The sequence below is a fragment of the Emys orbicularis genome, chromosome 3 (assembly GCF_028017835.1).
Source record: "Emys orbicularis isolate rEmyOrb1 chromosome 3, rEmyOrb1.hap1, whole genome shotgun sequence".
Classification (NCBI taxonomy): domain Eukaryota; kingdom Metazoa; phylum Chordata; order Testudines; family Emydidae; genus Emys; species Emys orbicularis.
Genome location: NC_088685.1, coordinates 190,483,369 through 190,547,988, shown reverse-complemented (window position 1 = coordinate 190,547,988; position 64,620 = coordinate 190,483,369). Strand labels below are relative to the sequence as shown.

Sequence of the window (64,620 nt, the reverse complement as noted above, 5' to 3'; positions counted from 1 at the left end):
TTATGTGAAAGGTTTGGCCTTCATTTCAAGAGGTTTCCAGCGCATCATCAAGGATCTACAACCTATCCTGAAGGATGATCCCTCACTCTCACAGATCTTGGGAGACAGGCCAGTCCTCACTTACAGACAGCCCCCCAACCTGAAGCAAATACTCACTAGCAACCACACACCACACAACAAAAACACTAACCCAGGAGCCTATCCTTGTAACAAAGCCCATTGCCAACTCTGTCCACATATCTATTCAGGGGACACCATCATAGGACCTAATCACATCAGCCACACTATCAGAGGCTCGTTCACCTGCGTATCTACCAATGTGATATGCCATCATGTGCCAGCAATGCTCCTCTGCCATGTACATTGGCTAAACCGGACAGTCTCTACGCAAAAGAATAAATGGACACAAATCAGACGTCAAGAATTATAACATGGAAAAACCAGTCAGAGAACACTTCAACTTCCCTGGTCACTTGATTACAGACCTCAAAGTCACAATAATCCAACAAAAAAACTTCAAAAACAGACTCCAATGAGAAACTGCAGAATTGGAATTAATTTGCAAACTGGACACCATTAAATTAGACTTGAATAAAGACTGGGAGTGGATGGGTCATTACACGAAGTAAAACCTATTTCCCCATGCTAATTTTTCACCCCTGCTGTTACTCAAACCTTCTTATCAACTGTTGGAAATGGGCCATCCTGATTATCACTACAAAAGTTTTTTTTCTCCTGCTGATAATAGCCCACCTTACCTGATTATTCTCGTTATAGTTAGTATGGCAACACCCATTTTTTCATGTCCTCTGTGTGTATATATAGCTTCCTACTGTATTTTCCACTGCATGCATCTGATGAAGTGGGTTTTAGCCCACGAAAGCTTATGCTCAAATAAATTTGTTAGTTTTGTGAAAAGAACGAGGAGTACTTGTGGCACCTTAGAGACTAAGTGATTGGGCAACAAAATGGCAAATTAAATTTAATGTGAATAAATGTAAAGTAGTGCACATTGGGAAAAATAACCCCAACTATACATACAATATGATGGGGGCTAATTTAGCCACAACTAATCAGGAAAAAGATCTTGGAGTCATCATGGATAGTTCTCTGAAGACGTCCACGCAGTGTGCAGCGGCAGTCAAAAAAGCAAACAGGATGTTAGGAACCATTAAAAAGGGGATGGAGAATATCTTATTGCTTTTATATAAATTCATGATACGCCCACATCTTGAATACTGCATACAGATGTGGTCTCCTCATCTCAAAAAAGTTATACTGGCATTAGAAAAGGTTCAGAGAAGGGCAGCTAAAATGATTAGGGGTTTGGAACAGGTCCTATATGAGGAGAGATTAAAGAGGATAGGACTTTTCAGCTTGGAAAAGAGGATACATGATAGAGGTAGTGCTTGTCCCATTTGTTTTTTTTAATGCTTGTAATTTAACTCTGTCGTTGCATGTTTCTCTTTTTAAGATTTCACTCAGTTCCTTCCAAATTTCAACACCATCAGCAATAAAACGAACAAAATGCAGGGAAATAGCCAAGGCTACAGAAATAGGCTTCAGGGTACACAGCATGTGTTCAACATTTCTCTTAAGCCCAATGTTGAGAACTTTGGCTGTGACAGTGCCATATATTTTTTCACAATTTTGTTCACAAACTGTCATCAGATTAGGCCAGTTCTCGATATAGTGCTCATAACAGTCCACTACTGAGTTCCAACGCATGTCTTCTGGGAGAGTTAGCTTGGTTCCTCCCACTTTTTTCAGAGCAGCTGCTGCAAAGTGGTTGTTATGGAAGTATTTTGCAATTTCTGGAACACTGAAGTCTTTGGCTAGAAGGTGCATCAAATGAGCACTGCAACCGTATGTTATTAGCTTGGGACTCTCTTCTAAATAATTTCTTCTCATCTTGGATACATTTGCAGCATTGTCTGTGACCAAGCTGCGTACTAGACATTTGAATTTTTTCTTCAGTTTTCACAGTTTGTTATAGATTTTACTGCTACTTCTTGTAAGTATTCTGCTGTGTGTGCATTTCCTGATGTATCCATTGTTTCTGTAAGGAAGACATTCCCTTCTGTTGTCATATAAGCACATATAACAGGATCACTGTGGACGGACATTGCTCCACCCATTAAAACTCAGGTTAACAATTTTATCCTCTAGATTTTTTGCACACTGCTCAATTTCTCTTTCATACACTTTATCCAGCAATTTGCCTGAGACATCTGCTCTGTTAGGTGGACTGTATCCTGGTTTTAATGACTGAACCATGTTAATGAAGTGTGGGTTCTCAATCATATGGCAAGGAGAGTTTGTTGCATAAACAAACCAGGCAATTTTTTCATCAATTACCTCTTTTTGTAATCTGCTGGTTCTTATCACAAACTTATCTATGGTTGTTTCTGGATGATGTTTTTCTTTTTTCTTTTTGCTACAGGTGATGTACTGTGGCTATGTGACATACGTGATGTGACTGAAACACTATTATTGGCAGATAACTCTGAAACTATAGAAAATGATGGTGATCTTGAAGGTGGGTAGTCTTCAGAATCATGTATGTTGAGGATGGATTCTCCTAAACAAAATAAGTCAATGCAGTTATTTAATTATTACCACCATACTGCTAATTTAGTATTACTCATTGCATTCACTGACAGTATACTTTAAAGGTGAAATTGTAAAAGGATGATCTGCCTATTTCAGCTATTTATTTTTTATCACAACTGCATCTAAAATGATAGTTACTCTCTGGTACTAACAACTATATTTTTTGCTCAAACCTGAGAATTCAAGAATAGTCCAGAAGGAAGACAGGCAGTCCTTAAGAACTAAGTATGAAATAAAAAAGTTTACCAACCTGAAGATCCTGCATGTTCAGACATGTTCCTTTCATCATCTTCAATGCAGCTTCCTCCTGAGAAGGAACACTTCTCATGATGTTGTTTCATTCAGACACCCAGGGCTTGCATTTCTTTGTTGCACTGTTTGCATTTTGCACGCATGCCTGTCTTACCCACAGGTAGAGGAACTTCATTAAAATATTCCCAAACTGGGTCTCTTTTACGGCCTACTGCCATTATAGGTTTTCCCTTCTAGTGAGAGAATGGTATGGTAGATCTCAAATCAATGAAGGCTACACTCAGACCTCAAGACTTCTGGAATATGCTGCTCAAACAGTTTCACTTTTGTTTCTACTGCATGTTCCTCCCTTCTCATATTTATCCCCAGACTTCTTCTCCTTGTCCAGATCTATTCCGCTCCCACCAATCTTCTATTCCTTGAACTTTTTGAAACTTTGCACTTTTAGAGAGAGATAAGGGATTGACTCTGTGTACACAAATTTGCACAGGGACAATAGGGTTGAGGTCTGTTATTTCTCACCTCTATATGTTAATTTAAAAACATTTTGCTGTTAACAAGCATGTTATCTCTGGAGACACAAATCCAGTTTGAGAACTGCAAAACTAAGCATCTCTGATGATATCATCTAGACTGATCACTGAGTCCCAGTGGGTAGATAGAAAGATTAACCTAAATAAGCTATACAGAAGCCCCTGGAACTCCATAAGATTGGGTCCCTAATCCATGAATGATTGGAACTCATTTACAAAATTTTCTTAAACATTACTGAATATATTGTCTCATACTATAGAATTAGAATTTATAATCCCTATTCCATGATGAGATATTTTTGAGCTATAATGTATCTTTAGATAGGTTTTTTCCTCAAAAAGCATTTTATCAAAGAAATCCAATTGAAATAAAAAAAATCTGATTTTTCATCCACCCTGTTAATACGTGAGAGACCCAAACATCTAAGTCTGTATGCTGCACTGCCTACCGCTTTATCTACGTGCATGGAAAAAGGAAAAATAACTTTCCCTTTTCTGTATAGAAGGCTAGATAAAATGTTTCAATGAGGTAATATTGTAAAAGTAGAGTTGCAGTATTGGTAACTACGTAGGGGGGTAAATCAATTCTGAACTCTATATGGGAGGCTTCTCATTTCAGAGGAGACTAAAAATTTAGTTTTGTTCTCTAGAAATGGCAGTTTCCTCTGAATCACACTTACTCAATTAACATGTAAAATCCACTTGGGGTCCTTGCAACTGGCTTATCACCACCAGCAAGAGTCTGCAAGCTGAACTCTCCTCTGTCACAACATGTAACCTCATTCATTGTCTACCATGGGGACAGAATTTAGCTCTGAAATGCAAAGCTGAATCCATCTTAAACGTTGACACTTACACACATCTGCCCTCCCCCTGCCATCCTGCAAGGATAGTAGTGATGGTAATGTGCACAATTAGGGCAAACCCAAACTTATGTAAAGTAGCATTAACACAAATGAAAGTCAACACTGCAGAGCTCTACCCATCCCAGTTGTACAGCACAATGTGCACCTCAGTTTTGCATGGTGTGAACTGAACCTAATCAGGACAAGTAACTCATTCTTAAAGCTGCAGCTCATAACTACAAAGAAGAAAGATATACTTTACATGGAAGATGGGTTGTTTTAAAAGTTCTTTACTGATCCTTTTACACAATGAATAGGGCTTCTCTTCCCTGTATCCAGCAGACAGCATGAGCTAGAAGCTGAAGCTTCAGTTAAATTGAAGGTAATACGCTTATTACTAAAGGGGAAGGGAACACATGGTGGCAATTATCATGCAGTTACACCTAATGCAGTACAACTTGATTCCAAATAACTTTTTTGTAGAAAACCACTAGATCATATCTCCTTAAGCTTATCCCCTCCCTGACAAAAAAGCAAGCCTCAGATGGTACCATCCTTAACTTCCACTTTTAACTATTAGTTCCTTTTTTAATCTTATCCTCAACTCCCTTAGTGGCCCTCCTTCCCCATGTGTGACTATCTCACAGGGGCCTGGGAGGCCATTCAGGGCTTCCTCATTGTTGCTAGCAAAAGAGGAATTCTGGCAATCAAGCCTTTTCCATTAAATAAGTACAATCCCTGCTGAGTATTTTGTAGAAACACTCCCCTTTATATCACTTGTACAGTGCTAGGACTGAACTAAATATTCAATTCAAAAGGACATCGAACTCTAAAATGGCCTTAAAGGGAGGTTTTGGAATAAAGCTGTTATGATCAATAGTAATTCTATGTAGTCTCACACAGTTTATTTTTAGAAGTAACCATTCCTCTGCAACACTGAGAACTGCAGTGAGTTATATTGACTTCATTAAGTTGAGAAGCAGCAGAAAGTAATCATTAAAATAGGATGTTAATTTATAGATGGCCTATGAAAAGCTGAAGTCATTTTACACTCACACAAGGTAACATCCCAGAAATAGGGCCCCAGTAAGAAGGCAACTTAAATTCAGTTATAGTACTTTCCTTTTTAAACACTATACAAATTAATCCTGTTCCCCAAACTTAGTTCCAGCAAAGTAGGTAGTATCCCCATTTTAGAGGTGGGAAATAGAAGGGGCAGTTCAGGGGATGCCCAAGATGACAGCCTCAATACAGCTGAGATTAAAACTGAGTTCCTGGCTCTTCTCTCTAATCCTTACACCTATTTTACCCCTCCTCCACCTCACCAGAGTCAGACCTCCTGGACTACGACCAGAGAGACTGGGTGGAACCCCTGATGCTCGCTCAGCACATGGGGCTCTCCACCCTTCATGGAGGTGAGGGCAGCCCCGACTGTCCCACCTGTACACCGTGAGCCGGCTGAACGATTTGCAGCCGGTTCGCTTCCGGACTGCGCCAAGGAAACACCTGTACATGCTCATGCTTCACATCCTCCATTTCCTCATCCGTGTCTCCCACCCCGATACGAGTATTGCTCAGGAATGCAAGAGTGAAATCAGGAAGGCCAAATCCCACTTGGAATTGCAGCTAGCAAGGGGTGTTAAGAGTAACAAGAAGGGTTTCTTCAGGTATGTTGGCAACAAAAAGAAGGTTAAGGAAAATGTGGGCCCCTTACTGAATGAGGGAGGCAACCTAGTGGGAGAAGATGTGGAAAAAGCTAATGTACGCAATGGTTTTTTCACTCTGTTCTCATGAACAAGGTCAGCTCCCAGACTACTGCACTGGGCAGCACAGTATGGGGAAGAGGTGACCAGCCCTCTGTTGAGAAAGAAGTGGTTAAGGACTATTTAGAAAAGCTGCACAAGCACAAGTCCATGGAGCCGGATGCGCTGCATCCAAGGGTGCTAAAGGAGTTGAGGGAGGTGATTGCAGAGCCATTATCTTTGAAAACTCATGGTGATTGGAGGAGGTCCCGGATGACTGGAAAAAGGCTAATGTCGTGCCCATCTTTAAAAAAGGGAAGGAGGATCTGGGGAACTACAGGCCAGTCAGCCTCACCTCAGTCCCTGGTCTGGGGGCCAGTTTTGTTCAATATCTTCATTAATGATCTGGAGGATGGCGTGGATTGCACCCTCAGCAAGTTTGCAGAGGACACTGAACTGGGAGGAGTGGGAGATACACTGGAGGGTAGGGATAGGATGCAGAGGGACCTAGACAAATTAGAGGATTGGGCCAAAAGAAATCTGATGAGGCTCAACAAGGATAAGTGCAGAGTCCTGCACTTAGAATGGAATACTCCCATGCACTGCTACAGACTAGGGACTGAGTGGCTAGGCAGCAGTTCTGCAGAAAAGGACCTAGGGGTTGCAGTGGATGAGAAGCTGGATATGAGTCAACAGTGTGCCCTTGTTGCCAAGAAGGCTAAAGGCATTTTGGGCTGTATAAGTAGAAGCATTGCCAACAAATCAAGAGACGTAATCATTCCCCTCTATTCAGCATTGGTGAGGCCTCATCTGGAGTACTGTGTCCAGTTTTGGGCCCCACACTACGAGGAGGATGTGGAAAAATTGGAAAGAGTCCAGCGGAGGGCAACAAAAATGATTAGGGGGCTGGAGCACATGACTTATGAGGAGAGGCTGAGGGAACTGGGATTATTTAGTCTGCAGAAGAGAAGAATGAGGGGGATTTGATAGCTGCTTTCAATTACCTGAAAGGGGGTTCCAAAGAGGATGGATCTAGACTGTTCTCAGTGGTACCAGATGACAGAACAAGGAGTAATGGTCTCAAGCTGCAGTGGGGGAAGTTTAGGTTGGATATTAGGAAAAACTTTTTCACTAGGAGGGTGGTGAAGCACTGGAATGGGTTTCCTAGGCAGGTGGTGGAATCTCCTTCCTTAGGTTTTTAAAGCCAGGTTTGACAAAGCCTTGGCTGAGATGATTTAGTTGGGGATTTGCCCATGACCTCCTGAGGTCTCTTCCAACCCTGATATTCTAGGATTTTATCATCTATTGCCACCTGTTGAAGGTGAGTAACCCCGGTGGGCCAGCCTATATTCCACGCTAGTCCCAAGGCCCGCCGGGGATATTAGTTGGGGGCTTGTCCACAGAGCCATGAGTATGGGCATGAACTTGGTGCAGTTCATCATCTCTGATGCCTGCCCCTTTTGCGGCGTGAGAGAGCCCCTGGCGCATGTATACCTTGAGTGCACCAGGTTGCAGCCCGTGTTCCCACTCCTCCTGAACATCCTTTTACGTTTTTGGCTGCACTTTTCCCCTCACCTTTTCCTACACTCACACCCTATCCATGACCCCACAAAGTCGTGCGACGTCCTCGTCAACCTCTTCCTGGTGAGGGCCAAAGTGGCCATCTACAATACCAGGGAGAGGATGTTGGCTGAGGGGGTTCTTTGCGACTGTGGGGCCTGTTACCAGTCCTCCCTCCGTTCACAGTTCCTTCGGGTTCCCTTTGTTTGACCCTTTGACCTTCACACCTGTCCGTTTTGGTTGTCCCCCGTAATTATTTGAGTTCCTGGACGTTGTGGATCCTCCCCTAAGGCTGGGGGAGAGTCCTTTAGTAAGGGGCAGGCTTGCACCCACTTCCCCAGAACCCAATAGGACCTCAGTACACTGATTTGAGGGAATATATCTGCTGAAATAGTGCTCCTGAAGAAGGAGACATGAGGTAGGTCACCAGAAGGAAAATAAATGTACAGCACTGCAAAATCTGAGGGTTTTTTTTATTAACACAGATACATTTACTTGTCTTCTGGTTTGTTGAAGCAGTATGTCAGGCAGCACTTGCCACAGTAATGTCTGTCAAAGTGACTGGCCATAAAAACTCCAGCCCCACATTCCTCAGAGGGGCACTCTCGGCGCAGGCGACTGATTTTACCATTCTCATCCACCTGTAAAAGGAAAGGCTCCATAAGTAAAGTTATATCTTTTTAGAGACACCTTGCCTCAAAGTGCCACTAATTCCTCAATGGGAAACGACAGAAGAATGGCTTATCAATTAGAAAGATCACAACTCAATCTCTTGTAGACACATGATTTACCATTCTAGGCATCAGTTTTCACCAGTGCAACCAACTTCCAGGTGAGGCTGCCATAAGTTTACAAACTCAAACTTTTCTGACCAAAATTAGAAGCATTTGATTACACTGGCCACTTTCTCTTCATATTTACAAAATTTATGTTTGTGAATATGAACAGGTTCATAAAGCAGCCCCAAAAAAGCTTTGAAGAAGTTTATTGCTTTTACAAGTTCTGTGCCTTCTCCAGTTACTCACCTATGCAGATGTAAAGAAAGTCACCTGGAAACTACAGCTTACGGATTCAGTAAACAAACATCAAGGGATGTACTAAATACCTATATGCTTATTACTGGTGATGCTACAGCTCAAACTCCCCCTTCTATCAAGGAGTCAAATTTACTCAATTATTTTAGTTACTCTTACCTTGTAATATTTAAGGACAGCAAGCTTAACCTTCTTTCTCTTATGCTTGTTCTTCTTGGGGGTAGTGTAAGACTTCTTCTTTCTCTTCTTAGCACCACCACGAAGTCTCAGCACAAGGTGAAGAGTCGATTCCTGTTAGTAAAACAAAGATAATACAGTAGAATGAGACAACTTGGTTCCAAAACATGCAGGCTAGTAAATAGTAGCAGTCTTCAAGCAGAGTTTTTTTTTTTTTTTTTTTTTAAACACTACACATACAGTGATCTGTATCACCAGCACATCTCAAGTCCAACCACCAAGTACTAGTGCTTAGTATAGAGAAATTCTGAGCAGTGTCAAGTGAGCAATGACTTTGCAATTGAACAAGCTGTAGAAGTCCTCTTGCGCATGCTCTCATAAGAGACTAGATGATTGCAGTGTTTTGTTTCACTTGTTCAGTGATTTAATTCCCAAAAAAACCAACTGTCAATACACTCAGCTGGAAATGCTGTCCTAGATCTAGTTAGAATATGCCCATACTTCTGTTTAGATCAAGTTACTAAGCTTAACTAATGTGTTCCAGCCCCTCTGGGACAGTACTATGCTCATCATTGCACTGGTAAGCTTCCCCTTCCTATAGCAGGAGAGCTGGCTCATGCCATGGTTCTTCACCACATCATTGCAGTCTAGCATGCTCTAAGGAGATAGATGTGATGTTGCACTCCATATGCTTTATGTAAAGGGTCTCTTGCAAGGTATAATTACAAAGCTTATAATCTACTGATGTGTTCATCCTATTTGTATGTATGTATCATTCTTGTATCTAAAACTAGAAATATGAAGTTAACTCTGAGGTCCTATGGTAATTATGCAAAGTGTGGGCCATTAATAGTGGTTTAGAATCTTGATGGCTCCCATTGACCAGGACAATTGGTTGTAAATGGCTGTTTACTTGTAAGCCTTCCTGAGAGTCAGGCCGGAAAGAATGGAGGCTTGGGGTCTCACAGGAAATGTGACCATGTCACCTGGTACTGGAATCCATCTTAAACCTGGTGCTTTTCCATTTAGGAGGGTGTGACGTTGTGCAGTCTATATGGTTTTATAAAAACACGATAATAAGTGAATATAAGGTAACTGGGATAGTTTTATAAAGCTTTGATTATAAGTGGATATAATGCAACTGGGATATGCTTTGTGCAAAAGGTCTCTTGTAAGGTATCATTACAAAGTTCATAATCTACTGAGTGTGATCATCCTATTTGTAGAAATGTACCACTCTAGTATCTAAAACTAGAAATATAAAACATAACTCTGAGGGCCTATTGTAATTATGTAAAGTGTGGGCCATTAATGATGGTTTGGAATCTTGATGACTCCCATTAACAAGGACCATTGTCTGCAGATGGCTGTGTTTACCTGTTAGTCTTCCTGTATGTGTGTGTGCTGGCAAGTGGGCAATGAAGTCTTGCAGTGACATGCGATCATGTCACCTGAACTGGAATCCATCTTTAACCTGGTGCTTTTCCAGTAGGGGGGTGGAAACCCTGAGGGACAAAGGGTTTGCCTTATGCAAAAGATATATAAAGGGGTGGAAGAGAACAAAGGGGAGAGGAGCCATCATGAAGAATCCCCTAGCTATCACCTGAGCTGCAACAAGAGCTGTACCAGGGGAAAGAATTGTGCCCAGGCCTGGAAGGTGTCCAGTCTGAGGGTGAGATTATCTGTATTCAGTTTGATTAGACATAGATTTGCACATTTTATTTTATTTTGCTTGGTGACTTACTTTGTTCTGTCTGTTACTACTTGGAACCACTTAAATCCTATTTTCTGTTTTTAATAAAATCACTTTTTTCCTTATTAATTAACTCAGAGTATGTATTAATACCTGGGGGAGCAAACAACTGTGCATATCTCTCTATCAGTGTTATAGAGGGCGAACAATTTATGAGTTTGCCCTGCATAAGCTTTATACAGGGTAAAACGGATTTATTTGGGTTTAGACCCCATTGGGAGTTGGGCATCTGAGTGCTAAAGACAAGCACACTTCTGTGAGCTGTGAGCTGTTTTCAGGTAAACTTGCAGCTTTGGGACAAGTGATTCAGATCCTGGGTCTGTGTTGGAGCAGACGGAGTGTCTGGCTCAGCAAGACAGGGTGCTGGAGTCCTGAGCTGGCAGGGAAAACAGGAGCAGAGGTAGTCTTTGCACATCAGGTGGCAGCTCCCAAGGGGGTTTCTGTGATCCATCCCGTCACAGAGGGGTGGGGACCCAGAGAGACTAAAGATTCCCACCTTGGGCCAAAGCCATAAAAGGGGGTGGAACAGAACAAAGGGGGCTGCAGTCATGAGAAATCCCCTAGTTACCACCTGAGCTGGAAATAACAAGAACTGTACCTGGAGAAAGGATCGGACTCAGGCTAAGAAGGAGTCTAGTCTGTGAAAAAAAGCTTATTGGAACATCTGAGGGTGAGATTTACCTGTATTCACTTTCTTAATGTATTAGGCTTAGACATGTGTGTTTTGTTTTATTTTACTTTACTTGGTAACTTACTTTGTTCTGTCTATTATTACATGAAACCACTTAAATCCTACTTTTTATACTTAATGAAATCACTTTTGTTTATTAGTAAACCCAGAGTAAGTGATTAATACCTGGGGGAAGCAAACAGCTGTACATATCTTTCTATCAGTGTTATAGAGGGCGGACAATTAATGAGTTTACCCTATATAAGCTTTATACAGAGTAAAACGGATTTGGGAGCTAGGTGTCTGGAGACAGGAATACCTGCTGAGTGGTTTTCAGTGAAAGTCTGCAGCTTTGGGGGTGTTCTTCAGATCTGGGTCTGTGTTACAGCAGACTACCATTGTCTGGCTCAAGGCAGGGTTCTGGAGTGCCAGGCCAACAGGGAAAACGGGCTCAGAGGTAGTTTCAGCACATCAGGTGACAGTCCCAAGGGGGTCTCTGTGACCAAACCTGTCACAATAGGGTTGCACACACTTGGGAGCTTCTGCAATTCTGCATTATACTTAGGGCCCTACCAAATTCATGGCCGTGAAAAATGTGTCATGGAACAAGAAATCTGGTCTTTTGTGCCCTTTTACACCCATACTATACCGATTTCATGGGGGAAACCAGCATTTCTCAAACTGAGGGTCCTGACCCAAAAGGGAGGAGGAAAAGCACAAGGTTATATGGTGGGGTGGGGTGGGGAGGAGGAGATGTTTCACGACACTGACTCCCTCACTTCTGCGCTGCCTTCAGAGCTGGGCGTCTGGGAAGTGTTGGCTGGGCACCCAGTTTTGAAGGCAGCAAGGACGAAGTACTACTAAACCATGTCACACACCCCCCCCCCCCCGCAGTAGGGCAGAAGTAATACTATACCATGCCACCCTTACTTCTGCACTGCTGCCTTCAGAGCTGGGCAGCCGGAGAGTGGCGGAGGCTGACTGAGGGCCCAGCTCTGCAGGTAGCAGTTCTGACTTCAGAGCTCGGCTCCTGGCCAGGAGCTGCCGCTCTCCAGCTGCTCAGCTCTAGCAGCACAGAAGTACGGGGTGGCAGTACAGCAACCACCCCCTCCCCTATATAGCCTTGTGATTCCCCCACCCCCACAACTCCTTTTTGGGTCAGGACCCCTACAATTACAACACCGTGAAATTTCAGATTCAAATGGCTGAAATCATGAAATTTACGATTTAAAAAATTCTGACTGTGAAATTGACCAAAATGGACCATGAATTTGGTAGGGCTCTAATTATATCATATCCCATCTCTGGAAGATACACACCTTTTGAATATTGTAGTCAGACAGCGTGCGTCCATCTTCCAACTGCTTGCCAGCAAAAATAAGTCGTTGTTGATCAGGAGGAATTCCTAATGGGAAGTGAATCAAGATTAAATAGAAAAATCTACTCAAATTTCCTATAAGAGTAGAGTCAAAAGGAATGCTGACTACAGAAATAAAATTTACAAAACATAGATGGCAGGATATGAAGATACACTTACAAAACTTTTCTGTAAGTGACATTTAATTTTGATACTAGTGACCATAGAAAATACTATCAGATTTCTAGGGAATGATATTTGAGGTAAGCTGCTCTTTATCTAAAGGAGAATGATCAGAGTAGGGAACACAGGAGTCCAAAAAGCACTGAACTCACCTTCCTTATCCTGGATCTTGGCCTTCACATTTTCTATAGTATCAGAAGGCTCAACCTATTATTAAAAAAGTGGAAAACCAGTTAAGACTCTGAAGTAGAATTATATCCGCTATATACATCTATGAAATTTTGTCAGTGAAAGATACAGGCCAGATTTTCTAAGAGGCATCAAGCCAATATTATTTATCTGCAGTGACACTCATTTGCACACAATGATGTACAAAAACGGAAGCCATGCTTTCAAATTGTGGACCCAAATTTTAAGTCTTTCAAAGCAACAGATAAAAATAGCTTATTTAGCTGAAACATAAGAAACCTAATTTGTATATTCTATTTCAACTGACAGTAAAAGTTTTCTACATGCATTTATCAACCCCGTTTACAAGACTCTTAAGGACAAAATTATACTTTCAAGATCCCTCATGAGTCTGAAATTCTCCTTCCTACATTCATGAAACCACCTGGAGGAGAGTTCTGCATGTTGGGGAAGAAGATTACAATGATTCCTTACAAGTTTGTAAATTAATGGGGCTTTATTATATTCTCAGTGCATTTAGTTTATACATTTGACAGCACTGTGCCTAATCAATGTCTCCTATTTGTGTAGGTCTTTCAGACAGCAACAGGAGGGAAGCATTTGGCAGAACATGAAAGTGGGATTATAGAACCACAAAAACAGGTAATCAAGGGCAGGTTTAGTATTTTAAACAGTGAACTCATTTTTATGCATTGGCTGGATCTTGAATGTTTCAATTTCAACCATAACCTTTAGACACCGCCTAGAGAGGAGGCGGATTAAAACGCCCCCTCCCCCCGGGAGATATTTAGGGTGTTCCTGGTGGGCTTTCCCGTTCTGTGCCTCCTTGGGCAGCCTGCTCCGAACTGTCCCAAAAAGAGGCCGCTCATACGAAGTTTCAAAAAAACAAAGCCACCCTTGCCCGAGGGCTGAGCCGAGCACTGGCTGGCAGAGGCGAGAGGGGCCCGGGCCGCGCGTGGGAGCGTTCCGTGGGGAACTGCAGCCGTAAGCAGGGGCCCTTCGCGTCTCCAGAAGAGCTCGGCCCCTTGCCCCCCACCCAGCGTCCGCATCCCCTACGGACAGACACGGGCCGTGTGCGCCTAGGGGGCCACCATTCCCACCCAGGGCGCCTACAGATGGGGGAGGTCGCATGTTCCCTCCGACCCCCGCACAGGACACCTATACATGTGGGGGAAGGGTGCATATGCCCCCGCCCCACGCACAGGGGGCCTGCTACTAGGGGAGGGTGCACCCCCACTCACGGCCGGGCGGCCCCTGGCGCACTCACCTCGAGGGTGATGGTTTTCCCGGTCAGGGTCTTCACGAAGATCTGCATGGCGCGGCTGGCACCTGCGGGAAAAGAGAGCGCGGTCAGATGAGCACGCGGTGAGGGGAGCAGAGGGGGGTGGGGGAGAAGCGAACACTCACCACCAACCTGCTCGCGGAATGGCGGATGCCGGAAAGAGAGCCCAGCTCGGTCCGCACGGGGTTTCCAGCCTAGGGAAAGGAGGGGCCTCCAGGCCGGCGCGCCACTGCGTGCGTGACTACAACTCCCAGCATGCACCGCCGGTACAAGGCACACCAGGGCTTCCTGGGGATTGTGGTTTCCATGTTGGCATGAAGGGGGACGTCTGACAGGGCTGATGGGAGTTGTAGTCGGAAGTTGGGCGCGCAAGAGGGGAAGAAACTACATTTTCCAAAATGCCCCTGACTGAACTCCTCCCTCCCTCCGCTCCTATAGAGCGTAGTTACCAGCAACGGCCGCTGCGGCCGACCGGGATGTGAATCGGCTGAAGTACCGCCGCGGCCTGAGTGGGGTCCGCGAGCTTAGTCTGCAGTTCCGTGGTGCGCTCCGCGGTAGCGAACAGCCGGAGAGCGGACTGGCCGGGGAACTCGCCGGGTTCGCGGGTGCCGCGCTGCGGCCAGGGCCCGGCGCTGCGATTCGGGTTCGGCTCTGTGCTGTGATCCAAAACCCCGGCGCGGGCCCGACTCCTCCCCAGTGCCCCCAGCGTTGTTTGCGGGCTCCCCCTTGGTTTCTACGGCGGCGGGCCCGTGCGGGGAAGCCCTTAGCCGCGCCCCGCTGAGCTCAGCTCCTGGGCTGGCGCTGGGGATAAGGCAGAAAGGAGCAGCGAGGTCGGGTTGTGGGGTGATGCGGGAACTGTCTGTCCCAGCAGAACAGAAGGGGTTGCTACGCTCGGGCAAACCTGGGGCACTCAACGGGGGTAGCAGGAAAACATGGCTGGCCTAGGGCACATTCAGTTCGGCTAATGCCGGACTTCTGGGAAACGCCATAGAGGCATTCAGAAATAAATGCAGGGATTGGACTGGTTGACCTAGGAGCTTTAGGGCTTGTCTACACTACCCGCTGGATCGTCGGGCAGCGGGGGTCGATTTATCACGTCTAGTCTAGACGCAATAAATCGACTGCCAAGCACTCTCCTGTCAACTCCGGTACTCCACCAGGGCGAGAGGCGCAGGCAGAGTCAACGGGAGAGCATCAGCCATCGACTTACCGCAGTGAAGTAGATCTAAGTACATCGACTTCAGCTACCTTATTCACATAGCTGAAACTGTGTAACTTACCGTAGATTGATTCCCCCCAGTGTAGACCAGGCCGCAGACTACTTGGATAATGTGTTCTTTTACTCATTGCTTCACTTGATTTGTTTGTTTGGTCAAGTAAAGTTAATGTATAAATTCAGAAGAGGCTTACTTTCTCCAGTGCCCTCTTTCCTCCCACCACTCCACATGTAGACCTCAACCATGCAGACTACTCTAGTTGGACAGACACATGTTGTCAGAAGCCACTGGGGCTCCACGGGTGTGGAGAGCCACCAGTGTGGAGCAACTTGCAGACTCTGGGTCTTTTGTAGCAAAATAGAGATGACTTCCACAACTGCCCTCTGATTAGTATCACCCCTGAGTGCCAGATGCAGTGAAAAATGGCTAGATTTGGAAGTGATGGTAGGGAAATGGTACAAAGTACATAGGAAAGAAACCTAGAACAGATGTTCACGAGATGTAATAGTTTATGTGGAAATAGTAAGAAAATCTTGTCTTTTTTAATAATGAAATATTTGATGGTAAGCATTAATAAAGAGCCAGAATAGATGAAGAATGGCACCACTTGACACATGAATATGAGTTGGTGTCGCATTTATACTACATTATTTTAACAGTCTTATCTTTTTGTTTAGGTTTTGACTGAAGCATTTACTTCTGTTGAAGAAAAGAGGGAATTGGGCTTAAATTTTCTATAAGAAATGAAAGTGTTGCTTTTCAACCATGTACACCCATAATATTGGAGTGAGCAGACATTCAGTTCTCCCTCCCATTGTTCCTGACTGTGATAAGAAATTTTTAGACAGTATACAAGGATACATCATTACAGAAATTGAAAAAGTGGGTTGTACAGAACAAGGACCAGCTGAGGAGTATTACATTATATACAGTAATGTTTTTGACAAGGTAACAAAGCACCATAGGAAAATATTTTCTTTGTAAACAAGCAGTGGAAAGGGCTGTCAATCTTAGATGCACTGACAAACAGAAAGTGTTGTGTCATTTTTTTTAAATGAGACTTTAGATCAGGGGTCGGCAACCTTTCAGAAGTGGTGTGCCAAGTCTTCATTTATTCACTCTAATTTAAGGTTTCGCATGCCAGTAATGCATTTTAACATTTTTAGAAGGTCTCTTTCTATAAGTCTATAATATATAACTAAACTATTGTTGTATGTAAAGTAAATAAGGTTTTTAAAATGTTTAAGAAGCTTCATTTAAAATTAAATTAAAATGCAGAGCTCCCCCTCGGACTGGTGGCTGGGACCCGGGCAGTGTGAGTGCTACTGAAAATCAGCTCACGTGCCGCCTTTGGCATGCGTGCCATAGGTTGCCTACCCCTGCTTTAGATCAAAAACCTCAAAGGTATTTGGCCTCGTCAATTAAATCAATGGAAGTTAGGATTCTAAATACCTTTGAGAAGCTGGGTCTTAGTGCACACAAGAGTTTGGCTTGACAGCCCTGAAGACTGAATACCTGTTTTCATCCCCAAGACAGGTACAGCACTGGAAGCAGCAGTTTAAGCTTCCTCACCAATGTACTTCATCTCTGACCTGGAAATAGCGGGTTTAGGGGTGAAAGGGTATGCCTATGGAGACAGTGCTACAAGGCCAGATTCTCCCCCATATTAGGGCAGTTTTGTGCTGCTCTGGTATTTCAGAGCTGCACTAAAACCAGCATAGACTGCAATTGTGCATGGATTACATTGTATGATCTTGCTACGCTATAGAGCCTTTATAGTGGCTTCTATACCACATCCTTCCTTGCCGTTGGCCCAAGGGGTATCACTGAGGGAAGAGGATGGGAGCAGGGTGGATAAAAATCAATGATTTAAAAAAAAAAATCAAAAACTATTTAAAGGGCCAATGAAAACAAAAATTGTAAGTTGCAAACAAATTTCTTTGCCTACATTACAAACAAATTACTGAAAGAACTGTTAAAATAGTGAATATTTAAAAAATCACTTAGTGGCATTTTTACTGTTTTTTTGCATCTCATTTTGAACAATGAAAATCATTTTCACTTTTGTTTATAGTCAGTTTTTCTTTCAGATTTTTGGAGTTGCAACATTTGGATTTAAAAAACTTCAAATGAATGTTTGGGAGAGAGCTCCACTACATCTACGTATATATTAATATGTCTTGTAAATCTAAATTAAATTCTCTATACAGTGGAGTAACAATCTTATACACAGTAAATTCATCACTAACAAAGTTTCTATTTATATAATGAAAATGCTCAAAAATCGCTTTTTTTGCTCTTTGTACTTTCAGATGGGATAAAGTAGTTGTTGGAACTTGTTCATTACCTCCTTTGTAGCTAAAAGCCTATATTGTGAAAGCGCAACACTGATGAATGTGTCTGTTTGCCAGAGCTGTGGGTGCAGCTGAACTGGCCGCACAGGGTATGTGGATGACCGCAGAGGCTTTCACTGTGTTCTGTGAATTTTCCTGTAAGAAAGACTATGCAGCTGTTTGCAAGCACAATGTAACTGGACCAGGTTTTCCAATTTCAGCATCATCCCTCGGTTCATTTTTTCACTGTGAATAGAAAATATACAATGAAATCAGGGTGGATTTGATTTAAATCAAATTGATTTAAAAAATCCAATTTAAATAAAAACTATCTGATTTTTTTATTTAAAAAAAAAATCATTGACATTTATGCACCCTGCTTTTTGACAATTCATAAAACTTGTCTTATGTCATTCCAAATTGAATCAATTATCATCCAATCACACTTCTAGAGACCTATACAATGAATTTACTAGTTTGAAAAATGTCAGTTAGTTATATAGACTGAAGATTTAAAAAAAAAAAAAATCTACAGCAAGTCCCCAAATACCAGGGTGAATAAAAACCAATGATTTTTAAATTTTTTTTTTTAAAAATGGGCATTTTTTTATTTAAATAGTTTTCTTTTCCTCAAAAAGCTTCTGTATAGATTATTTAGGTTAATCTTTCTATCTACCCATTTGTGCTTTGCTTTTTTCAGCTGCCAAGAGAGATGTAATGTACAGGAATCAAAACTGGGACTTCTTCATAGCTACTTTTTACATGCATGTAAAATCAGTTTTGCATCCTTTGCATGCATGAGTAAGGGCTGCAGGATCAGCCCCCCAAATTGTGAGTTTGATCTAATGCTTTATGCTATTTAAAAAAACATTGGCCTGGCCTGGTCCCTTCCTCCTTAGCCTTTCCAGAGCCGTAAGTGCTCTGAAGGCATCAGGCTTAGTACCTATTGGAGAAAGTGTCTCATGTTGCTGAAAAGTGGTTCTTCTAGCTGCATAAAGAATGTCCTGAAAACTATCCCTTAACTTTAATAATATCAGAGATTATTTAAACTGAAAGAAGTATGGAGTTCATTTGTCACCATTTATAGTTTGTGCACTTTCATCAGCTTGGGCGATGAAAACAGGCTGTCAGTTTTATGTTCTGCTTCTCATGCATTAGCACAGTGCTGCTGTTTGAAGTGTATACAGACACTCCCCGGGTTACGCAAACTCAATTTACGCAAATCCATAAGCTTTTTTTTTTTTGGCGTAATTGTTGGGTATACGTTCCCAACTTATGCAAAATTGGACTTACACAAGGCATTCCGGAACGGAACGCTTGCATAAGTCGGGGAGCATCTATATTGTGTCCAATTGTTTCTATTTACTCTGACTGTTGTGCTGTTTGGAGGTTTGCAGGGAGTCTGGAGGGGTGTTCCATTAACCACATCAATATATCGCATTTCAAATGGCAAAACATGTCTTCACAGATAATAGAGCATGTTACTGTGTACAAGAACATTCTGACTTCAGTCAAACAGGAGTATGATGCATTTATTGAAGCAATAAAAAAGGGCCAAAGGAATGCATTTTATCTTCATGGAAAATTGAAAGTTCTGGCATCTGAGCCTACAACTCTAATATATTATAGAAAAAGAACAATCCAACTTGAAGACAAGTAAGGCCACTTCTAATATATTGTGTAAAGCAACATGTGTGATACTAACTCTGATGTGTAAATCATTTTAAATGTAGCTAGTTTATCACAGTTGTGATTTTTAAAAACTAGTTTTATTATTTTATTATCCATTAGGTGGAAGTCCCAATTTAGATTTTTGTATTTCCAGGCCTGATTCTGCAATTCTTCTGCAGTTAAAACTCCCACTGAAGTCAATGGAGATTTGGCCTGCATAAGTACTGCAGAATCAGGCACTTGAGTTAAACATATGCTGTTTCGCCACTTGTAAAATAAAGACAGCATAACTTCAAAGTGAAAGTTCATTGTCAAAATGTATTGTATTAGGATACTTTGTTTAATTTGAGAAGTATAAAACAGAGGAAGAATTACTCACTTTCCCTCAGTCTACTATGTGGCTTTCTTTACTGTCCTATACTTTACTGGTGTCATGTAGTTGCATGTATGTGATAAGATTATCAGAAGGTGCATGCCTCTACCCCAGGGGTTCTCAGGACAAATTTTTTGGTGGTGTTAGAGTACGGCCACCAACTCTTGCTAGCGGCCGCTCTCACACTTTTCCCTAAAATACTTAATTAGCTTTAGGAAAAACAAATAAATATGCAGATAGATATGTCCAAAACATTATTTATTTATTGCTAGCTAGAAATCACTTTTCACAACAGACTATTAACAAAAAAGCCAGTATCACTTTTTCACAGCAGACTTATTCGGCCCTGCCAAGCCTGGGGACAAATTAAGCCCTGAATGGGGGGCTGGGAGAGGCAGCGAGGGGCTGGAGCCTGGGGTCTACCGCCTCATAGTCAGAGCCCAGGGCTGGAGCCCAAAGTCCCTCTGCCAGAACCTGCTGCCCTGCCACCCCAGGGCTGAAGCCCAAAGACTGAGCCCCACTGCCCCCAGAAGTTGGGGAATTCACTGGCTGCCTGATCCTCCAGCGTTGTGCCCCAGGTGTTTCCAGGGGGGGCAGAGCCCAATCCCTGCTGGCAGCCCCAGCAATCAACACCAAGGTGGGGCATCCAGGAGCAACAGGGAAGGGGAGAGGCTGCTATTTTGCCACTCACCCCCACCATCACAGCCCAGGAGGGTGTAGCCACAAGAAAAGCCCCTGGTGGCCACATTTGAGAAATGCTGCCTAGCCACAAACAGAATCAAATAGAATTAATATGGCATGTTAGGGAACACAAATAACTGAGAATGACAGAATAGTATTGTGACAAGCTTAGTATAGCACGCCCTGATGATCTAGGATTCTAAAATGTAGAAAAGAAAATGGAGACTTCTTTTCTTTGTTGCAGGATAAAAGTTATCGAGAGAAATTCTGCTCGAATTCAAAATCTGATATTGAAAATAAGAAATATTAAGAAAGTGCCCTCTACAGAAGCTTTGACTCCAAGAAAAAAGATAAACCCTGCTAAGCCTATACCAGGTAAAGACCAATATTTTGTTAGGTAATCTGGTTTCTCTTCAAATCGTATAAATCTTTCTTTTGGATTAAAGCTTTGCCCTTAACTAAAGAGAAGCCACATACACAGAGGGCTGCAATGACCCTGTAAGGCACTAGCCCATGTTTGGGTGGTATGGAGCCTTGCTGACCCAGTGGAAGCTCTGGAAGGATGCATGCTTCAGGGAGGCATAATGCCTTCCAGAGCTCTTTGGTAGTCATGGGGAGCATGCTGACTGTTACAGAACTTGTGCCTCCTTGATTCTGGAGCCCATTTGTGCAACCTGGGGCATCCCTGACGTCTGATCTAACTTGTCACTGCTGCAATAGACCCTATTGGCAATTGCAGGAGTGCAGAATCACTAGAGCACAGGAAAACCTCAAAACCACTCCTTCCCCCGCTTCTATTCCTGTGTCTGTCCCAAGCCTACATTAGGATGTTCATTGTGGCAGGGCCTTCTGCAAGGGGTTGCAGAGCCAACTCGGGCTGCTGCACAGACCCTCTTGCACTGGGGGGGTTTCTTAGGATGGGGAGCTTACATCTGTTCTGTGTCCCATTTGGAGTCAGTGCGGCCAGGCCAGCATGAAGGGGTTGTAGAGCAGAGATGAATTCTCCCACTGAGCACAAGGGTTGATTGTGACCAACTCGTGTGTGGCAGTGCCAGGGGAGAAGGCTCCTCCCATCTTTCTCTCACATTGCTTAGAAGATGGTCACAATCTGGCCAGTAATGTTTGGTCAATACTTAACAAATGGAATCTAAATAGCTAGGTGTACATGTATAGTACATAACAAAGGCATTTGTACATTTGTTTCTAAGTCCTCACTGCTGGAACATTACACCAAAAACTAACAGATTCAATTACAGCTCTGGAATATTATTGAACTCTAAACTTTTATCACCTTCTATACATTTCCCCCCCCACTTATTAATAGAGATGGGCTCTAAAGTAAAGGGAAACTTGGATTATGTCTGAGCTGCAAAGTTCAGATCTTGTCTTTAAGACTGTCATCTTCCTTTTATTCAGTGTTGATTTTCAGACTAGAGAACCCTAGCAAATTACATGTCTCACAGTTTCTGTATACACCTTGTGGGTTTATCACAATTAAGAGCTCATTAAAGACATTTCCTTCTTCAACAGGTCTGACTGTAAAAGAATCTCTCAGCTTAGATGCTCTTTCTAGACACCTTGCTCAGCTAGAAGGGAGAGTGCAGGAACTGAAAGCAGACACGATATCAAAATACATTCCTCTGGAGAACAAGGCTGGCCTAGAGCAGGAACTCAAGCACTCATTGGAACTACGAGATAAGGCAGAGGCAGTGAATGAGAAACTGAGACTTAGGTACAAGTGTTCATCCTACAGCATATCTTGTTTTTATGTTGGGGATATTCTCTACAGTGTTCTGTCACATAGATTTAGCTTTGGTACGTTATTAATTGTTATAGAGGTATTAACAATATCAGTATTAATTGTGCTCAGTACTTTGCAAAATTCATGGGAAGACATTCCTTGCCCCTAAGAGCTTATAGTCAACAGACAAAGAATGCAGTGTAGTAATGTAGGGTCAGGTCCTGGCCCCCTGCTCTGTTCATTGCTCCAGCAGCACAAAGGAGATAAAGAGCTGCCTCAAGTGGGCAGCCAGGGATTTCCCTGATGTATGGGGAATACTTGGATGGCAGGTGACAGGTGATGAAGATCCTCTGCTGGCAAAGTGGCACTGAGGGGACCGCTCTAACTGGTATAAACTAGAGTAGTCCTTAGACTGCTTTAAATTACACTAGGGGCAGTTTTGTCCCGCACTCCCCCCATCACTTCCTAGATTGTGGGAGATGAAAGATGTCTTCAATAAATTGAGTGCAGCTTGCTGGGATCTGAACATCTGGCTCATAGTATGATGGTGATTTGAAGATGCATTCAATACAAATCAGTATAAGGCTTTTAATGACATAAATATGGCAGCCTTCCTGTGTTTGGTGGATTAATGATGCTTGGAAGAAGTGCATTTTGAAACCCTTTGAAAGGAGACAGTACCTTTTACATTAGGACAGACAAGGACTCCCATGTGTAATGGGCAGCAAAGAGGAAAGCACAAAGATGAAAGTAGGAGAAAGATACAAGGGAAGCAGTTGGGTGGAAGGGAGGGAGGGAGGGATTAGAATGAGAAGAGATGTGGGCAGAGGTCGAGCTTTATAGAACCTTGAAGTTAAGCGTTAGCTTGAACTTGATCCTTCATAGGGAACTTTGTAGGGAACTACTGAGGAGTTACACTGATCCTAACGAAATGTTCGATTCCCTCTTTGACTGTTTATAGTTATAATAGAATTACATTGGTTGCAAATGCTGTGTCTGCCTGGGCAAAATCTGACAAGAGCACCTCCTTGCAAGAACTACTCTCTCAAGTCATGGAAAAGAAGGAAGTTGTAAAAGGTAAAACCAATACAAATAGAAGGACAATATTATGAAGCATGGAAAATATGGGACCAGATTCTCAGCTGATGTAAATTAGTCTATTTCCATTGATATCAATGGGGCCATGCAATCTTATACTAGCTGAGAATCTGGCCTATGAATTTGTATTTTTCTTTTTTAAATGTGTACTGAGATTTTCAAAGGGGCATGAAAGAATTAAGTGTCCAAATCCCATTTAGAGTCAGTGGAAGTTGGGGCCCCTAATTCCTTTAGGTCCCTTTGAAAGTCCTATCCCTAATGATCTTGGGTCATCCATTTCCCCCATGCAGGGTGATGCATGTGTCCAGCATTTAGGAAAATAAGATTTTTTCCCAGAAATCTGATAAAGGTATAGAAAAATATTCACCAGAGTTATACAGGGATGACTTTGGTCTATGATGTTTTACTACAGTTAAGATGAAGGTGAGGTGTCCAGAGGTGGTTTGTACAATCTCCACCTCTCATGTGCTATCCAAATCCCTCACCCTTTTTTCCAGAGTCACAGAGGTCTCCTGCTGCTAGTACTTCAAATCATCCAGGTTATTTAGGCAAGTGAAGTAGAGATGGCGAAGGATCTTTAAAATGTTTTCCAGCCGATTGCCTTAGGCCTTCTGACATGTTCAACCTTTCTATGAGCATTAAGCACACTCCCAAAACTGTCAAGATCATCTCAGGTGCTGCATGAGTAGAGTGCAGTGGCACGCTTGGCATCAAATTGAATCTTACTTGTTGCTCTCAACTTGTATTGTTAGACAGATCGGGGAACATACCTCTTATGTTCCTCCACTCTGCCCCTTCTAATGGGCTTTTAGATTGTGGGTCAAATTCTGCTCCCATTTACAGCCCTGTAAATCTATGCACTGAATTCAGTGGAATTACATGGGTGTAACTGAAATCAGAATCTGTCCCTATGTCTGTTGTTCGCTGCTAGTTGGAGTTTAAAGTGTGGTCTCCACCCTTGTCCCAGAGCTAAGAGCCAAATTCTGCCCTGACTGACATTCTGTGCAGCTGCATTGGTTTCAGGTGGAACTGTAGAATGTTTCAGTGAGTAGAATTTGGTCCTTAGGGTGTCACCTCTCATTCCTAATCTCTGACAGCCTTAGAGTATGTGTCTGGGGACACAGACAGGGCAACTTTGTTCTAGAATTTACCTGGCCTGATTGAAATTGTTTCCTAATTACATTTCCAATTATGGGAGACTTCTTCAGTCTTGTCAACGCATGAAAAATGCATTAGTTTATATAAGGTCCCTTTCCTGCTTGCTAATGCAAAAGAGCCTGGCTAAAACTTTAAACCCATCTTTCTTGAAAGACACATTTCTATGGATCAAAATCTATTCTCTTTTTGTACTCTTGCAGTGTTAATGCTGGTTTTCTCTATTGAAATAATAACACATTTACCTCCCATTGATGTGTCTAACTTTCAGCTGCTGCTGCCTTTAGCATCTCTCATATATTTGAACATGACCCCAGCAAGAGTAAAGAGGCTGAAGATTTGCTTGAATATATTGAAAGGTAAATAGAATGCAACTCTTATATTCTACTCTGTGTAAGCAGTTTACAGCATTACAAAGTTTGGATAATATATCATGTTTAATGCAGTACTCCAGGGCAAATTAGGATTTTGTAAAAAGAGCACTCTTTTCTTCTTTTTGTGAATTTCTGGTGTTTGTACAATGTGCTTGCTAGCCTGACAGCCCTTCTGACCTACATCAGTTGGTTATCCATAGACCAGATGCAGCAAAAGCAGCTTTTCCACACTGCTCTACTCATGTGCTTCAACCCTGTCCTGGAAGATCACTTTTGGGGCAGAAAGGGTAGTTTGAACTTTATGGCCCATTCCATCCTTGGCCTCTTTGCTGAAACTGCCAGCAAAGGTACTAGCAGTGGAGGTGGGGTTTTTTTGGTGATATGAACACCTCTGAGGCGATTACCTTGGTCTAGAGTTTTTCCTAAAGATGCTGATAAGTACCTAGTACGATTTTCAAAAGCACTAGGTGCCTGTTGAGAGCTAGGTGCTTTTAAAAATCCCACTGAGCGCCTGTCTTCCTCTTTAGGTGCCTAAATATCTTTAAAACTCTTGCAACTAAGAAGTGGAATGAGATCATAAATTCATTTCACACAGTCCACTGAACAGCCATTACATGGTAACAGCTACCAGGTACTACCAACCTAGATTGGATTTGGCCTTAGTTTGATCCGTGAGCTGAAAGGCCATATTCCATTAAACCAGTCCCTCCCAAATCAGCATCTTAAATATAACATTCATTGAAATCTAACTGCAACAGTTTCTTTCTGGAGATCAATATTTGTTAATCCAACAGCAGTGCGGCAAGTTAGGCTTTTAGGAGAAAACCTAATTGACACAATCAGGAGGTGAATGGTAATAGAGGCATTGCCAGTTTTAGTAGGGACATTTCAGGGGGTTAATCATAGGCTATCATTATTATAGTCTAGATGTGGTTTCCCTTAACGGAGTAATCTGGGACAAGCTTGCACCCCTACTGCCCTCAGATACACTGGGAGGGAATGCAGAGAGACCATGTGGTTGATGGAGCCCTGAGGAGGAATTCTGGCTGGGAGCACATGCCATAGTAGCAACTTGGCCACCCTTTGAGCAAGTGCACTGTACTCTGTCCTCCGTGCCCAGCTGGCGATAAAAGCCAGTGTGGAAACCACGGCACCAGCTTTCCCTGTCCTCCCTGCCTGCTAGCAGCACTGAGGGGGATCAGGGATGACACTATCCAACAGCCATTCTTAGCACAAAGGGGAAGCTTCTTGCACCCTCCCTCCCCCAGGAGCCCATGCAGAGGCTGAGCAGAATACAGGCAGAATCTCACCATTGAATAGTTAATGCGGATGTAGACAACTTTCTGGGGCACCCTCTTGCGCAACTGGTGTTGTGTGCTGTGCAACCTGATTTCCTCATTTAAATGCCTTGTCAAGCCTCCTGTCTTTTGGTCAGCTTTCCATTGATGATCCACTTCCTGAACACCATTGTGGACACTGTGTAAGTTGCTAGGCAGTGGTCAGCATTCTACGATCCAGTGTGTAGTGCCTATACTGATGATGTGTACCAAAATAATACTAAAAGATGAAGGTGAGGGGAAAAAGTAATTTGGGGAACTGAGAACCACTCAGGACTGCCACTTGTTGTCACAAGATTTTTTTTCATACAGAAGGACTAGATATTTTAAAATATTCTTTGTATTAAAGCTGTGGTATTGCCCATGTCTTTGACATTTGATTCTAGGCTTTCTGGAATTCCTTCCTTGGCTAGTTCACCACATCATCAACTGATCATTTCTTTTTTGTTTTTGTGTCAGTGCTATATTACATTGTCTTTTCCTTCATCTGTCCTAGATTCAATGAATTATTTTCATATGGTCAGTATGAGGCTGCAGCAGTTTATGCTGCCAACTGTCCTAGAGGAATTCTCCGCAATGAAGAAACCATGATGAAATTTAAGGGTATGGAATTTAGATGGAAATACTGTTGGTCAGATTCTCAGCTGGTGTAAATTGACATCACTATTGATTCAAATAGTGCGATACTGACTTACGCCTGCTGAGAATCTACCTCTATTACTCATGTTGAAAGAAGCCTTGAAGGGACAAATGTGAATTACTTATGTGTGTTTGGATTTTACATTTAACACTTCAAAGTAAAAATAAAAACAACCTAAGGGTATGCTGCGATTAAAAAATGCATGGCACAAGGTCTCTGAGCCCAGGTCATAGAATATCAGGGTTGGAAGGGACCTCAGGAGGTCATCTAGTCCAACTCCCTGCTCAAAGCAGGACCAAATCCCAACTAAATGATCCCAGCCAGGGCTTTGTCAAGCCTGACCTTAAAAACCTCTAAGGAAGGAGATTCCACCACCTCCCTAGGTAACCCATTCTAGTGCTTCACCACCCTCCTAGTGAAAAAGTTTTTCCTAATATCCAACCTAAACCTCCCCCACTGCAACTTGAGACCATTACTCCTTGTTCTGTCATCTGGGGTACCACTGAGAACAGTCTAGATCCATCCTCTTTGGAACCCCCTTTCAGGTAGTTGAAAGCAGCTATCAAATCCCCCCTCATTCTTCTCTTCTGCAGACTAAACAATCCCAGTTCCCTCAGTCTCTCCTCATAAGTCATGTGCTCCAGCCCCCTAATCATTTTTGTTGCCCTCCGCTGGACTCTTTCCAATTTTTCCACATCCTTCTTGTAGTGTGGGGCCCAAAACTGGACACACAGATGAGGCCTCACCAATGTCGAATAGAGGGGAATGATCACGTCCCTCCATCTGCTGGCAATGCCCCTACTTATACAGCCCAAAATGCCATTAGCCTTCTTGGCAACAAGGGCACACTGTTGACTCACATCCAGCTTCTCGTCCACTGTAACCCCTAGGTCCTTTTCTGCAGAACTGCTTCCTAGCCATTCGGTCCCTAGTCTGTAACAGTGAATGGGATTCTTCCGTCCTAAGTGCAGGACTCTGCACTTGTCCTTGTTGAACCTCATCAGGTTTCTTTTGGCCCAATCCTCTAATTTGTCTAGGTCCCTCTTTATCCTATCCCTATCCTCCAGCGTATCTACCACTCCTCCCAGTTTAGTGTCATCTGCAAATTTGTTGAGAGTGCAGTCCACGCCATCCTCCAGATCATTAATGAAGATATTGAACAAAACCGGCCTCAGGACCGACCCTTGGGGCACTCCGCTTGAAATGGGCTGCCAACTAGACATGGAGCCGTTGATCAATACCCGTTGAGTCCGATGATCTAGCCAGCTTTCTATCCACCTTATAGTCCATTCATCCAGCCCATACTTCTTTAACTTGCTGGCAAGAATACTGTGGGAGTCCGTATCAAAAGCTTTGCTAAAGTCAAGGAATAACACATACACAGCTTTCCCCTCATCCACAGACCCAGTTATCTCCTCATAGAAGGCAATTAGGTTAGTCAGGCATGACTTGCCCTTGGTGAATCCATGCTGACTATTCCTGATCACTTTCCTCTCCTCTAAGTGCTTCAGAATTGATTCCTTGAGGACCTGCTCCATGATTTTTCCAGGGACTGAGGTGAGGCTGACTGGCCTGTAGTTCCCCGGATCCTCCTCCTTCCCTTTTTTAAAGATGGGCACTACATTAGCCTTTTTCCAGTCATCTGGGACCTCCCCCAGTTGCCATGAGTTTTCAAAGATAATGGCCAATGGCTCTGCAATCACATCCGCCAACTCCTTTAGCACCCTCGGATGCAGTGCAGCTGGTCCCATGGACTTGTGCTCATCCAGTTTTTCTAAATAGTCCCCAACCACTTCTTTCTCCACAGAGGGCTGGTCACCTTCTCCCCATACTGTGCTGCCCAGTGCAGCAGTCTGGGAGCTGACCTTGTTCGTGAAGACAGAGGCAAAAAAATCATTGAGTACATTAGCTTTTTCCACATCCTTTGTGACTTGGTTGCCTACCTCATTCAGTAAGAGGCCCACACTTTCCTTCACTTTCTTCTTGCTGCTAACATACCTGAAGAAACCCTTCTTGTTACTCTTAATATCTCTTGCTAGCTGCAATTCCAAGTGTGATTTGGCCTTCCTGATTTCACTCCTGCATGCCTGAGCAATATTTTTATACTCCTCCCTGGTCATTTGTCCAATCTTCCACTTCTTGTAAGCTTCTTTTTTGCATTTAAGATCAGCAAGGATTACATTGTTAAGCCAACCTGGTCGCCTGCCATATTTACTATTCTTTCTACACATCGGGATGATTTTTCCTGCAACCTCAATAAGGATTCTTTAAAATACAGCCAACTCTCCTGGACTCCTTTCCCGCTCATGTTATTCTCCCAGGGGATCCTGCCCATCAGTTCCCTGAGGGAGTCAAAGTCTGCTTTTCTGAAGTCCAGGGTCCGTATTCTGCTGCTCTCCTTTCTTCCTTGTGTCAGGATCCTGAACTCGACCATCTCATGGTCACTGCCTCCCAGGTTCCCATCCACTTTTGCTTCCCCTACTAATTCTGCCCTGTTTGTGAGCAGCAGGTCTAGAAGAGCTCTGCCCCTAGTTGGTTCCTCCAGCACTTGCACCAGGAAATTGTCCCCTACACTTTCCAAAAACTTCCTAGATTCTCTGTGCACCGCTGTATTGCTCTCCCAGCAGATATCAGGGTGATTAAAGTCTCCCTTGAGAACCAGGGCCTGCGATCTAGTAACTTCTGCTAGTTGCTGGAAGAAAGCCTCGTCCACCTCATCCCCCTGGTCTGGTAGACCACCAGACTCCCACCACGACATCACCCTTGTTGCTCACGCTTCTAAACTTAATCCAGAGACTCTCAGGTTTTTCTGCAGTTTCAAACTGGAGCTCTGAGCAGTCATACTGCTCTCTTACATACAATGCAACTCCCCCACCTTTTCTGCCCTGTCTGTCCTTCCTGAACAGTTTATATCCATCCATGACCGTACTCTAATCATGTGAGTTATCCCACCAAGTCTCTGTTATTCCAATCACATCATAATTCTTTGACTGTGCCAGGACTTCCAGTTCTCCCTGCTTGTTTCCCAGGCTTCTTGCATTTGTGAATAGGCACTTAAGATAACTCGCTGATCGTCCCACTTTCTCAGTATGAGACAGGAGTCCTTCCCTCTTGCGCTCTCCTGCTCGTGCTTCCTCCCGGTAACCCATTTCCCCACTTACCTCAGGGCTTTGGTCTCCTTCCCCCGGTGAACCTAGTTTAAAGCCCTCCGCACTAGGTTAGCCCGCCTGCTTGCGAAGATGCTCTTCCTTCTCTTCGTTAGGTGGAGCCCATCTCTGCCTAGCAATCCTTCTTCTTGGAACACCATCCCATGGTCAAGGAATCCACAGCCTTCTCTCTGACACCACCTGCATAGCCATTTGTTGACTTCCACGATTCAATGGTCTCTACCAGGGCCTTTTCCTTCCACAGGGAGGATGGACGAGAACACCACTTGTGCCTCAAACTCCTTTTTCCTTCTTCCCAGAGCCACACAGTCTGCAGTGATCTGCTCAAGGTCATTCTTGGCAGTATCATTGGTGCCCACATGGAGAAGCAGGAAGGGGTAGCGAGCCGAGGGCTTGATGAGTCTCGGCAGTCTCTCCATCACATCATGAATCCTAGCTCCTGGCAAGCAGCACACTTCTCGGTTTTCCCAGTTGGGACAGCAGATAGATGACTCAGTCCCCGTTAGGAGGGAGTCCCCGACCACCACTACCTGTCTCCTTCTCTTGAGAGTGGTGGTCAGGTGCTATTGCAATGCAAATAATAAATAATAATATATCAATCATAAAAGAAGGATCAAAGCAAGGAAACTGGGTTAAAGTTGCCTTTACTGTTAACTATAAAACCGACATCCTCTGCAGAAAGTTCTATAGGTGTATTTTCAAAGTCATATGCAGGCATTTCACTAGGCAACTCCATTTAGACTCAGTGGTTTAAATCCACACATTTTGCTATGAAAATTTGCCTTTAGGTGTCCACAGATAATGCCCAATCATGTGATGTGCCACCATCTTCTGTACTGAGCAGCCTCAACTTTCATTGACTAGCATGGCAGCAGAGGGGGCTCAGCATCTTGCAGGATTGAGCCTTTAGTTGGAATTTGTCCAGGGGATTCTGAGGACATCAGCAAAGCAAAAAAAACAAAACCAACAACAAACAAACAAACAAACAAAAAAACCTATTGGAAAACTTAAAATGCTATTTTCCAAAATTTTTGCTCAGTGACTTTCCTTTCCCTCCTTCTAGCTCTTGGTGCTGTTAAAGGGAGGATTCTACCTTTGCTGAGATATTTTGAGGCCCTCATAAGCTCAAGTGCTGCAGTTAAACACCCTCTGTGTGCAGCCATGACTCTGGAAGCAATCAAATGTGCATTGTTTGAAAAACAGTTAAATCTCGTTATGCACTGGGTCACACAGCAAAGGTAAGCAGGCCTGTAGTGTACTTGGATTCATATGGGTATGTGCCCTTCCCCTGTGAAAGTTGCATTCATGCTTTTCCTTAGTGATCAGGCCTTTCCGCTTTAAAAAAAAAAAAAAAAATCACTCTCCTTTTCTTGTGAATTAGAACCATGCAATCACAATATCACAAAATGGCAATCTCACAGATACATTCCTTTGATGCCATTTATTAAATTCACCGTGGTATACACCAAGACAAATGAACAGCATGAAAAGCTATTTTTGCAGAATGCAACATTTAATTTAAGATATCAGCCTTGTTAGATCGCTGTAGACCAAAATTTTGTTTCAGGCCCTTTTTACTGTAGTAAAAAGTTATGTGAAAATCAGATTGTGAGACCGTTTTTTGTTCTGGTACCATTTTTTAAACATTAGAAATCTGCAGTTATTGGAAAAGCTAGAAGTTTTGGTTTTACTCTTATATGTGTCTGTTTCTATAATAACAGTAGTATCCAGGGCCGGCTTTAGGCCAATTCCCCCAATTCCCCGGAATCGGGTCCTGCGCCTAAGAGGGCCCTGCGCCTTAGGCGCCTTTTTAATTTTTTTTACTCATCCGGCGACCGTCCGGGTCTTCGGCAGCACTTCAGCGGTGGGGGGGTTCTTCACTCGCTCCGGGTCTTCGGCGGCATTTCGACGGCGGGGGGTCCTTCAGTGCCGCGGAAGACCCGGAGCGAGTGAAGGACCCCCCGCCACCAAAGTGCCGCCGAAGACCCAGACCGCCGCTGGTATTCGAATCAGGCCCCGCAGTTCCTAAAGCCGGCCCTGGCCGTATCTATACAGTATTTAGGACAGTTACTTCAAGAGACATCTGAACTGGAAACTCAAAGCTATCCTCCACTCCCTGGATTTCATTTGTGGGGGTTGAAGTATTCAAATTTGAATCTCCAGAACTAAAAGTGCCTCTGCAATTTTGCTCTTGGATCAAATCCTAAACCGGAAGGAACCTATTTTTCCAGATCCAGTCTTAAAATAGTGGAAATCCCACAAGAACAGTTTGGGAGATTTCCACTGTTCAGCATGGCATTAATCTAATTAGAATTCTGACATATGGGGCATTTCTCTTTATGGCTTATCCTACCACATGCAGTAATCTTTCCAAAAGAGCCATTATTGCATATTTTATCACTAGAATTATAGTCATTGCTAAATCAATAGGACACTGGAAATTATGTTGTCATGTTGAAATGTCAAGCCAGGCCTTGTATATGCAGGAGGACAGGAAACCTACATCCTTTTGCCAAAACTATAAAGTTAGTAAAGATGTCTCAGCCTGATGCACACTCTGAAGTGCTTTATTATGACTTTAGAATGCAACTCTACAAATATTAAAAAATTCTAAAATTACTTGAATTGTAGGCAGAGCTGGTAGTGACACCAAAGTTAAGGGTGCCTAACACTTTCCATCATAAGAGCCCATTTTCAATTGCTTCTACTTTGCAAAGCTTTACCTATTCAGGCTGAAATTTTCCATGCCAGATGTCTGCCTCAGTCTGAATTTCTTTGCAAAGTTTAAACAAAACCATTTCTGAGAATGATATTAGAGAAAAGTAGGTTGTTTTGCCAATGTTAAAAAAAAATTCTTCTCAACATTTCTTTGAAGAGTTCTGGAGCCTGAACTCCAAGTTGGAGTATGAACTTGAAATTTGTCAGAGTAGCATTGGAGTCAGGGAGGTGTTTTTTCCTGCCCCTGAGGCAGTCCGTCCAAATTTGGCCAAGTTATAAGCATCTGAAATCTCCAGACATTTTGTCTGCACTGAACTTGCTCTAGCCCCACACAGTTCCTTCATGCCAGCTGCACTGAGTATCCTCTGAGGTTCTTATGTGTCTACCCCACAGAATGCACTGAGTAGGTTCCCAACTCAACAGCAGCAGACTCTTTGCCTGACTTGCCAGGTGTCACAAAGTGGGCATAACACACATTTCCCTTTCCCATACACATCCCTGCACCCCAACTGGAATTGTACAACAAACTTGGCCTATTTAGTTAATGAATATTGTGAAAGTATGTTTATATATTTCTTTGTATTGAATAGTGCATTCACTTCCCAGTTTTTCTTTTGTTCATCTTTATGCTTCAGTCTCTTTGCTTTTTTGCGGGGAGGGAGGGATTCATCACATGAGTCCCATTGCCAATGAAATTAATAAAATTTTGGGACCTCTAGAAGAAAGGAAGACAGTTGCTTCCTTGGGGCCACATTCTTCTTCAGAGATATGTGTACAGTTCCTATTAACTCCAGTGGGTGTTGCACATGCACATCTGACAATTGAATTACACCATCAGAGACAATCATGAGAGTCTTACTTGGTTCATATTTCTGGCTAAGAGATGGGCATTACAGCCTTGGGAAAAGGAAGATATTCAAATACGGCCTTTGCCAACAAATAAACTGGGTTTGCATTAGCAGAGCTTTTCAAAGGTGTGGGCATGAGAGCTGGAAACATCAAATACCAATATAAATGGGAAGAATGCAGATCCGTTTTTATTTATCCTTCCATTTAGTTTAAACTGAATTAGCTCATGATCACTCAAACCACGGTTGTCCTTTACAACCAATTCTTCTATGAGGTCCTCACTACTCATCAATACCAAATCTAAAATGGCATCACCTCTTGTTGGTTCAGCAACTATTTGGTGAAGAAATCTGTCAGCTATCACATCCCGGAAAATCTGGGCCCTACTATTATTAGTAGCACTTGTCCTTCAATCTGTATCTGGGAAGTTAAGTTTCCCATAATCACACAATTCCCAGTAGAATTTATTTCATTAAAAATATTAAAGAGGTCTCTATCCATTTCCCTTCCCCATACACATCCCTGCACTCCAACTGGAATCACACAAATACAGGAGAGCTGCAAGGGCTGCAGTTGCCCGTTCCAGCCACCAATGGCTAACATGGCACCAGGCATTGGTGAAGAGGCAGTCTGTTCTGTGCTCTTAGATCTCTGCCTGCTGTGGCCCAAGCATGTGGAAGGGGAAGGAGGAAACAACCTAATTCAAAAGCAGAGTGGGGCACAATGACAGAGGGGCACAAGAGCTGAAGGGGAGCAGTCAGTCTGGTATTTTCACACACAATCCAGTTCTACTGTACCTGATTCTGAAGTGCTCCAGAGTTATGAAAACACACTAATAACTATCTGGTTTGTTTTATTACCTTGTTTTCTTCAGGCTGACGTTTTGTGAGGCAGCAGGGGATGTGATTTATGACTATGGGGAGGTGGATCCATTCAACAAGTCCAAGTGCTTGGCTTTGGCTCAGATTGCCTACAGTCAGTGTGGCGTGCACAAGAAAGCTGCTCTGTGCTTGTGTAAACAGGGCCAAATTTGTGGAGCAATGGATTATATACAGCAATTCAAACAGCTCACTTTAGGTAAATGACAGAGCATTTATTATATTGTCTTTCATCATTTTTCTACCAAATGTTTATTTCAGGTTTAAAAATTAAATCTTATCATGGTGACATTTTGAACTAAAGTTTTAAATGATACATTTTAAATTCACACGAAAAATCCAATTCTGTTCTCATTGAGTCTAATGGAAGCAGTATTTGGCTCTTAACATGCCACTGCATATGTAAATAATATAAATAACTAGAAATGTTACCCTAAAAGCAACTAACGTGACTAGTTCAGTTGGAAATAAGGAATTTCTTCAGAGAATCGAGCTTCAGTAGCTCCCGATTGATCTGCCATAGAGACTAATGTGAGATTGGTAGAGGACTCCATAGCCTAAAGTTTCAAAATCTAAGAGGCTAGTTTGGCCTATCTGTAGTTTTAGCATAGATTCATTAATCTGATAACTAGAGGCTGCAAAGAAATTCTTTAAATATGATAATGGAAACTGAGATGACTGCCTAATGAGTTCTTAGGGTCATTTGCACCTGTGCAAAGTGGTTATAAAACCCTGGCAAATCATAATGGCACCATTTTACACTCTGTACACAAGCTGCACTGCAGTGTGGAATCAGGCCCTCTGAGAAGATGTCTATAAAGCAGATTCTGACCGTTAAGCATGCCCAGCCTCTGTCTTGGCAAAGCCCTTCTCGCCAAACTTGACATAGAATGTCGTGAGTGAGTTCCTCTGTCTAGTTTGACATGAAAATGTCCTGAGGTTTTTATCTGATGGGCTAAAATCCTTAAAATATCCATCGTTTGTTTCTTTTGACACCAGTGTATTAGATTCTGTTGTCTCCAAAAGAATCATGTTTAAAAGCTGTCTGACTGCATCTGGCATTGTCATTGCATAGCAGACCTGCAACTTCAAGGTCTTTTAAAGCCTAAGGAATATTGGCCAAACTAGGAGTGTTTTAATTCACTAACCCCTTTAATTTATTTTTGGATTTCTCTACTAGTTATTATTCACATTTCTCATTAAGTATTTTATTTCTTGCTTTCTCTTGCTATTCTTCCCAACTTTTTATGTATGTGTGTATATATGTGTCTATACATTTATAGACACACATTATGTAGCATTTCATTATCTTTTATAAATAGATAATGGTGTATATTTTTATAGCAACATCCCTGACGTCAGAGTCCCTGTGAGTAGGGGTGTCTGTTGCAGCTTGTAACTTTGGAGAAGAAAAAATAATTTAGCTGTAATAATTATTCTTTTAAGATTTAGTTAGATGTAATAGATCAACCCATAACCACTACCCATCTCAGGTGGGACTTCTAGAATCTTTTTTTAATGTTTCCAAATTATGCACATTTCCAATTTGGAAGCTCTGCGCTGGAGCCAATATTGAGCAGTTAAACTATAGAAAACATCCTCACCGCTCTCATGCTAGGAACATGGGTATAAGATTGAAGAACTACTACAGCTCTGTATTTTAGATAACTATATTTTAGAAGTAAGTACTTTTCTCTTTTGTCAAACCATAATCAGATTAATTCTGCATCCAAATACATTGATTGAAGTCCTGATTCTTCAAGCACTTAGACACACAGAACAAGTAAAACAAAGCATATGCCTAAATTTTAGCAGGATTAGGCCTACATTTGGAAGTGAAGACACTTGATCAGTTATGATGGAAAACACAGTTGAACACACAACTAGACAATCATGTCCTATACCCACAGGGGTGAAATCCTGGCCCCAGTGAAGTCAACAAGGGTTTTGCCAGTGGAGCCAGGATTTCACTCCATATGTTTCTGCTCTCATTTAATCACATTTCCTTATAGCTTTGTATTGAAAGCGCATGCAGTTGCATGCCTATTTAGATGTACACTTGCTGTTTTTTACCTTTACAAAAGAGATGCCCCCCCAGGTATTAATACATACTCTAGGTTAAATAATAAGTAAAAAGTGATTTTATTAAATACAGAAAGTAGGATTTAAGTGGTTCCAAGTAGTAACGGACAGAACAAAGTGAATTACCAAGCAAAATTAAATAAAACACGCAAGTCTACGCCTAATACTTTAAGAAAACTGAATACAGATAAAACCTCACCCTCAGAGGTGTTCCAGTAAGCTTCCTTTTACAGACTAGTCTCCTTTTAGTCTGGGTCCAGCAATCACTCACACCCCCTGTAGTTACTGTCCTTTGTTCCAGTTTCTTTCAGGTATCCTTGGGTGTGAGCCAGCTGAAGACAGAATGGAGGGGTCTCCCAGGGGTTTAAATAGACTTTCCCTTGTGGGTGGATACCCCTCCCTCCCCCTGTGTAGAATTCCAGCTACAAGATGGAGTCTTGGAGTGACCTGGGGAAGTCACATGTCCATGCATGACTCAGAACTTACAGGTAGCAGCCATGGTTCACATGCTACCTTGACCATCCTCAAGTAGTCTTCTCATGTGGATTGGAGCCTTCCAAGATCCATTGTCCGTTAAGTGCTTCTTGATTGGGCACTTAACTTGCATATTCTTTTCTCAAGAAGCTGACCAAATGCCTTACTGAGGCTATTTAAAAATCAAGCAAGTATATAGCCAATATTCATAACTTTGAATACAAAAATGATTACATGCATACAAATAGGATGAATAGATTCAGTAGATCATAACCTTTGCAGAGATATGTTACATGGCATGCGTAGCGTAAAACATATTCCAGTTATGTCATATATACATCTGTAAGCATATTTCCATAAAGCCTTAGGGGTGCACCGTCACAGGTGGGAAAAACAAAGGTGATGAAAGAAGTGAAGATATGTTCTGAAAGATCAAAGAATACTGTTTTGTGAATGCAAACTAATGAAAATGTTGATAGATTTTAAAATGTTGGTTGGACAAGTTCAGATTGCCAGTTGCCAAAAACTCAAGATGACACTAATCTTGTCAAAAATTTTGCCAGTGTATTTTAAATTAAAATAGGATTTCCTTCAACATCAGGCATGCATGTATATTTGCTCCACCTCTTTTTTGTCTTGAGCAAACCCATTTATTGTGGCGAATATAGATAAAATTCTGTTCACTATTTATTTTTGAGTTGAGTATCATTCATGGATGTTGACAGGCAATGACATATTGTTCCATATTTATGTCCCTAAGAGAGTGTAATATTGCAAAGCACTGATCCTCAAAATATGTTCTATGGGCACATTCAGAAGAGAGAGTGAATGCTGTACATAAGAACATAAGAAAGGCCGTACTGGGTCAGACCAAAGGTCCATCTAGCCCAGTATCTGTCTACCGACAGTGGCCAATGCCAGGTGCCCCAGAGGGAGTGAACCTAACAGGCAATGATCAAGTGATCTCTCTCCTGCCATCCATCTCCATCCTCTGACGAACAGAGGCTAGGGACACCATTCTTACCCATCCTGGCTAATAGCCATTTATGGACTTAGCCACCATGAATTTATCCAGTCCCCTTTTAAACATTGTTATAGTCCTAGCCTTCACAACCTCCTCAGGTAAGGAGTTCCACAAGTTGACTGTGCGCTGCGTGAAGAAGAACTTCCTTTTATTTGTTTTAAACCTGCTGCCTATTAATTTCTTTTGGTGACCCCTAGTTCTTGTATTATGGGAATGAGTAAATAACTTTTCCTTATCCACTTTCTCAACATCACTCATGATTTTATATACCTCTATCATGTCCCCCCTTAGTCTTCTCTTTTCCAAACTGAAGAGTCCTAGCCTCTTTAATCTTTCCTCATATGGGACCCTCTCTAAACCCTTAATCATTTTAGTTGCTCTTTTCTGAACCTTTTCTAGTGCTAGAATATCTTTTTTGAGGTGAGGAGACCACATCTGTACACAGTATTCGAGATGTGGGCGAACCATGGATTTATATAAGGGCAATAATATATTCTCAGTCTTATTCTCTATCCCCTTTTTAATGATTCCTAACATCCTGTTTGCTTTTTTGACCGCCTCTGCACACTGCGTGGACATCTTTAGAGAACTATCCACGATGACGCCAAGATCTTTTTCCTGACTCGTTGTAGCTAAATTAGCCCCCATCATGTTGTATGTATAGTTGGGGTTATTTTTTCCAATGTGCATTACTTTACATTTATCCACATTAAATTTCATTTGCCATTTTGTTGCCCAATCACTTAGTTTTGTGAGATCTTTTTGAAGTTCTTCACAATCTGCTTTGGTCTTAACTATCTTGAGTAGTTTAGTATCATCTGCAAACTTTGCCACCTCACTGTTTACCCCTTTCTCCAGATCATTTATGAATAAATTGAATAGGATAGGTCCTAGGACTGACCCTTGGGGAACACCACTAGTTACCCCTCTCCATTCTGAGAATTTACCATTAATTCCTACCCTTTGTTCCCTGTCCTTTAACCAGTTCTCAATCCATGAAAGGACCTTCCCTTTTATCCCATGACAGCTTAATTTACGTAAGAGCCTTTGGTGAGGGACCTTGTCAAAGGCTTTCTGGAAATCTAAGTACACTATGTCCACCGGATCCCCCTTGTCCACATGTTTGTTGACCCCTTCAAAGAACTCTAATAGAGTAGTAAGACACGATTTCCCTTTACAGAAACCATGTTGACTATTGCTCAAGAGTTTATGTTTTTCTATGTGTCTGACAATTTTGTTCTTTACTATTGTTTCAACTAATTTGCCCGGTACCGACGTTAGACTTACCGGTCTGTAATTGCCGGGATCACCCCTAGAGCCCTTTTTAAATATTGGCGTTACATTAGCTAACTTCCAGTCATTGGGTACCGAAGCCGATTTAAAGGACAGGTTACAAACCTTAGTTAATAGTTCCGCAACTTCACATTTGAGTTCTTTCAGAACTCTTGGGTGAATGCCATCTGGTCCCGGTGACTTGTTAATGTTGAGTTTATCAATTAATTCCAAAACCTCCTCTAGTGATACTTCAATCTGTGACAGTTCCTCAGATTTGTCACCTACAAAAGCCAGCTCAGGTTTGGGAATCTCCCTAACATCCTCAGCCGTGAAGACTGAAGCAAAGAATCCATTTAGTTTCTCCGCAATGACTTTATCATCTTTAAGCGCTCCTTTTGTATTTTCATCGTAAAAATGGTGAAAAGTGAAGGAGTGGGTTATAGAAGGGGATGTGGTTCAGCAGAGGATCTCTCTTTTTTGTAAGTTGTTCCACAGAATGAAAAAGTTAAGCTACTGGCCTAAAATAAATTGAGGCGTCTATTTATTTTCTGTATTAGTGATTACATCATTTGAAAGTTTAAATTGATTGTTCTTTATATTGGAAGTGTGGAACATTTAGCTTCAGAGTTATTACCTTGTAAACAAGTTGCAGATGCACCCTCAAATTATGTTAGTCAATGAAGTAGGCAGCGTAAAGACTACATCACATACTGGATGCATAGATCCTGATTCTCAGCTGCACCCAAGGGGTATACAACACAACTTGTGGGGGAAAGAGAGGTGCAAAGGTGGCTTCATGGCACCTTTGTATTCCCCCATTCCTAAACTGGCTGTATTGGGCTGGTTCCCTGGAGTGAGTTAGAGCAGACTACATGCTGTTCTAATTTACACTAGCTGGCAATAGCCCCATGCTGCCATCATGGCAGTCAAGGATTGCTGAACTGCAGGGAAGACCCGGTCATGCCCCCTTTCCCCAGCTATGTCCCTTACACTGACAGTCATGAATGTGGCTAGTATATGAGCAGTTAGACCAGTTCTACAGCAACAAAGCAACCATTGCACTGGGGTGATCCTCTTGCAGGTGGCTATGTGGCTTTAGGATTGCTTCGGACAGTGGAGCAGCAAAATAGCAGCCCTAACACAGATAAGAATCTGGGGCACATTCTATTCCTCAATAAAGAGCAAAACTATCTATTTAAACTCTCTTGGTTGTTCTTTTCAGCTTGGCCCAAGATCTTGACTAGAGAAATGTAAAAATCCCATCTGGTCAACGCTTCTATCTTACTTCAGAAAACATTATGTACTTGCTCAGATACCATACCATCCTCAGTTAACGTTTATAGTACCTGAGACTGGTCAGTGTGAATTCTCCAAAAACAATAGATACGCACCTTAAGCAGCATCATAGATCCATCAAAATTAGGCTATTAGGCCCCACTCTAAATATTTTTTCTTTGCCCTGGAAGTTTTATCATTGACTTTAATGAGGCCAGAATTTCACCCTCCGAGTTGACAGGTATCTGAGGTTGTAAACAGTATTCCTATCCTGTCCAGTCATTTAGCCACACTGTACATATTTAGGGCCCAGTCATGCAGGAAAGGCAGTAGATACTGAAGATGTTTAGCATGCTGCGGGATTGTGCTACTTGGCTCTTATTTTTTCCTCATGCCCTTTCCTCCATCCACTCAGTGATTTTTCTTTAAATGATTTCTCTCCATTATGTCAACCTTCATCTGCTGCTGTGGTGCCTATAACTGTTGCAGCATTCTAATGTAGGTGCTGTCTCACCAGTGCCATATAGAGAGAGGGGCTATCACTTCACTGTTCTGGGATGTGACGCCTCTGTGTAAGCAAACTAAAATCACATTAGCTTCTCTTTGTGGCCGTATAGCAATGCAAGTTCATATCACTTTTGCACTCTGCAATTCCCTAGGCCCCTTTTCAACATTGCTGCTTTCCAAGTATCTCTCTCCCATTTAATATCTTTCTTCAGATTATTATTCCTCTATTCTGTTAGGTTGCATTTTCCAGTCTGATTTTATTTCTTGCCGATATTTCTAACAACTTCAAGGTATCTCTTATTATTTCTGTCTTCTTTGATATTTGCAACACTTCCCTAGTTAGAATCATCTGTGAATTTAATTATTGTGCTGTTTATCTTTTCTTCCAGATAAATGAGACCAGGTTCTGATCTCACGTATACTAGTTTTACACAAACTTAATTGAAGTTTCACCTGATTTACAGTGGTCAGTGAAGAAGTGGGCTGTAGCCCACGAAAGCTTATGCTCTAATAAATTTGTTAGTCTCTAAGGTGCCACACGTACTCCTGTTCTTTTTAGTGGTCAGTGAGATCAGAATTGGAGTTATCATGCTTGTGTGTTTGTGTGAACACCCACAAATGTATAGTGACCTGGATGTTTGTTTTCAGATGATTACTTATTCCTACTGAAAAACTGTCCTAGTATTGAGCTAATTCATTGTCTAACTCAAGAGTGGAATGAGAAACCAGCATTATTATCCATTGGGGCTACGATCCTCTCACTCATTGATACTGATCACAAAGAGCATGGTTTACAACTGTTAGAGGAAATAAACACGGGTGAGAAGAGTAAGTACAGTAAGATGTAATTAACAGACATTTATAGTGAAGTTATGTAAATGTCACATTTCTCTATTTTCATTGCAGTATCTGGGAAGTTCCAAAGCAATTCAATTGTAAATGACAATAAAATGAATACAAAGTTATTGAGGTCACAATCATTTAATTGTGTTAACAAATTTAATTCAGCTAATTTAAAAACACATAGTTAATCTTTTCCCTTTGTAGCATATGTCCGTTGACACTTTCCAAAAAACAAACTCCAAATCCATAAATTATTCTGGCATTGATGCTCCTATTATCCCTAATCTATACTGGAGAGTGATTAAAATCTTACTACTCATGGTACTCCCTTTGATATCAAAAAAGTTACTTTTGCCATCTGCTACAGCCTGCCTTGCTCAGGCCTGTGTGCAGATTAGCACTTTTGGTAGGGTCTGCTGCAAGTTCCTGTACTTTCTTCTAGAGTTAAGGACCTTTCTTGGCCATGTAATTTGGCAACTTGGCACATTTGGTTTTTCCCCTTGCAGTGATGATTACTCCCAACTGATGGCCTTATCCTACTCCCGCTGAAGTCAAGAGCAAAACATCCATTAACTTTAAAAATAAATAAATAAATAAATAAAAGTCAGAATTGGGCCACACATTCTCCAGTCTTTCTGCTGGTCGTGGGGTTTCCGACATGATTTTCAGTGCTGTGGTAGGAGGTGGCTTTTAATCTTTATAAATAAAGTAAACACTACTTTTCTGATGGATTTTTGATCAGTTATCTCTTTATTTGGTCCTTGGCCTTAGAATTTATCCAACTGGAAAAAGAATTATTGATCTGTAGTCATATTATCCCCTAAGATCATGCCTCTTTCTGTTCTTTGTTTAATATGAGCAAAGCAGAAACTGATTGAGGGCAAATACTGTGCCACTACATGATATTTTTTTCTTCATCAGATGCACTGGAACAAGTTATTTTAAATGATACGGTCTGTACCTTGGAAGGTTGGAAGAAGATCGCAGATACATGTGCAGAAAATAAGCATGAAAAATTATCTCAAGAAATTCTCTCGATCCTTACCTCACAGGAAGGAGTGGTTCAGATTTCTCCATTTGATGATGATGATGATGTAAAGATAATGGAACACGTTTTCTTGTAGTTCTTCTGTAAAGCAATTGGTGGAGCTCTAACAACATTCAACCTAAGCATCGTTTTAGTTGCTTCTATGAATTATAGTAAACATTTATCACTCAGAAATAGAGCTGAGACTTCTTTTTGCCATCAAACGTAAATTGGTAGCCCCTTTTAATACGTGTGTGTTAACTGGGAAGGTATTTTCATTGTAGAACAAACTTGGCCTATTTAGTTAATGAATATTGTGAAAGTATGTTTACATATTTCTTTGTATTGAATAGTGCATTCACTTCCCAGTTTTTCTTTTGTTCATCTTTATGCTTCAGTCTCTTTGCTTTTTTGCGGGGAGGGAGGGAATCATCACATGAGTCCCATTGCCAATGAAATTAATAAAATTTTGGGACCTCTAGAAGAAAGGAAGACAGTTGCTTCCTTGGGGCCACATTCTTCTTCAGAGATATGTGTACAGTTCTTATTAACTCCAGTGGGTGTTGCACATGCACATCTGACAATTGAATTACACCATCAGAGACAATCATGAGAGTCTTACTTGGTTCATATTTCTGGCTAAGAGATGGGCATTACAGCCTTGGGAAAAGGAAGATATTCAAATATGGCCTTTGCCAACAAATAAACTGGGTTTGCATTAGCAGAGCTTTTCAAAGGTGTGGGCATGAGAGCTGGAAACATCAAATACCAATATAAACGGGAAGAATGCAGATCCGTTTTTATTTATCCTTCCATTTAGTTTAAACTGAATTAGCTCATGATCACTCAAACCACGGTTGTCCTTTACAACCAATTCTTCTATGAGGTCCTCACTACTCATCAATACCAAATCTAAAATGGCATCACCTCTTGTTGGTTCAGCAACTATTTGGTGAAGAAATCTGTCAGCTATCACATCCCGGAAAATCTGGGTCCTACTATTATTAGTAGCACTTGTCCTTCAATCTGTATCTGGGAAGTTAAAGTTTCCCATAATCACACAATTCCCAGTAGAATTTATTTCATTAAAAATATTAAAGAGGTCTCTATCCATACCCAGATTGGACGCTGGGGGTCTATAGCATACTCCAAGCACTATCCACGGGAACCTTTCTTTTCCACAGTGATTTTGACCCAAACAGACTGTCTTATCCAGTCCACCCCTTATAATTTCTTTGCAGTCTACCTCATCATTAATATACAATGCCACTCCACCATCTTTGCCTTTATTTCTGTCTTTCCTGAACATCAAATACCCTTCAATATCTGTACTCCAGCCATGACTATTATTCTACTATTTCTGTTATCTCTATTATAACTGGTTTCACTTCCTGCATCAGTACTATTAGTTCATCCTTTTTGTTACCCAGGCTCCTTGCATTCCTGTACAAACATCTTAATTGTTGCTCCTTGGCCTTGCCCACATTCCTTGCCAAATTGGGTACAGTCATTCTGCCAGTATCGCCTACCTGATGGTTAGCTTCATTGGTATCGGCACGATCTTTCCCCTTAATGTCCATTCTCCTACCCACTGCTGTTCCTTTCTCCATTGCTATATCCTTTCTTACTTGATTTACCTCCTTCTCAATGTTAAAATCAGGCATGGATTACATGAGCATTTCCCATCTCCCCTGAGTTCCTAGTTTAAAGCTCTTTTATTGAGTTGTGCTAACCTCCATCCCAGAAGTCTGTTTTCTTCGAGTGCTGTCCCTGTGGGTGTTCCACTCTAGGTGTCGGAGCATCCCGGTGCCGTTGATCAGAGATTTTCGGTAGCAGTGCCTGGTTGGGACACAGGTGCTCAGTTGGTATCTCCCATCTCGTTGGAATCTTCCTGAGCGCCCACGTCCCGCACCCCCCTCAGTTCCTTCTAAACCGTCCCCGGCTGAAGACGGGACTCGGGGCAGTGCTGATCCTCTTCCCTGGTCTCTGTAGGAAAAATTAACAAAGAATACAGAAATACTTATTAGTTACATCCCAGTTGTTTCCCTTCCTTTAGTATAGTTACATAGTTAGTTTAAAAAAAAATACTTTTTCGCTTCAGGCTTGCATCCCGCTGAGACACTCTCCCCAGTAGCGTAGCTAGTGGGGTGCAGGGGAAGCAGCTGCTTCCCCTCAGCACATTTTCAAAAAGTGGCGTGCCTGCTGGCCGGGGCTAATCTCCTGCAGGCAAGGGGGGGGCAGCACGGCCGGAGGAGCCATGGGGAGGGGGCGGCACGACCGGAGGAGCGAGGGGGGGCATAGCAGGGTGGCCCGCAGCCGCAGCCGGAGGAGTCATGGGGAGGGGGCAGCGTGGCCGGAGGAGCGAGGGGGGGCATAGCAGGGCGGCCCGCAGCGTGGCCAGCAGCCACAGCCGGAGGAGCGAGGGGGGGCGCAGCAGGGTGGCCCGCAGCGTGGCTGGCAGCCAATGGGGGGGCGGCGGGCGCGGCCGGAGGAGGCAGAGCGAGGGGAGGGCACAGCAAGGCGGCCCGCAGCGTGGCCAGAGGAGCGAGGGGGGGCGCAGCAGGGCGGCCCGCAGCGTGGCCAGCAGCCACAGCCGGGGGAGCGAGGGGGGGCGCAGCAGGGCGGCCCGCAGCGTGGCCAGCAGCCACAGCCGGAGGAGCGAGGGGGGGCGCAGCAGGGCGGCCCGCAGCATGGCCGGCAGCCAATGGGGGGGCGGCGGGCACGGCCGGAGGAGGCAGAGCGAGGGGAGGGCGCAGCAAGGCGGCCCGCAGCGTGGCCAGCAGCCGTGGCCGGAGGAGCGAGGGGGGGCGCAGCAGGGCGGCCCGCAGCCACAGCCGGAGGAGTCATGGGGAGGGGGCGGCGCGGCCGGAGGAGCGAGGGGGGGCGTAGCAGGGCGGCCCGCAGCGTGGCCGGAGGAGCGAGGGGAGGCGCAGCAGGGCGGCCCGCAGCCACAGCCGGAGGAGTCATGGGGAGGGGGCGGCGCGGCCGGAGGAGCGAGGGGGGGCGTAGCAGGGCGGCCCGCAGCGTGGCCGGCAGCCAATGGGGGGCGGCGGGCGCGGCCGGAGGAGGCAGAGTGAGGGCGGGCACAGCAAGGCGGCCCGCAGCGCGGCCGGCAGCCGTGGCCAGAGGAGCAAGGGGGGGGCGCAGCATGGCGGCCGGCAGCCAATGGGGGGGGGGGCGGCACAGCCGGTGGAGCCAGCCAAGGGGGGGGGGGGCGCGGAGCCAGAGGAGGAGCCAAGGGGGGGGCGCCTTTTTTATGTTTGCTCCCCCTGCTCTTAGATCCTGGCTATGCCACTGACTCTCCCCTGCCATTTCTAATTCACAATGCCAGGGGCTTCAGGATTCAAAAAGTGTGTTTCCTGTCAGGACTCCATGCCACGGTCGGATGGGCACTCACATTATGTGAAGTGCCTCGGCTAAACCCACATCCCCGCAAAGTGCCTCCACTGTACAAGCCTCAAGTCAAGGGCTCGGCGCGACAGGGACCTGCAGCTTAAAATGCTTCTAATGGAAAAATCCCTGCAGTCACTTTTGGAGACAGGGAAAGTTAAACCCACTCCCACACACTCCCCAGCCAGATCTGAACCAGTTGGGAGCGTTGCTTTACCATCTCTGGAGCAGCAAGAAGCACGGCAGTCTCACAGGAGAGACTCTGACAAGGGTAAAAGGTCTCCCGCGAGATCCTTACCCTCTGTGCCGACAGAGCCACAGGCAGGCGCCTCAGCTCTTTCTACAGCCTCAACCACGGCTCCTGCAGAACGCAGAGGCAGGAACCCAACCTCCCGTACCGGGAAGGTTTCCGCGGCACCGAGCACCTCAGCGCTAAAAATAGCTGCGGTGCTGGCTGCACGCTCTGCCCCGATGCCGACAAGGATGTGGGCACCGACCCCCTCCGCGGGAGAAATAGCCGCAGTGCTGGCTGTGCACTCTGCCCCGGTGCCAGGAAAAACATTGGCACCGAGCCTGCCTCCTGCCCCAGCACCAGCAGTGGACCCCCTGCAGGGCATCTCCAACAGACCCGTGGCACCGCTGACACTTTCACTTTCACCTGCTAATGTGCTAGAGCACAGTTCAGGCTCAGCACAGCCCAGGGAGCAGGAGCAACAGTTCCTCACTCAATGTGACCTCTTAGTGCCACCTGAGCCTAACTCTCTGCTTCTGGAAACACAGGGCTCACTCTTAGAACAGCCGTTCTCACCACCTGAACTGGCTACCTTCTCTAATAGCGAACCTGATATACAGTAACAGGCAGAGTTCTCCCCACCTGCCTCTCCTCCTCCACTGGAACCTCTTCCACCTCAGGCTACGGTCCACAGCCACCAGCCTCAGTTTCCCTACTTCGCCCCCCCATGGGTGGCATCTGGGTTCTCCTACCCTATGCCTTGGCCTCAGTGGTACCCTTGGCCACATCCTCCTACCACTCTTCCTCAGACCTCTGTGCCTCGATCTCCAGCTCCGTCCACTTCTAGAGTACCTGAACCCCCTCCTGAGAATGTGAGCTACGAACCATATCCTGACTCACCGAACCCTATTTCTCCCTCTGCTCCGGATGGAGCCCTCTCCCCCCCGCCTCCACAGAACCTGGACGACTGTAAACAATTTCAAGAGCTTTTCAAGAGGGTGGCACTCAGTCAAGACATCCCCCTAGAAGAGGTTCAGGAGACACAATACAAACTCCTCAGAATCCTTCAACCCTCTGCGCCCGCAAAGATCGCGCTCCCTATAAATGAAGCACTTCTGGAACCAGCTGACACTCTCTGGCAAACTCCAGCTTCTTTATTACCAACCTGCAGAAAGGCCGAACGTAAATACTATGTTCCTGCTAAGGATGCTGACTTCCTATTTTCTCACCCACAACCAAACTCTCTTGTCATCAATGCAGTCGCACAAAGGATGAAACAGCCACAATCTCAGCCCACCCTGCAAGACAAGGACCTTAAACGCCTTGACGTCTTGGGTCGCAAGGTTTACACGTCCTCCACTCTACAATTCAGGATTGCAAACTACTCTGCACTCCTTGCCAGCTACGACTTTGATAACTACAATAAACTTTTTGAATTCGCCTCCTACATTCTAAGGGACAGGAGAGCAGACTTTAAATCAATTCTGAGCGAGGGCCAACTGATTTCCAGAACGGCCCTACAAGCTTCTTTAGATACAGCGGACACAGCAGCCCGTACTACTGCAACTGCTGTGGTTATGGGCAGATCTTCAGGCTTTCTGCATCTGGCATCCCTAAAGATCTGCAGACCAAAGTGGAGGACCTCCCCTTTGATAAAGACAAACTGTTTTCCAAAAAAAAACAATGAACTACTTCACACCATGAAAGATTCTAGAGCGACACTGCGCACCCTGGGCATTCACCCATCTCTTCCCAGGAGACAACGATACCAACCCTACCAAAGACCGCGCACACAACAATATTATCGGCCTCAATCCAAACCATACGACGTAAATAGGAATCGCGCTAGACCCCCCTAAGCACAGACAAAATTAAGCTCAAGCAACCACCTCCCGCCCATCTGGGAATAAACAACAATTTTGAAACGTTGGTCGAGGGTCTGCGCGACCACCCCTTGATTCCACAGCCTACTTCCCCATTTGGCCACCGCCTCCAGAGTTTCCAACATACCTGGCAGCAAATTACATGGGACCACTGGATCCTCGAAATAGTTCAGTCTGGTTACTCTATCCCATTCATATCCTATCCTCCTACCCTTCCCCCTTCCCCGTCCTCCTTCAGGGACCCCTCTCATGAGCACCTCCTTCGTGTAGAAGTGGCGCACCTCCTCCAGCTAGGCACAGAGGAACCTGTGACGACGCAACATCGAGAGAAAGGGTTCTACTCCCATTACTTCCTGACCCAGAAAAAAAATGGTGGATGGAGGCCTATACTAGACCTATGCCGACTGAACAAATTCGTGAGGGTACAAAAATTCAAGTTGGTCACACTGGGTACAATAATTCCTGCACTGGATCAAGGGGACTGGTTTACAGCCCTCGACCTACAAGACGCTTATTTTCATATATCAATTCATCCAGCTCATAGACTCTTGCTACGATTCACAATTGGTCATGACCATTTTCAATACTTAGTTCTTCCTTTCGGCCTCTCCACAGCGCCGAGAGTCTTTTCCAAAACTCTAGCCGTGGTCGTGGCTTACCTCAACAAACATGGGATCACACTTTTCCCCTATCTGGACGATTGCCTCATCAAGGGCAACTCCGATGGCGAAACACTTCAAGCTACCCATTTCGCCATCTCCCTCTTTCACAGCCTAGGCCTCCAAATAAACGTCCAAAAATCTACCCTGACACCTACACAACATATTGAGTTCATCGGCGCTCATCTCGACTCAATCCAGAGCAGGGCCTTGCTCCCATATCACAGATTCCTCGCTATCACACAACTCATACGCACATTCTCTTTTCGTCCCAGGACACAGGCAAGAATCTGTCTACATATCCTTGGTCACATGGCAGCCACCACCTTCGTGGTCCAGTACGCCAGGCTGCACATGAGATGTCATCAGGGCTGGCTCAATTCCAATTTCAATCCCAACAGACACACCTTAGGGACGCTGCTAACTCCTCCTCCCAATGTTATAGCTTCCCTACATTGGTGGACAAGACCAGAAAACCTCTGCACGGGGGTTTCCTTCCAGCAACAATCCCCAACACTCATGCTCACCATGGACGCTTCCCTAATCAGTTGGGGAGCGCATCTATGGGGACACAGGGCACAAGGCCGGTGGTCCACATCAGAGACACACCTACACATAAATCTCTTAGAGCTCAGAGCAGTGAGGCGGGCATGCCTTCACTTTCTTCCCCTCATAAAGAACAAATCTATTCGGGTCTTAACAGACAACCTAGCATGTATGTACTACATCAACAGACAAGGGGGAGCCCGATCACATTCCCTTTGCATGGAAGCCATCCGACTATGGAATTGGTGCATACAAAATCAAATACAAATCATCGCTTCCTACCTACCAGGCTGCCACAACACTACTGCCGACGCACTCAGCAGGCACTTCTCGACAGAGCACGAATGGGAGCTGCACCCCGCAATACTTCAACAGCTCTTCTTCCTCTGGGGCACCCCGTCAATCGACCTCTTTGCCACAACCCAGAATCAAAAATGTCCCCTGTTTTGCTCTAGAGCGGGACTCGGGACTGCATCCCTAGGTTCCTAATCCCGTGGAACAACTCTCCTGTACACCTTCCCACCAATCCCTCTACTCCACAGGGTTCTTCGGAAGATCGTAGACGACAATGCCCGGGTCATCCTTATTGCCCCGGCTTGGCCAAGACAGACGTGGTATCCTTACCTCCTCCGCATGTCCTCCCGTCATCCACGGGCTCTCCCCAACAGGCCAGATCTCCTTTCCCAGAACAACGGACGGGTTCTTCACCCCCAGACCCAAAAGCTCCACCTCACAGCCTGGTTCCTTCATGGATCCAAAACCATGAACTAGCCTGTTCCGAGCAAGTCCGATGTGTCCTCCTGCACAGTAGAAAAGACTCCACTCATAAAACCTATCTGCAGAAGTGGAAGCGTTTCGCCCCCTGGTGCTCACGTAATCACTTAACACCCAATATGGTGACCCTCCCTAACATTCTAGACTACCTCCTGAAACTGAAACAGGATGGACTTTCGCTCAGCTCCATCAAAGTGCACCTGGAGGCGCTTACCACCTTCCATGACCTCTTAGAAGGTTATTCACTCTTTACCCACCCCACCATAAAACGATTTCTCACAGGCCTGCAAAATCTGTACCCTGAAATTTACCCAACAGCGGCTACATGGAACCTTAACCTTGTTCTTCAAGCTCTCATGAAACCTCCATTCGAGCCCTTGGCTACCTCCTCTCTTCTCCATATGTCCATGAAGGTAGCTTTCTTAGTTGCAATAACTTCAGCAAGGAGAGTAAGTGAAATAAGTGCCCCGATAGCCCATCCTCCCTACACAATCTTCTCCAAAGATAAAGTCACTCTGAGACCACATCCTAAATTTCTTCCTAAGGTGGTATTCACCTTCCACCTTAACCAACCTATATACTTACCTACTTTCTATCCCAAACCTCTATCCACACGAGGCAACCCTGCATACTCTCGATGTCAGGTGAGCAATCGCTTTTTACTTAGGACTAAGCCATTTCGTAAATCTCCACGACTCTTTGTCTCCATCACCGAAAGATCGAAAGGTACGGCTATCTCTAAACAACGTCTGTCCAAGTGGATCTCTGACTGCATCAGATCCTCTTACCATATTCAAAATATTCAACCGCCCGAAGGCATTAGAACTCATTCCACTCGAGCTCTGTCGACATCCGTTGCCTTCCTACATAATGTACCCATTTCTGACATCTGTAAAGCGGCTACATGGTCCTCTGAACACACGTTTGCCAAACACTATGCTATCACGCAAGATACCCCGGCAGACACCATAGTAGGCCATACAGTACTCTCTACAGTACTCACTGCCGCATCGCCAAAGTCCTACCGACCATAGTGGGGACTGCTATACATTCACATAGAGTGGAGCACCCACAGGGACAGCACTCGAAGAAGAAGGGAAAGTTACTCACCTTGCAGTAACTGAAGTTCTTCTAGATGTGTGTCCCTGTGGGTGCTCCACTCCCCACCCTCCTCCCCTCTACTTTGGAGTACTAGTATAATCGCTCCACGGTAGAGAAGGAACTGAGGGGGGTGCGGGACGCGGGCGCTCAGGAAGATTCCAACGAGACAGGAGATATCAACTGAGCGCCTGCGTCCTGACCAGGTACTGCTACCGAAAATCTCCGATCAACGGTGCCGGGACGCACCGACACCTAGAGTGGAGCACCCACAGAGACACACATCTCAAAGAACTTCAGTTACTGCAAGGTGAGTAACTTTCCCTTCTCTCCTCAGGTGGAGTCCATCCCATGATAACAGTCCTCTGTCCAGGAATACCTCCCAGTGGTCAAACATCCCAAAGCCCTCCTTATAGCACCACTGCCTGAGCCATCTGTTGATGATCATCATCTTGTCTCGCTTTTGTTCTCCTCCTCTAGGCACAGGGAGAATCCCACTAAAGATTACCTGAGCCTCCATTTCCTTAAGTGTCTTCCCCAGCCTGGCATAGTCTCCCTTGATATGTTCCAATGAGAATCTAGCTGTATCATTTGTTCTCACGTGAAGGACAATCAGTGGATTCTTTCCTGCTCCATTAGGATCCTCTTCAGCCTCAGGTCCACATCCTGTATCTTAGCTCCTGGAAGACAGCACATACACCCTTCTGTTCTCCGGACCAGCTCTGGTGACAATCCTGTCTGTTTTTCTTAGTAGGGAGTCACCAATCATGTCAACCTGCTTTTCCTGGTGATGGTGTGATTCTCTTGCCTTCCTCCTGTTTCTTCTGGCTGCAAGTCCTCTTGGCTTTTGTTCTCCCTTGCAGTCTTCTGCGAGTCATCCTGTATTCTCCTGGGGTTCTGAACTCTGGGTATCTCCATTGGCTCTTCTCCTCTTCTTATAAGACTAGCTGCTCTTTTCTTTTTCCTTGCCCTCTCACCTTCAGTTACTGCCTGCTGTGTCCCTTCTTCATTTTCCAACTCAGCAAACCTGTTCCTGAGCTCTATTTCTCCTTCACTAGCTGGTCTTTTCCTCTGCCTGGTCCTCGTAGTCACATGTTTCCACTGGCCACTTTCCTCACCCAACAGTTTCCCCTCAGAGTTCTTTAGTCCAGCTTGCATCTGCAAGTCTTAACTTTTCCCTTCTGCCTTCTTTGGCCTTCACTCTATCATGTGCCCCAATCCCCTTAGAAACTCAACCATCGTTTCCACTTGCATCTCCAAGCCTCGGATCTTCTTATAGACTTGGGGGCCTGATTCTGCTCTCACTCCCATTTTACACTGGTGTAACACCATTAATTTCAATGGAGTTACTCCTGATTTACAGCAGCGTGAGAGAAAAAACAGGCCCTTGTTTTTTTCCTCTCTTATATGTCATGCTGACTCTATAGCTTGACTCCCATTTAGATATGGCTAATACCTTAGTAGTAATACCACTAAGTTACTTTCTGATGAACCAGCCACACTGTTAGAAGGATAAGATGGGGCCAAATTCTGACCAATTACATGGGTGTAAATCCAAAGTAATTTAATTTACCACTAGAATTACTCTTGATTTACATTGGTGTAACAGACAGCAGATTCTGGTCCTAAGAATCAAGACAAAGAACACAAATATAGCAGGCATTCCCACAGTATAAAGCCTGCAGTATGCTGGAAAACAGTACCAAAATAATTTTGATACTTCTGTGACGTTATTGACATAAACTGGGACCATATAGATCATTGTTGCAACCAAGGTCCTGTAGTGGCACCCAAATCTTGTATAAAGGGGGTCAAATGGGGTGTCTAAGACAAGGTTATGGTTTACTGGTTATGATTATGCTGTCTATATGTGTGTATCAGTTTTGTAGTTGAAGTTATGAATATTGGCTCTATACTGTCTGTATGGCAAACTTATGCTATGCTTCTGGGTGACATCCCAGACAAGCTGGGATTAGCTCTGCCTAGCCTGCTTGATGGCCCATTAAGGACCATCAGCTATACAATGGACCCATTGAGAGAAGGCAAATATGCCTTCAGACTCAGCAAAGTGTGCAGGGACTGGCCCATGTGACTCCAGGCTCCATTTTGCTGTAATTTTCCACAGTAAGAACAAAGAGGTGTTCTTACACCTGGAAAAGACTATATAAGGCTGATGCCTCATCTCCATTTTGTCTTCAATCCGGCTTCTTACCTCTGGAAGGACTTTCCTACAAGCCGAAACTTTGAACAAAGGACTGAATGACCCATCCCAGCGGGGGATGTATTCCAGAGACTTAATTTGAACCTGCAGTTTATTCTATCACTGCTGCAAGCCTGAACCAAGAACTTTGCCATTACTGTATGTAATTGATTCCATTTAACCAATTCTAACTCTCATCTCTATCTTTTTCTTCTATCAATAAACCTTTAGATTTTAGATTCTAAAGGATTGGCAACAGCGTGATTTGTGGGTAAGATCTGATTTATATATTGACCTGGGTCTGGGGCTTGGTCCTTTGGGATCAGGAGAACTTTTTTTTTTTCTTTTACTGGGGTCTTGGTTTTCATAACCATTTGTCCCCATAACGAGTGGTACTGGTGGTGATACTGGGAAACTGGAGTGTCTAAGGAAATTGCTTGTGAGACTTGCAGTTAGCCAGTGGGGTGAGACCGAAGTCCTCTTAGTCTGGCTGGTTTGGTTTGCCTTAGAGGTGGAAAAACCTCAGCCTTGGGCTGTAATTGCCCTGTTTGAGAAATTTTTCCTGAGTTGGCACTCTCAGTTGGGTTCCGCCAGAACTGCATCGTCACAACTTCTCAGAGTGGTTTAATCATTTACTATCTGCAGCATCTGAAAGATGAAAGAGAATTCAGTTCCTTTTATTATAGTGAACAAGACACTGACAGGTTAGCAACACAAAAATAACTGCCTACCAGATCAGGGAGGGATAGCTGGGATAGTGGTTTGAGCATAGGCCTGCTAAACCCGGGGTTGTGAGGTCAATCCTTGAGGGGGCCATTTAGGGACCTGGGGCAAAAATCTGTCTGGAGATTGGTCCTTCTTTGAGCAGGGGTCTAGACTAGATGACCTCCTGAGGTCTTTTCCAATTCTGATATTCTATGACCTGCCAACTCTCAGATATTTACCACACACTACATTGTTGTCTAACCAGAACATGTGATCAAATGGTAAAACTATCTCTTTTCTCAGTATGTGCTGCTTTGTGTTGGCCTATTTACTTGTTAGCTGTTCTGCTGGTAGAGGAAGAGCTGCCAGGAAATTAGCCAGTTTCTCAAGCTCCAGAAATTGTTTGTGTCTTATAGGAAGAACAACATAGGCACAGGGCAGACACAGAATTTCCAATGCGGACAAAGTTCCTATTGAAGTCAATGGGCCATGTGTGCTTTTGAAAATCCTACTAGGCACATATCTGCATTTTCGGTGCCTACTTACCTTTAAAAATCTGGTCCTTCAAGTGCTTTACAAAGCTTCACATCTCCCCACCTACTTCCCCACCCCCAGTCTGGTAGGCAGTTATTTTTATTGTTATTATATAAAAGGAATTATTATTATTCTCATTTCATAGAAGAGACCCAGTGAGGTTAAAGATCAGTTTTATCATCTCACCAGTCCAATGTTTATGTGGCACCACTAGGAAAGATCAGTTGTAATAACTGAGACTTAACAAGCCTTCCTTAACTGTGAGCCTAACCAGTGGCAATGGGTAACAGTTCCTGAATTGTTACAATGACATGTTATATAAAATTGTTTAAGAAAAGATTTAAGGAGGAGGCCAAAATATTGAATTAATTTAAACAGAGAGTGCCTACCGATACTACACAAGGACTGTGTTAAGATGCAGACTGGTAAATAAGAGGAGTAGGGGACTTTGATGGGTCTATCATCTGGCTGCAAGACTAGGGAGTGAACCCAACTAGTCATGCTCTGCTCCTGCGGTGGTGAGTAGCTAATTATCTCCTGGCCAGATAGGACGGAACTAAGACATAAGTAGACTGAAGGAGCTCTCTTGCAGTAGAGACTGCAGAGGAGGTAGATCTCTCTGGCAGAGAGAAGCTGAGGGCTAGGGTAACAGATGACGTATAACAGGAGCAACACACTACTGTAGGGCAAAGCCCTGAGACAGGGTTTTTCAAATAGAAGTTTTCTTCAGTAGCCCAAGGGTGCAGGAGAATCATTTACATTCATTTGGGTTTGTTTGTGATACTCTTGAAAGGGTTTGAACTAGGGCTGTCAAGTGATTACAAAAATTAATCGTGATTAATCACAGTTTTAATTGCACTGTTAATAATAGAATATAATTTATTTAAATATTTTGGATGTTTTCTACATTTTCAAATATATTGATTTCAATTACAACACAGAATACAAAGTGTATAGTGCTCACTTTATATTATTATTGTTGATTACAGATATTTACATTGTAAAAAGATAGAAAGAGTATTTCAATTCACCTCATACAAGAACTGTAGCGCAATCTCTTTATCATGAAAGTTGAACATACAAATGTAGAATTATTATTATTATTATTTTACAGTTTTACACTCAAAAATAAAACAGTGTAAAACAATAGAGCCTACAGGTCAACTCAGTCCTACTTCTTGTTCCTCTTTTAGAGGCGTCTTGGCTTATTGAAGGGGTAAGATTTTTTATCTCAGAAAGTCAGTATTCTGGAGATGGGAGAGGTGAGAGTTGTGCAGGAGAAGGGTGAATTCTTGATGCTGCTCCTGTTGGGTTGAGTTTGGTTTCTGAGCTCACCAGGCTTGCCTCCTGTCCAAAGAGGAGGAGAGTTTCATCTTAGAAATCTGCATTCAGTGTTGGGGGTGGAGGGAGCAAGCAATGACTTGTGCGGGAGGATGGTGAGGGAGATGTCTTGCTGATGCTTCTGGAAGGGTGGTTTCTGGTACTGGGCTTCCCAGGCTCACCACCTTTTACTGAGCTGGGGGGCTCCCTTCAGCTGAGCAAGCCATTGTTTGCAAGGGAGGGTGGATTTAACTTCAGGGGCGCGGCATGTGGCAGGGGAGGAGAGGCTATTGCAGGGAGACTGAGCTCACCAGGCCCCTGTTGTCTATGGAGTACCGCCAGAGTGAGGGGCCAGTCAGGGACAATGGGACACAGTGTGGGGGGACAGGTGTTGTTCCCCAGAGCGAGGGGCCAACCAGGGGCATTGGGGCACGGCGCAGCAGGGAGGAGGTGTTAGTCCCTGGAGCAAGGGGCTGGCTGGGCACAATGGGGCACTGTCAAGGCTGCTTCCCCACTCTGAACGTTAGGGTACAAATGTGGGGGCCTGCATGAAAACTTCTAAGCTTAACTACCAGCTTAGATCTGGTCCACTGCCACCATTCCCAAAGCTAATTCCCTTCCCTGGGAAGCCTTGAGAAACTCTTCACCAATTCCCTGGTGAATACAGATCCAAACCCCTTGGATCTTAAAACAAGGAGAAATTAACCATCCCCCCTCCTTCCTCCCACCAACTCCTGGTGGATCAAGATCCAACCCCCTTGGATCTAAAAACAAGGAAAAATCAATCAGGTTCTTAAAAAGAAGGCTTTTAATTAAAGAAAAAGGTAAAAATCGTCTCTGTAAAATCAGGATGGAAAATAACTTTACAGGGTAATCAAACTTAAAGAGCTCAGAGGACCCCCCTCTAGCCTTAGGTTCAAAGTACAGCAAACAGAGATAAACACTCTAGTAAAAGGTACATTTACAAGTTGAGAAAACAAAGGTAAACTAACACGCCTTGCCTGGCTGTTTACTTACAAGTTTGAAATATGAGAGACTTGTTCAGAAAGATGTGGAGAGCCTGGATTGATGTCTGGTCCCTCTTAGTCCCAAGAGCGAACAACCCCCAAAACAAAGAGCACAAACAAAAGCCTTTCCCCCCCACAAGATTTGAAAGTATTTTGTCTCCTTATTGGTCCTTTGGGTCAGGTGTCAGCCAGGTTACCTGAGCTTCTTAACCCTTTACAGGTAAAAGGATTTTGGAGTCTCTGGCCAGGAGGGATTTTATAGTACTGTACACAGGAGAGCTGTTACCCTTCCCTTTATAGTTATGACAGGCACGGTGGGGTCAGGATCCCTACTTTGCCAGAGCTGGGATGGGAGCCACTTCCTCCCCTCTCCTCTTCTCTCCCGCCCTCCGGAGGCAGGTTTGGTTACTGTGCCTAACCAGACTCTGTCAGGTCCCTCCACAGCCGATGTCTCCCTCCCCGCCCAGAGGTATGTGATTAACACTGTTAATTTTGTTTTCAGTTACTCACGGGTGTTAACAGCTATTAATTGACAGCCCTAGTTTGACCTTTTGACTTGGTTGGAGGGCTGAGCCACAGACAACTTGGGGCCAGAGGGAGATGGCCACCAGTAGGAGCTGGAGCAAGGATGAGTATGTCCCACCACAGAGACTGAAAGTGAATGAACCGACACTGGTACTTCAGAAATTATGCCTCATTGTTGGGCAAAATAATGAGAGAATGGACCATTCCACCTATCTCCCATTTTTGGGGTCCTTAAAAAAGCGGATTGTGGGGGGGAGAGAACAAAAGGGACTTTTACCACCACTGCCATGACTGCGTCAGAAAGATTTTTGCCATGATGTCCAGACCTTGATACTTCAGCTTGAATGTCACCGGTGCACCAGCGCGGACTCCAACCTGACAGGATTTAGTAATAGGATTTATTGTTTGTATTTTGTATAATTTAGAATGAAGGATAAAGAATAATAAGATAATAATGTAGCATGAATTAAATGCTACATGATGTATGATTTGACCATATCCTGCCAGCCACCCTTTTTAAATAGCAGAAAGGAATGACCTAACAGCCATTGGTAGAGATGCATCAGCCGGAATTTCTTTGTGTCTGGGCTGTGCATTGTCTGTGCTCTGGGAAGAAGGATAAAGGAGTTTGAGGCGCAAGTGGTGTTCTCGTCCATCCTCCCTGTGGAAGGAAAAGGCCCTGGTAGAGACCGTTGAATCGTGGAAGTCAACAAATGGCTATGCAGGTGGTGTCAGAGAGAAGGCTTTGGATTCTTTGACCATGGGATGGTGTTCCAAGAGAAGAATTGCTAGGCAGAGACGGGCTCCACCTAACGAAGAGAAGGAAGAGCATCTTCGCAAGCAGGCTGACTAGCCTAGTGTGGAGGGCTTTAAACTAGGTTCACCGGGGGAAGGAGACCAAAGCCCTGAGGTAAGTGGGGAAGTGGGATACCAGAAGGAAGCATGAGCTGGAGAGTGCAAGAGGGGGACTCCTGCCTCATACTGAGAAAGCAGGACAATCAGCAAGTTATCTTAAGTGCCTATAAACAAATGCAAGAAGCCTGGGAAACAAGCAGGGAGAACTGGAAGTCCTGGCACAGTCAAAGAATTATGATGTGATTGGAATAACAGAGACTTGGTGGGATAACTCACGTGACTAGAGTACTGTCATGCATGGATATAAACTATTCAGGAAGGACAGGCAGGGCAGAAAAGGTGGGGGAGTTGCATTGTATGTAAGAGAGCAGTATGACTGCTCAGAGCTCCAGTATGAAACTGCAGAAAAACCTGAGAGTCTCTGGATTAAGTTTAGAAGTGTGAGCAACAAGGGTGATGTTGTGGTGGGAGTCTGCTGTAGACCACCAGACTAGAGGGATGAGGTGGACAAGGCTTTCTTCCGGCAACTAACAGAAGTTACTAGATCACAGGCCCTGGTTCTCATAGGGGACTTCAATCACCCCGATATCTGCTGGGAGAGCAATACAGCGGTGCACAGAGAATCCAGGAAGTTTTTGGAAAGTGTAAGGGACAATTTCCTGGTGCAAGTGCTGGAGGAACCAACTAGGGGCAGAGCTTTTCTTGACCTGCTGCTCACAAACAGCAGCAGGTTATTAGTAGGGGAAGCAAAAGTGGATGGGAACCTGGGAGGCAGTGACCATGAGATGGTCGAGTTCAGGATCCTGACACAAGGAAGAAAGGAGAGCAGCAGAATATGGACCCTGGACTTCAGAAAAGCAGACTTTGACTCCCTCAGGGAACTGATGGGCAGGATCCCCTGGGAGAATAACTTAAAGGAGACAGGAGTCCAGGAGAGCTGGCTATATTTTTAAGAATCCTTATTGAGGTTGCAGGAACAAACCATCCCGATGCGTAGAAAGAATAGTAAATATGGCAGGCGACCAGCTGGCTTAACAGTGAAATCCTTGCATGGTGACAGGTTTCCGAGAGGTAGCCGTGTTAATCTGTATCAGCAAAAAAATGAGGAGTACTTGTGGCACCTTGTAAATGGTTCATCCTGATTATCACTACAAAAGTTTTTTTTTCTCCTGCTGATAATATCCCACCTTAACTGATTACTCTTGTTATAGTTAGTATGGCAACACCCATTTTTTCATGTCCTCCGTGTATATATATCTTCCTACTGTATTTTCCACTGCATGCATCCGATGAAGTGGGTTTTAGCACACGAAAACTTATGCTCAAATAAATTTGTTAGTCTCTGAGGTGCCAGAAGTATTCCTCGTTCTTTTTAGTGAAATCTTTAAACACAAAAAAGAAGCTTACAAGAAGTGGAAGATTGGACAAATGACCAGGGAGGACTATAAAAATATTGCTCAGGCATGCAGGAATGAAATCAGGAAAGCCAAATCACACTTGGAGTTGCAGCTAGCAAGGGAAGTTAAAAGTAACAAGAAGGGTTTCTTCAGGTATGTTAGCGACAAAAAGAAGGTCAGGGAAAGTGTGGGCCCCTTACTGAATGGGGGAGGCAACCTAGTGACAGAGGATGTGGAAAAAGCTAATGTATTCAATGCTTTTTTTGCCTCTGCACGAACAAGGTCAGCTCCCAGACTACTGCACTGGGCAGCACAGTATGGGGAGGAGGTGACCAGCCCTCTGTGGAGAAAGAACTGGTTCAGGACTATTTAGACAAGCTGGATGAGCACAAGTCCATGGGGTCGGATGCACTGCATCCAAGGGTGCTAAAGGAGTTGGCGGATATGATTGCGGAGCCATTGCCCATTAACTTTGAAAACTCATTGTGATGTGGGGAGGTCCCAGATGACTGGGAAAAGGCTAATGTAGTGCCCATCTTTAAAAAAGGGAAGAAGGAGGATCCGGGGAACTACAGGCCAGTCAGCCTCACCTCAGTCATTGGAAAAATCATGGAGCAGGTCCTCAAGGAATCAATTTTGAAGCACTTAGAGGAGAGGAAAATGATCAGTCAGCATGGATTCACCAAGGGCAAGTCATGCCTGACTAACCTAATTGCCTTCTATGACGAGATAACTGGCTCTGTGGATGAGGGGAAAGCCGTGGACGTGTTATTCCTTGACTTTAGCAAAGCTTTTGATACGGGTCTCCCACAGTATTCTTGCCAGCGAGTTAAAGAAGTATGGGCTGGATGAATGAACTATAAGGTGGATAGAAAGCTGGCTAGATCATCAGGCTCAACGGGTAGTGATCAATGGCTCCATGTCTAGTTGGCAGCCAGTATCAAGCAGCGTGCCCCAAGGGTCAGTCCTGGGGCCGTTTTTGTTCAATATCTTCATTAATGAGCTGGAGGATGGCATGGATTGCACCCTCAGCAAGTTTGCAGATGACACTAAACTGGGAGGAGTAGTAGATACGCTGGAGGGTAGGGATAGGATACAGAAGGACCTAGACAAATTAGGGGATTGGGCCAAAAGAAATCTGATGAGGTTCAACAAGGACAAGTGCAGAGTCCTGCACTTAGGATGGAAGAATCCCATGCACTGCTACAGACTAGGGACTGAGTAGCTAGGCAGCAGTTCTGCAGAAAAGGACCTAGGGGTTACAGTGAACGAGAAGCTGGATATGAGTCACCAGTGTGCCCTTGATGCCAAGAAGGCTAACAGCATTTTGGGTTGTATAAGTAGGAGCAGTGCCAGCAGATGGAGGGACGTGATCATTCCCCTCTATTTGGCATTGGTGAGGCCTCATCTGTAGTACTGTGTCCAGTTTTGGGCCCCACACTACAAGAAGGTTGTGGAAAAATTGGAAAGAGTCCAGCGGAGGGCAACAAAAATGATTAGGGGCTGGAGCACATGACTTATGAGGAGAGGCTGAGGGAACTGGGATTGTTTAGTCTGCAGAAGCGTAGAATGAGGGGAGATTTAATAGCTGCTTTCAACTACATGAAAGGGGGTTGCAATGAGGATGGATCTAGACTTTCTCAGTGGTACCAGATGACAGAACAAGGAGTAATGGTCTCAAGTTGCAGTGGGGGAGGGGGCGGGGAGGAGTTAGGTTGGATATTAGGAAAAACTTTTTCACTAGGAAGGTGGTGAAGCACTGGAATGGGTAACCTGGGGAGGTGGTGGAAGGTTTTTATCCTTAGAGGTTTTTAAGAACCGCCTTGACAAAGCCCTGGCTGGGATGATTTAGTTGGTGTTGGTCCTGCTTTGAGCAGGGGATTGGACTAGATGACCTCTTGAGGTCTCTTCCAACCCTAATATTCTATGATTCTATTATTCTAATTTGATGTTCCTGTTCAAAATATTCTGTGTAAATTAATTCTGTTTTGTGTGTGAATGAGGAATGGGTGTTAAGGGATAAGTGTGAAGGCCGCCACTGAACCAGATGTTCTAGGGAGCACCGGAGACAGACTCAAGGGCACCAGGAGGCTGCAACATGCTCCTATTGAAATGTCAGAGGAAAGCAAATTGACAGGTACCTATCAATGGGGACAAGATAGCTGTGATCAAAACCAGCATGGGATAACTCCCTGAGAGACTTAATGAAAGAACAAGATAAAGGATGAGAAAAACAATTTAAGAAAACAAGCACTTGTCAAACAACAATTGATTACAGCATTACAGTGCAAAACTCATTGGTCCCAATGAAGGAAAATCACTGTATATCGCCTTGCCATGAAACTTTGGATTCGTCCTGCCAAGACTTCACCGGAGCATCGTGTTGTGACCAACAGAACCTGCTCCTACCTACCTGTGATCAACCTAGCTGGCCACTAGATTGATCCAGCCTCTGGACTGGAAACCATAATATCGACTGGCAAGACAGCATATGTGTGTGTGTGTGTGTGTAGTGTGATTGACTACATATGCTAATCGTATCTTCAATAAACGCGGCGTATTGCCTTTTCCCATTAAAAAGATCCCGTGTGCTTCTTATAAGCATAACAAGGAGTCCCTGCTCTGTGTTCCCCTTCCTCATGTGTCCCTTTCTATTCCCACCCCCCCACACACACACTCACTCTATCTACTTCCTGTCTTCTTTCTTTCTCTCCACTTTTCACCTGATCCTGAAATCGACTGCACTGCATGGCACCAATACAGTGAGATGAGATGGCTCATCCAGCTCTGCTTGGTCTGAGAAGCACCAGCGAAGCAGAAAGACATGACCAGACCAACTGTATGATGACCCTGACACTGGAGATGAGCCAGAGTCCAGACCAGGAACAGTCAATAGGTGGACCGCAGGCCAAATCTGGACTGCCAAACACTTGAGTGGACCGCAAAGGTCAAGCAGGCTGAAGCCAAGCCAGGGCTGGAGCCGTACAGAGCTGTGCCTGCTCCCCAGCACAGGGCCCCAGGGATGCTAGAATAATTTGTATAGTAGGGGTGCTGAGAGCCATTGAACCAAACTGTGAACGCTGTGTATGATGGAAACCACTTCAAGCCAGGTGATGCGACAGCACCCTCTGCATCCCTAGTTCCAGCACCCATGCAGGACCCCTCATAGCAAGGGGCGGTCAGCTGGACCAGGCTGCGGTGTGCAGTGTATCCCCAGGCAGCTGCTTGTGCAGCTGTTGCCCCGCCAGCTCTGTCTTTTGTCGGCTGGCAGCAGCACAGTAATGGCGTGAGTGGGCCATGTGAGTGAACAAGCAGGCGCTGGTGTCCGGGCTCAGTGAGTCGGGCGGTGGGAGCCTCTCTGGGTGAGGAGCTGGCAGGCAATCAGGGGATTGGAGAGAGCTGGGTTGCCTGGCCCTAGGGTGACCAGATGTCCTGATTTTATAGGGACAGTCCCGATTTTTGGGTCTTTTTCTTATATAGGCTCCTATTACCCCCCACCCCCGTCCTGATTTTTCACACTTGCCGTCTGGTCACCCTACCTGGCCCACCAGGTAAGCAGAGCTGTCAAGCATCTCCCGACTGGGCTGCATGCCCCGTTGCAGGGCCTCAGAGCCCAGCCGGGAGGGGTGAGAGAGACAGACCTCAGCCAGTGGTGTAGCCAGGATCTAAGAGCAGGGGGAGCAAACATAAAAAGGCGCCCCCCCTTGGCTCCTCCTCTGGCTCCACGCCCCCCCCTTGGCTGGCTCCACCGGCTGTGCCGCCCCCCCCATTGGCTGCCGGCCGCCATGCTGCGCCCCCCCCCTTGCTCCTCTGGCCACGGCTGCGGGCCGCGCTGCGGGCCGCCTTGCTGCGCCCCCCCCCCCCACTCTGCCTCCTCCGGCCGCGCCCGCCGCCCCCCATTGGCTGCCGGCCACGCTGCGGGCCGCCCTGCTACGCCCCCCTCGCTCCTCCGGCCGTGCCGCCCCCTCCCCATGACTCCTCCGGCCGCAGCTGCGGGCCGCGCTGCGGGCCACCTTGCTGCGGGCCGCCTTGCTGCACCCCCCCTCACTCCTCCGGCCGCGGCTGCCGGCCACGCTGTGCGGGCCACCATGCTGCGCCCCCCCCCTCGCTCTGCCTCCTCCAGCTGCACCCGCTGCCCCCCCATTGGCTGCGGGCCGCCCTGCTGCGCCCCCCCTCGCTCCTCCGGTCGTGCCGCCTCCTCCCCATGGCTCCTCCGGCCGTGCTGCCTCCCCTTGCCTGCAGGATATCAGCGCTGGCCGGCAGGCGTGCCACTTTTTTTGAAAATGTGCTATGGGGAAGCGGCTGCTTCCCCTGCACCCCACTAGCTATGCTACTGACCTCAGCTCCCTGCCTTGGCGAGGGGAAAGAGGTCCACAGGGAGGTTCTCACTGAGGGGGATGGCACTGCGTCCCGGGCCTGCACCAGCCACACTGCCACCATGACAGGGAGTGACACTGTCCCCACCTCGATACCCCCTCCAGCACCCCCCAAATGCCCTCTCCCAGTACACATACCCCTCCAGGGCACCCCAAAAGCCCCCTGCCAGTACACACACCCCTCCAGCAC

At 44.7% G+C, this 64,620-nt stretch overlaps 2 protein-coding genes across 3 annotated transcripts; one reads left to right on the top strand and one right to left on the bottom strand.

Moving 5' to 3' along the window:
• Positions 1 to 8,004: 8,004 nt before the first annotated feature.
• Positions 8,005 to 14,412, bottom strand: RPS27A (ribosomal protein S27a). 2 transcript variants are annotated; one of them, XM_065400742.1, is made up of 6 exons: positions 14,316 to 14,412; positions 14,176 to 14,237; positions 12,872 to 12,926; positions 12,499 to 12,584; positions 8,739 to 8,870; positions 8,005 to 8,186 (listed from the first exon to the last, which is right to left on the bottom strand). In XM_065400742.1, exons 2-6 carry the CDS (start codon positions 14,221 to 14,223, stop codon positions 8,037 to 8,039), a joined length of 471 nt encoding a protein of 156 aa, XP_065256814.1. In that variant the 5' UTR covers positions 14,224 to 14,237; positions 14,316 to 14,412; the 3' UTR covers positions 8,005 to 8,036. The 2 variants fall into 2 exon arrangements, with proteins under 2 accessions (XP_065256814.1, XP_065256815.1); XM_065400743.1 differs by having other exon boundaries at positions 14,323 to 14,403.
• Positions 14,413 to 15,406: 994 nt separating this feature from the next.
• On the top strand, positions 15,407 to 43,124 carry CLHC1 (clathrin heavy chain linker domain containing 1). The gene is made up of 11 exons (XM_065400893.1): positions 15,407 to 16,355; positions 19,209 to 19,396; positions 20,710 to 20,840; positions 21,996 to 22,197; positions 23,168 to 23,283; positions 24,731 to 24,818; positions 26,667 to 26,773; positions 31,041 to 31,215; positions 34,419 to 34,621; positions 41,708 to 41,887; positions 42,824 to 43,124. Exons 1-11 carry the CDS (start codon positions 16,173 to 16,175, stop codon positions 43,024 to 43,026), a joined length of 1,776 nt encoding a protein of 591 aa, XP_065256965.1. The 5' UTR covers positions 15,407 to 16,172; the 3' UTR covers positions 43,027 to 43,124.
• Positions 43,125 to 64,620: the final 21,496 nt, after the last annotated feature.

Coding starts and splice junctions, on each gene's coding strand:
- RPS27A (XM_065400742.1), bottom strand. CDS start 14,223: ATGCAGATCTTCGTGAAGACCCTGACCGGGAAAACCATCACCCTCGAG. Junction 12,927..14,175: donor GGAAAACCATCACCCTCGAG/GTGAGTGCGCCA, acceptor TTTTAATAATAG/GTTGAGCCTTCTGATACTAT. Junction 8,187..8,738: donor CTGTCCTTAAATATTACAAG/GTAAGAGTAACT, acceptor TTCCTTTTACAG/GTGGATGAGAATGGTAAAAT.
- CLHC1 (XM_065400893.1), top strand. CDS start 16,173: ATGTACACCCATAATATTGGAGTGAGCAGACATTCAGTTCTCCCTCCC. Junction 20,841..21,995: donor CCCTGCTAAGCCTATACCAG/GTAAAGACCAAT, acceptor CTTCTTCAACAG/GTCTGACTGTAAAAGAATCT. Junction 31,216..34,418: donor CACTGGGTCACACAGCAAAG/GTAAGCAGGCCT, acceptor TGTTTTCTTCAG/GCTGACGTTTTGTGAGGCAG.